The sequence below is a fragment of the Dermacentor silvarum genome, chromosome 2 (genome assembly GCF_013339745.2).
Source record: "Dermacentor silvarum isolate Dsil-2018 chromosome 2, BIME_Dsil_1.4, whole genome shotgun sequence".
In the NCBI taxonomy this organism is placed as follows: Eukaryota; Metazoa; Arthropoda; class Arachnida; order Ixodida; family Ixodidae; genus Dermacentor; species Dermacentor silvarum.
The window spans coordinates 149,360,085-149,424,748 of NC_051155.1; the positions used below are offsets into that span (position 1 = coordinate 149,360,085).

At 47.2% G+C, this 64,664-nt stretch overlaps 2 protein-coding genes across 2 annotated transcripts; both read left to right on the forward strand.

The window, feature by feature from the left end:
* The first annotated feature begins 341 nt into the window (after nucleotides 1-341).
* On the forward strand, nucleotides 342-16,638 carry LOC119440468 (ecdysone oxidase-like). The gene is made up of 8 exons (XM_049662932.1): nucleotides 342-522; nucleotides 5,970-6,154; nucleotides 7,747-7,914; nucleotides 9,043-9,190; nucleotides 10,490-10,650; nucleotides 13,390-13,567; nucleotides 15,347-15,569; nucleotides 16,453-16,638. The coding sequence occupies exons 1-8, from the start codon at nucleotides 342-344 to the stop codon at nucleotides 16,628-16,630; spliced, it is 1,422 nt and encodes a 473-aa protein (XP_049518889.1). The 3' UTR covers nucleotides 16,631-16,638.
* Nucleotides 16,639-21,500: 4,862 nt separating this feature from the next.
* Nucleotides 21,501-43,307, forward strand: LOC119440469 (oxygen-dependent choline dehydrogenase). Its single transcript, XM_049662933.1, has 11 exons — nucleotides 21,501-21,681; nucleotides 28,152-28,315; nucleotides 30,279-30,465; nucleotides 31,110-31,241; nucleotides 35,202-35,461; nucleotides 38,147-38,311; nucleotides 38,351-38,578; nucleotides 39,572-39,759; nucleotides 41,368-41,396; nucleotides 41,952-42,174; nucleotides 43,103-43,307. The coding sequence occupies exons 1-11, from the start codon at nucleotides 21,501-21,503 to the stop codon at nucleotides 43,248-43,250; spliced, it is 1,905 nt and encodes a 634-aa protein (XP_049518890.1). The 3' UTR covers nucleotides 43,251-43,307.
* The last annotated feature ends 21,357 nt before the right edge of the window (nucleotides 43,308-64,664 follow it).

The following is a 64,664-nucleotide window of genomic DNA, read 5'->3' on the forward strand; positions in this document are numbered from 1 at the left end:
ACCTTGGCTTGCACATATTTCCGGATATCTGGATACATAGGAATAAACTAATTTCTTCCTTTTGTTTTCATACGTAGGCCACCCACGAAAATGAATTACTCAGGCAATTATTGTAACTACACAACACTAACCTGGATTTCGTGTCGTTACGCACGACAAACTCTTTCCGAATTGTCCACCGCTACTTCCCTTCGCCCCGAATGTCAGAACGCCGGCGTTGAGTTCAGTATTGTGCCTGAAACAGTGATGGAGTAATGACAGAGCAACGTTGGTGTATAAGTACTCCGTTCCTCAGCGAGACGAGCTCATTAAGTGCCCCGGCCGCACGGCTCGGCAACGTCATGAGCGGCAGCACAAACGCGACTACGTGTGCTCCATGGGATAGCAGCCCGGCGCCACAAAGTGAGCTCGGCTTGGCTTTGGCCCTGCTCAATATGGTGGTCCACATTCCCTTCAATGACTTGCCTGTGGTCGAGGACTACCAACTAGGGCAACTGCGGCCGGAGTACGACTACGTCATCGGTAAGGGACCGGGCCAGCCAGCCTCGGCAACTGCGAAACAGTCAACGACAGCGGCAATCCAGAGTTGGCCGCGCAAACAGTGACACCTTCACGAGTTCCGTGCTATAAGTTTTCAAAACGAGTCGAATAATTCCACATATCTTCTGTACAGTACTTACTTCCTGACATCACGTGAAATCTATATACGAGTCTTATAGACGCGGTGAAGGTATCGCAAATTGTTAAATTGCGCACGGAAGGGTTTCTGTAGACTAGTTACAAACAGCTCTGAGGAATGCAGTGGCACCACGCATACCTCCTGGAGACGAACGGTTGCGCCTCTCGGGTGACACCGCACGAGCAAGGCAACTGATGCTTCGAAGAAAACTCCACCGTGTTGCGCGTGTAAATCATCTGCCTATTCGTTCTTCGGGTCTCGAATATCCGAGCCATAGCCCGATTTCGTCTATAGACCGCATGATTCGCCGCAGAGCGCGTTTCGAAAAGCACGTGATCTGCTGCATGCAAGCTTGGATTCAGGTAAAATATGTCCACGCGAGTTTTTTTTCAGGGCAATGATAAACACAATTTCCATCGCGTCAAAATCGAGACGCCAGTGTGAGACTGACACTCGGCCAATCGCTTCCACGGAACCACCCACAATGACAAATTTTATATATAGAGTAACTGTAGGAATACTGTTTGGTAGGAGTAAACACAACGCCGCGTTTGCGGTGTAATTCGGGGAGTGCAGAGAGGGACCACTGTTTACCGAAGGGCGAAGGTGTTTGCCGTCGTATATGTAAGCCTACGTTCTGCTGCGCACTAAGAGGGGGAGGGGTCAAAAAAAGGTGCTAGAAGAAGGAAGGCACGAGGGTACGGATAAAGAAAACACCACACATACAGCACCACAGAAACGAAGCACTTGGGCGTCACCATAAACAGAGGCATCTAATTAATCCAACGACAATGACTACGACAGAACGAGGGCGATAACCGCGACGGCAGAAAAGAGCGTAGCCGCAGACCCACGATATAATTTTTTTTGCTAGGGAACAATGTATAAAGAGAATCAAGCAAACCTATATTAATGATACTATAAAACCTATTAGCCAGAACGAAGCGGCGTAAGGTTCGGCACACGCGAATAGCGCAGGAATAGCATAACTAAAAATTGACCTAGGCCGAGCATTGTACATTAAAAATAAAACTCTGAACAAAAAATATATTCAGCAGCTATCATTGCCCGGTCCCCCACCTCACATGCGCAAATGGGGGCAATGTGCCACAGGAAATGTAAAAAAGAAAAGATTCAGTACGACAAGGACAAAGCTGCAAATAGAGAAATGCACACAGTGTCGCTCGACTGATGGAGTTTGGCGACACTGGAAATGATGGCGGAGTTAGTACCATTTTCACTGTGAAAAGATAGAACACACAGCCTTTGGAGCAACGAACCACTGAACTGGCTGACAGAACGGCGTGACAGCAATTTCATCATTTTATATGCTCTATCCCATTCTTGCAGGCGCAAGTTGAAATCAGCTAGCGCAAGGTAGGATTGATTATAATGATCGCTGGTAGAGGCCTTCGTTCTGCCAGTGGGCATAAATATGTGATGATGATGATGGTTATGATGATGATGGTGGTGGTGGTGGTGGTCCCACACGGGAAGGTCAACAAAACAGTTACCACTAATAATAAAGATTACGCTTGCATGGAGGAAAGACATGAGTGACAATGTATTAGCTAAACACGGCAGCAACGTCAATTGAGAAATGTGCATACGTGACATCGCTGTCGTTTAAAAGTATACGACGAAGTGCACATTCTGTATCTGCGTGCCGCTATGTGTATCAGACGCCGCACGTCACGGCCAGCTTTGCGCAAGAACCGGTGCGCGCACAACGCCGCAGGTCCAGGCTGCGAGTGCACATCGACAACAAGGCACACGCTGTTCAGCTATAGCCGCAGCTGCGCGTCGCAAGCGCGCTGCTTGCCACAACCACCAAAGCCACCTCGCAGCCTGCTCCGTCATGAGCGCTATTTTCTGAAACATATGCAACCGTCAAATTCACTTACGCTGTGTGAACGTTTCACAACTAAACCGCGGACAACTTACATTCAGTCAATTATTTCGAATGTCCATGAAAACATGTATTGCCAATTTACGGTAGCCGGCCGATCTCTTGTTTTTTTCTGTGGAGGGAGTTAAAGTGGGCGGTACCCGTGACCCAAACCATTGAGGGTGGACAGCAAACAAGTCCAGCATGGAAAGGTCCGATAGGAGAACCCGCGCCGCAGGACCTTTGAGAGACGCCAGTAAATGGTGTGCGTTTATTTCTGGATTTAAACGGCGGATCCAAAAATTTTCCGTGGTTGAACGCGGTTAAACCAAGTTTGTCGAGCAATAGCACGGTTTTTCTTGCTTTGGGAAAGGATACAGACGCTTCTCGGCGCCGTCAGCAACTACCGCATCTACAATTGCACCACAAGATAACACACAAACGCTGCTCGGCGCGGCAGCGGCAGCTAGCGAATTCACCTTCATGCTGCATCTCGCTTGAACGCGAACTAAGCGTCAAAAGCACAGTGCATACGAAGCTACCAGCACTCGGCGCACTTTGTACACGTCGCAGATCGCTTTCAAGTTTAGACGCCCACGCGGCGTTTGCCGCAGCCGCCGGTAGTGGCAGGCTAAGTCCCAGTTTGACCTTGGCTGAGCTTGAAGGTCAGATTTAGGGAACCAGGCGTTTTGTGGGTTTGTACCTGCAGTAGTAGAGCGCTAAAGACTAAATGACCCAAAACCAGGAGAACTATTTCTAAAGCACTTACTGAAACACTCACTAAACGAAAGCAACAAACATGGACGTTTCGAGGTCTATGCAGGTGGCATTCAAGGACTGTTACCAATTAAAGCCCCTGGGCTTTAGTTACCAATGTCTGCTGAAAATACAGTGTTAGATGGAGAGCCAGGCTCCGGAAGCTCCACATAAACCCGCGCCCTAAAGCTTTCAGGGCGCGAAAGCTCCACACACACAAACGAAAACGAACTTCGAATTTCACCGCTGCATCCACGCAGCGTGGCAAAGGAGTTTCGTAGTCAAAGGTGAAATGGATGCCGACCACATACATCAATAATAACAAGACGTTCCGGCACCCGCACGGGAGCCTTGATCACAATAAAAAATATGCATTGTGAACATAGCTCCCGTACGGGTGCCGACCACCTTATTATTATTAATGTGTGTGGTCGGCGTCCATTTTACCTGTGAATGTGGTTAATCCCGGCCAGACCAGTCCTCATCACACACTTGATTCGTTAACCTTGCGCAAACACTGTAATATGTTTAACCAACTAGCCCACTGCTGAATGTTTCAGGAGCTTCGTTACAAGTCTCGCACAGACTTGCATGGTCCACGCCTCAATTTGCATGCATGCTAAAAAGGAAACAAATTTAGCGCTTTCATGGCAACCGCGTTCCCAAAGTTTGTGTACATGCCTATAATCCTTCTATGAGTTTTGAAGCCACGCGTGGCTAAGTACTGGTGTCCCTACAGAAAAAAAGGGGAGAAAAAAAGGGGGGTGTCGCTGCGCTCGACCAGGTGTCGCTGGTAAAGAAGACAGTGTCGACCTACGTGGTACTTCAATGATTCAACGATAAAATGTGGATTATATATCTCTATTCTGTCTATTTCTGTCGCTGTTTATTGTTCACTGTTCACTCATTTCACATCTTATTCGTATCGTATTTCAGGCGCAATACGTTGACAATGTCTTGTTTAGCGTCGACACTTGGTTGACCCTTCCTTTTTTTTTTTTTTCAGCGTTTCACATTCTGATATGCGCCCCTCGCCTCTGTTTTCTTGTTGCTCTTTTACACTAAAGCAAGGCATAGGGCCTATTAGCCGCCTGGAGTGTTTACGGCTTCTTCAAAACACACGCCCAAGGCTCAGGCGACGCATTCGCACGGCCGGTGGCTATCCGCTCTCCCTGCTGACCCAGCCTTTGATGATGATGGCGATTTATTGGCATCCCCTTTGAAACGGGCTGTAACAAATAGTCACCTAGCCTGCTTGAGTTAATCGCGTAAGCTATACATGCTTTCATTCCAGCATTTTTAACAGCGGAGCTCTTTAAGCCGGGCGTAATTTGTCTGCTGAATCCAAAAATGTGGGCCGATCCTGGTGGTAGTGCAGGAATGCTCCGAGTGCAATGACGCACAGCCCTGTGAACTAGCGAAGCTGAGCCAGGCTAAGTCTAGCTTAGCTAAGCATGGTTGGGACTACTTAAGATTCGTCATTAGTCGATAGGCAATTGATAGCCAATCAATAGCTAACTGATAAACGATCAATAATCAATAAATTCCAGAAAATACTGGGGATGACTTGGTAGTGCTTAGCCTATCCCAAATACGTGGTCAATACCTTGCGATAGCCAATCGATAGCCAATAAATAACTAATAGATAATCGATCAATTATCAATTAATTCCGGGGAATGCTGGGGATGACTTGGTAGTGCTTAGCCTAGCCCAAATACGTGTACAATACCTTGCGATAGCCAATCGATAGCCAATCAATGGCTAATCAATAATCGATCAATAATGAATAAATTCCGGAAATGCTGGGGATGACTCGGAAGTGCTTAGCCTAGCCCAAATACGTGGCCAATACCTTGCGATAGCCAATAGATAACCAATCCCTGGGTACCATACAATACAATACAATACCTAATCGATAATCGATCAACAATCAATAAACTCCGGGAAATGCTGGGGATACCCAGAAAATACCCACATGACAGAAACGTCAAACCCGCCTGAAGTCAGCTAATATCTTGTCTTCAAAAATATTACAAGTAGAGGTAGACAGCTTAATCAGGGTCGCGTTCGGTCGGCTACGCTACTTTGTAAAGAAGGGGCCACAAGAGCCTTCATTGCTGCTAACCCCAGTGATTGCGATGTACAGATGGCGCTAAAACGCCCCAAATAAGAAGTGGCATCTCCTGCCCAACTTAGTCGTTAGAGGCGAGGTAAAAAATGATAGAAAAGAAACTACTAGCGGTGTAAATTTGGTAAAACTTCCACCGCTAGTTTCTTTTCTATCATGGTGGAAATTTGGGAAAGGCTGAAGTCAATAGAAAGAAGAGGGCGGCAATGTGATGATGGGAATAGTTGAGGTGAGTTAGAAAAAATAAGCGGGAAGGGCTGGTCGGGACACTTGAATTTCGGAGCACCAGGTGTCCTGCATGAGCCCTATACAACATTTTGCAGTGACATCTTGTAATTCCAAGCGTGGACGCACAACATTTCACAAGAACTGTCCTCTTACACGTATATCCTGCCATGAACTTCAATAAATGCAGCCGCTGCTCCTACAGGCGACTCGCAAACGTGTGGGCGGTGTATACAACCGTTCGCTGGAGTATACATCACTGCCTTCTACCCAGTGGGTGGCGGTTCTGCAGGGTGCGTCATCGCCAACCAGCTCTCGGAGGACCCTGATGTCACGGTACTGTTGCTGGAAGCGGGAGGGCTTGAAGCAGCGTCGCGACAGGTCCCTTTCGCCGCGCCCATGAATCTCAGGGGAGACGACGACTGGGAAGACCGGAGCGTACCACAGAAGAACGCCGCCCTTTCCTTCCATGAACAGGTGGGTACTTAATGTGAATTCATGCCGATCGACAACGAAAAAATATCATACACGCACCTCGCAAGCGTCAACTGGTCTTTGGGAATCATCCCAACGGTTTCTGGGAACACATACATGTTTCCCTACCCTAGGCAATAATCATCAGGAGATTCTGTCAGGCACTCACTGTAGACGCATTTATATGAAAGCGACAAGACCATAGAGGGTCTTGTTTACTTGCTGTGGATCACCATGTCCACGGTTCTCTTCGCAAGTTGGTCGCAGAAGGAACTGTGGCAGCTGAGAGTGGATCGACACCGTGCACCCGGTGACCTCAGAAATGCATGTAAACGTGACTTTTATCGCAGCAAGAGAAAGCAAAGGGTGATCGGATGGAATGAACAGCTCTTCGCAGTATTGTCCCCCCTCACAGGACCTGCTCGCCGGATGGGAAACGTGCCTCGGTTGTAACACAACGAGACGCTATTTAGCATCACAGGCACTTCGGCTCTGTTGCAGCGACATAAAGAGAGCTTGGATTTGAAGGAATCGACAGATTCCTGCCAACTACGCGTGTCATGAGTATCCAAGCCATGATGGTACTTAAGTAGGCATGAAGAGGTGAACATAGAAATGCCAGATATAAAAGAACCATGGAAATTCCAACGTTGCAACAGGTGCTCGTGTAAGAAACAAGACAAGAAGCAAGTCAGTGATCTCGTGTGAGCTGCTTTCCCTAGCGAGTCAGCACGCTAACGTATTAGTGCCGAAAGAAACTTATCACGTTCTTTTAAACTGCTCTATAACGGTCGCAGCGATTACCTCTTTATAGATTTGAGTTTATCATTATTTATTTGTATTATATTGTCCACCGAGACTACCACAAAGTGCCCGGCTTTTAAACGGTAGACTGAGGTCAGGCTCTTCTTGTTCAAATGTGTATGAAGCGCATAAATACTCTGTTTACAAAAACGAGTTAAATAATTTGAAGAAAATTAACTATGTTTACCAAAAATCAGATTTCTAGCAAATTTCCGCAGCAGACCTCCACTTAACGGCTCAGATCCTGTCATTAAAGTTCTTGAAGAAACATTAAAAGCCCAGGAGCACCACGTTTTCTACTGCGTAACTGAGCAGCTGCATTAGGTATCTTAATTTCGCAAACGACATCTGTTACATCTACTCAAGTGGGCAAAATTGACCTATCATATAGGACTCCAGATCAGATGATGCACACCTTTGCAACTCCCACGTAAACAATAAGCAACTACACGTATGGTTTATATCATTCTGTCAAATATGCTGGCTTTGCATGGTCACCCAAAGAGATAAACAATTACACGTGTCAATATTTACATCTTCTGTCTACTGCTATGATAAGAACTGAACTATCACAATCTAGTCCAAATGTAAACCATAGCAACCTACCAACCTATCTTAACCTTCAGACTTCATTGGCATCATCGGCCCCACAAGGGACACCGTTATCATCAACCAATTCTGAGTCTATCGAAAAATGAACTTCTCTCCGGGGAAATCTTGACTGATCCCTCTCATGCATCATCCGAAAGCACTCGCTCCATCTCTATTTTTCTCTCTCTCTCGTACGTCAGGTGAACTTCGAGGGAACCCGCGCCGTGGGTGCGTCATTTACTAGATTTGGGCGACCGGGGACCGTGTCGGCAAAGCGAGAAGTGATTCTCTCAGCAGGCACCGTGGGATCCACTCAACACCTGCTGCTCTCCGGACTGGGACCCAAGGAGGAGCTGAAGCAGTTACAGGTAAGCAGTATTCGCCGTATTTTCGAACACTCCTATACAGCTGACTTTAGAAAGTGCGCGTTGCTGAGGAATGACTCCCTTTCGGCTGGCGTGGACAAGCGTGCTCGGCTTCATAAAACACTGATCACAATAACACGTCCAGTGTAGCACTAGGAAAAGGAAAGAATGAAGGCTTCTCGAGAATAGTCAAGCTCGGCTCCCCACCGCCTCACCTCCGGTGACGACGTCAGTTCCAATTCGTGCTACCTAACCTGTCTTCTAGTGCAACAAAGCGTCATGCGTTCCAATAACCGTGTAACTTCGAAACATAGTTCCTCATCAAGTAAGGTGGAACAACTCGTTCACCTTTCTGTCTGACCATGGCAAGCCCGTTTGTAAAAATAAAAACAAACAACACAGCGTTATTTCATTTACAAGTTCATTGTAAAGATGGACTACGACGTCGCGAAGATGGCCTACGACTACGCTGCCTCGACGACGGCGTCCGCTTTGAAAGCGAAGCTTGCTTTGCGAACCCATCCCGGACTTTTCTGACCATGGCTGCTAGGTGCTGCTGCTGTCTTGCCAAAAAGCTCATACGTTTACCAAAAACTGAATTACGTGACCGACGGTGAGATGGAACCTCGGTCATAGCAGCGCGATGCTCTAGCCTTTAGGCCACAATCCACGTATACTTCTATTCTGCCAACGCCCACTAGCTGTTTGAGGTGATCGCCGCGTGTGTCACATTGCGTAACACGGGTGCGCATGCGCGCGCGTCCTTTACACCAAACGCGCAGGAATGACAGGGGCAAATTTAGAGCATTTGATTACCGGTTTCACAAAACCTTCGTTTCACATAGATTTCAAGATGTACTTAATAGGTGCATATTTTTTTTTCATTTCCGGTCCATTCGTTATTTATTTCCTTTCTTTTTTTTCTTGTTAATTTGCCCTTTTGCGCAATTGCAATGCGAACAGAGTCAACAAATACAAGTCATCTTGTCGAGGCGCTCGTGCCAGACTGACTCAAATGCCAGTCGCCTTTGTTTTTTTCGTTATATCTGTTCCAAGTTTACCCCGCCCTCCTTCGTCTACGTTGAATGACTACCTCTGTTAGCGACTGACGCTATATGCAACGTTCTCCAGATCCCGATTGTCGCCGACCTCCCAGTAGGACGCAACCTTCAAGACCACCCAACTCTCCCACTGGGCGTCCCCATTAGGACGGACGTCCAAGCTGGTATCGGACCGTTTAGCCTGGAAGACATTGCGCAACACGCGCGAAACCGAACAGGTGAGGCAGCTGCAGAAGCACCGCTGAGCGCGCAACCGTTTCACTTTTATTGCGATAGCAATTATATGGACACTTCAACCGGATTTCTGCCGTCGGCGTCGCCGTCGCCGTCGCCGTCCGCGTCGCCGTGAGGTTCCGTATAGATAAAATCTTCGCCGCGCGCCGTATGCCCCAGAGGCAGCGTGCGGGGACGCGCGCTATCACGGAGAGCGAACGCACTCAATCTCCCACGCGCAAGCAAGGAAGCGGAAAGCCAGCGCCGGCACTTCTCTGCCAACAACCGCGCTCGTCCGCACAGTCTCTTATCTCTCCCACGCGCAAGCAAGGAAGCGGGAAGCCAGCGCCGGAAGGAGCGGGGGCGGGGGGGGGGGGGGGGGGGGGGCGCACTTCTACGCTGCCAACAACCGCGCTCGTCGTTCGTTCGACCGCACCGTCTCTTATCTCCACACGGCTCCGACCTTTATGCGCATTCGCCGCTCAGTTTCCGTTGAAGCGATAGACCGCACGTACCTTCGCCCGCTCCTGCGGCGTATACTATATCCGCTCGCTGCCAGCGTTTTGACGGTCGTTGTCTGCAGTCATTCAGTGTGATCTATTCATGTTTGTTTGTGCGCGCTCACACCACGCTTGTTCATTCAGTTCGTAATAGTCGGGCCACATTTTCCAACGCACGCTACACACGCAATGCTGCCCGGATCGGCAGTGCAGCGCTACAGGTGTGTCCCTTCGCACGCGCTGCCCACGGGAAGCGCTTCTCATCAACACCACCGTTTCATACGCGCCTTCTCGTGGTCATCGAGTCTCTCTTTATGTCGGTCTACTTACGCCGCAGCACACCTGCTTACTTAATCAGCTCATGTTTACTACAATTCATATTGCTACCAAAGCCGCTCACCTTACTTCGTATGACATTGCTGTGTTGCTATCGCATTCATCGCTTCGCCCTTAGGGCGAAACTGTGCCATTTTTTTTTTACTACGACTGTTTCACTACAAAGATTGATATCCTGTATCATGTGTGCGCGCATGCGTTAGCTTCGGCTCCACCTGCCTGATACGAACGTTTCACGTGCGTAAGCATTGCGGACTTATGGCCAAGCAAATGCCAACTTCCCTCTCGGAGATCCAGACTGCGCAACAAAGGCAAAGGGAGCGGCGCGATCCACCGCGACGACGCAGAGGCTTGCGGTGGTGCGCCATTGGCGCGTGACAAATGACGCGGGCGACGGGGTCGAACACAAAAATGAATTCTTCAACCATATTTATGCCGTCGTATACGCCAAGCTCTCTCTCCCGGCAGGGACAATTTTCATACCGGCAAGTATGGAGTTTCTACAGTTCCTGGTCACCGACTACGCGACAAATCCTGACATCCCCGATGTAGAGGTAGCCACCATGTCGATTTCCCCGGCCCGCGAAACGCTGAAGACAACAATGACGCAATGGGGCCTGCTGCCAGAGGTGAGTTACACGTGACAAAAACAATGAACAAAAGAAAGCACTGCCGAGGCATGCCGGTCGGGGAGCGTTTCAGCTTTAAACGCATGTCAACTGAATGATTGATGGTTATGCCAGGGTATCTTCAAGGGGCCCCTCTCGTAGATTCAAGGAACTTGAACATTTATGAGGGAACATCGTAAGCCTTATTCCTCCCAGCTCCTCGAAACGTACCTGAATTCGCGGTAATGATTATAGCCTGCCGCTCCATCGGCATGACTTTCTTTGTTGGAGCTATACGGGGGGATACAATCAGTAACGACTTAGCGGTAAATGCAAGAGAAGTGCGTTAGCATTATGTCGCTCCTGTTTGAAGTGCCGGATCCATGATTTCAACCACGTGCATCACATAGCAAAGTGCTGTGCAACTGACAGTGGTCCGGAGCCGACCACCGTCAACTGTACACACTGTACACACACACACACACACACACACACACACACACACACATATATATATATATATATATATATATATATATATATATATATATATATATATATGCTCTTTCAAGCTTTTCCGTCCCCTTTCTACCTGAACCACGTGACCGACTTCCCACATTTCACAAACATACACTTTTTTTCCCCTTTGACACTTCTAATGCTAACGCCATAAAAAAATCCGCCTAAAGCACACACAATTTTTTGATAATGCGCGACACATCACGTCACTATGCGCGAGCGCCCCCTTATATACTCTCACATGACGTCGGGCAAGTGTCGTCTCTCTCAATGTATCATAGCTCCACGCAGTCGTTCTACGGCAGTCAAGTGCTACAGCGTGGTACTTCATTCCGCGTTATGTCTTCACTGAAATGCTTCCAGCAATATTTCGAAGTTCAATCAATCGTGCTCACTTTGAGCCACTACCACCGCATTTGAAAAGTGATAGTTTAGAAAATCTTAAACACTCTGAAATTTAGTGATTATCATATGCTTTGAGATTTCAACCGCAGCACCTTTATTATTTCCTCCAGTGCTTGCACAAGCTTTTCTTAAGCTGCTGCAATTTTCACACCGGTATCTTGTTTCGTTCTCCCGCAGCAAACGCTCAAACTGCCGAAGCGTATGCATTGAGGATGTATGATTCATGACTTCAGCATTGCCTGTTTAAAACATTTCAATATTGAGCATTCCGACTTGACGGTCGCACGTGAAAGACCAAAGACAACCAAAGCACCCTCGAGCCTTGACCTTCACAGCCGACGTCGCAGAGAACAACCAAGTAAACTAATCGACATCAAGACCCTCACCTTGCGTTAAATGAGCCTATTTATTCATCTTAATTTTTCATGCACAAGTGGAGGCATCATAAAGAGTACCGACAACTGCGGTGGTTCCTCAATGATGGCAACATGTAAACAAAAGTTGTCGCAGTTTCACCTGAAAGGCGAAGCATCAATTGCGATAGCAAATTTGAAGAGAACTATACGCTGCATGTCCAAGTTTATACAGCTTTATCAACTGTATAAACTTGGACATGCAGCAGCACCGGCAACACGCAGAACTGTTGTCGACGCCGCCGGCGTTTTGCCCGCGTTCGCTCAAAATGCGTGCGGCGTTGGTGACTGTTGCCGGAGCCTCTGATATAAATAGGCACTTGGTGCCGCAGCTAAACGTCGCCTCCCTTCCCGGCCCCTCCCCCCCCCTCCCCCACAGCCTTTCGCGCGTCGGAAGAAGGTACGTTTACTCTACATATATGGTGATTGTAGAGGAGGAAAGAGACGCCTACTTCTGCAGCCCTTAAGGGAGCACAGCGCAGAACGCGCGTTTGTTCTCCGCCGTGCGTTCACTCCCCGTGAAAGCGCGCGTCCCTCGCGCTCTTTCACTCGCACATACAGCGTTCGACGGCGCGCGGCGACTATTTCATCTCCATTGACGTCATACGGAACCTCACGGCGACGGCGACGGCAACGGCGACGGCAGAAATCTGCTTTTTGAGTGTCCATATAATTGCTATCGCAATAAAAATATTCGCGCTTGTTCTGTGCGAGGCTTAACACGTCAGCCACTGACTGCTCAACTGAAGTCAACATTTCACTGTTTCGTAACACTATGCTACGTCAACTCAAACTACATAAGCAGCTAGCTGTTCGCCGAGCTCTTCACACGACGTTATGCAGGCGCACTAATCAGGTTAACCGTGATGTGGCCTTCACTGAACGTTACGTAAACACTTTTAGCCGAGCAGATGGTTCCTATCAGCGAGCACCGTACATCACAACTGCAAACAGCACGACCCGTGTCACGCGTTCGCCCTCGCGGGCTCTCATTAAATCCAGAACTAAGCCGCGACCCCTCGGCCTGTTTTCATTAGGTGTCATTCACATTGACGACGTGACAGCCGAAGCGAAAAGTTGCGCAAACAGCATGGGCCAACTCTTTCCACCGCCATATTTGTTTTTTTTTTCTTTGGCCATTGGTGCCTACAGCACTTACCAGGCATCGCACGGAGAAACAGCTGTGCACGTGCGTGCGCTTCCTACAATAAGTGCGCTCCACGTACCCTGGTAATTATAAAAACTGCTGTCAATAACTAGCTGTACTTACGGCGTTCTGCCCCCGAGAACACCTTCGAACCCTGAACCCCCTCCCCCCGTCGGTGCACCACTGGCGAGGTTGTGCCTGTCTACTCGACGTTTGCTTCTAGCGTTGTATATATATCCGCGCGTCTCATTCTCTCGCACTGCTCTTTATTTGCAGGTTTTTGATAGCTACATTGGGCCCGTCAACGGGCAACCCGGCTTTCAAGCAGTAACAATCCTCAACCGACCACGATTCCGGGGATCCATTACGCTTCGTTCCACAGATCCCTACGAGCACCCAAACATCGACCCACGCATTTTGGAGCACCCGGACGATGCCAGGGCGGCCGCTCAAGGCACGCATACTTCGCTCTCAGCTGATTGTACACACGGTGTTACATGGAATGCGGTAAAGCCACACACCGCATATAACCAGCAATATTTCAAACGAGCAGACAGGTAGGCGAGTTGGCGAGAATTCACTCCACTTTCTAAATCAGCTATGGATACAGAAACATATCCCGGCCTCCCAATAACAAGCACAGCGAGCTCACGATTTCCATGTCGGCTATCGCAACTCGTGCACCGATGCCGCACATACGAAGGGTGCTAAAGTGTTAAGCCTTACAAAAAATATGAGCTAGGAAGCTGTAACTACCACACTATTATCTTTTCCCGCAGGTTCCCTCTTTCGTTCAGTTGTCAAAAGTTCTGGGATGTGTTTTGCTGCAAGCTTTCTCATTTCCAAGTCGCCGTGGATAATGGCACCAACTCGCTCACATGATATTCCTAAATATGTAGTAATACTTTGGGCCAACATTTGGCGGGCCTCCACGACCATTTCACGGATGGATTTCACATTTGCAGGCACAGAAACAAAAACAGGCCTTCCACTGGGTTTCTCACTTTGAACACTGAAATGACCGGATTCAGGTTTAGACACCCAACGTTTAACAGTAGCATGTGAAGGGCCAATGTCATGCAAAGTTGGTGACATTTCATCATAAACGTGCTTCACACATTTCTCTTGGAAAAATAGGAATTTCATTATGGTCCTATGGTCTTCCACAGTGAACTTTTATGGAGGTGCTGCCGCGTTCACTTTGGACCTAAAATAGTAAGACTAGCTGAAAACACACGTAGCTGATTTTTGCAGCATTGAATACAGACAAATTGGCCAATGCGCCCTGAATTAAATTCACAGCCATCCAGCTGAATTGTTTTCTGGGTAAGGCTTGACACCTATCAGCAAGCCCTCGTATATTACTGGCCTTCAATGCAACAAATCAGGCGGTGTCCACTCATGTATTCGAAAGTGGCCTTATTGCAGCGTAACCGTTACTGTGAGGTGCTAAGGGCAGCAATATTAGGCCATTTAGATACTTTTTTTCTTTATTGCTGTGAAGACTATTTTTAAGATTTATTGTGTTATACGTATGCTGTAAACCCTTTGTTGAGCATGGATTCAAGCAGTGTTTTGTGGTATCTGTTGTCATGTACCCAGCGATCATAGCAGGTCGTGGCACAGTAGCGAAGGTAAGCTGGCGGTAGGGGACGTGAGCGTTCCACTTGCGATCCTGGACGAGTCCATACTAAGTGGTAGGCATCTGCTTCCTTCACTGGAAGGGCACCACAGTCTTTACGGCTCTTTTTCTCACCCTCCTCCATAGTTCCGTGGGAAATAAAGCTTCACTCAGTTCATTCATATGGACACGTTGCATTCAGTGGAAATCGCAGCCAGTTCCCAGTAAGGTGACAGCCGGCGTAAGAGTAACCCGGCCGGAAGCCTCCTAAGCACAACTTCCTTCGCCCTAGTAAGGTGACGAGAGAGGAAGCAGACACACAGTGGGACAAGAGCGCGTGTGTCCTGCCGGAGAGAAATATTGCAGGCGCGGAGTTCGCTAAGTTGTCTCGAGCGCTTCGCACTAATCGGAATAAGTAACTCCGCACTACTGCGCTGACTTAGAAACCCCGTGGGATGCACGCTTCAACGCAAGAAAAATAAACCAATAGGCGCTCTACAAAACTCGTGTTGCAGTCCCATCGTACGGCAAGCTTTAGCGACACGAAGCAAAAAGAGTCAAGTGTTTCCTACACACCATTCGGGCTCCATAGGATGCACCACTCGCCCGCAGGTACAAAGATATTCATCGACAAGATACTGAGCACGGACGCCATGAAAAGCATCGGCGCGAAGCTCTGGGACTCGACATTCACGCCGTGTGCCGACGCGGGGCCCCGTTGGAGCGAGCAGTACATCGAGTGCCTGTTCCGGCACACCGCACTACCCATCTGGCACCTGTGCTGCACCGTGGCCATGGGCTCGCACTCCGAGGCAGTCCTGGACGAACGCCTACGGTAGGCACACACGAACCCTTTTCTTCTATAGGCCCTATATAATACAGCCATCTTTTCTACAATACGGCGCAAGTGTGGGGACATTTATTTGCACCACGCTCGTGCTCTGAGGTCCTAGCCGTCGTCTCTTTCCTCGAGAGACCTGCACCACAGACAAGCTGGGACAGCGGTTCAGTGTGTTTTCGGTAAAGGGACAGCAAAAAGACGAAGTGGGCTGGTAAAAAAATCTCCACTTTCTTATTTCCTCAAGAAAGCTTCGCGGCATTTTCGCTCTCGAATTTGGTATTAAGACTTTGTTCACAACACCCGCCGCGGTGGCTTAGCGAAAACAACGATGCGATTATGGGGCACGCCGTAGTGAGGGCCAACACTGCGGCCGTGATCTGATGCCGCGCCCTTAGGCTTAGCAGCGCAACGTCAAAGCCACTGCGCAACCACTGCGAGTAAGATGTTCTGTAGCAGAATGACTGCAAGAATGTGTATGCGAGTAGACGAACCTACCACAGGGTTCATTGCACCAAACGAGAGATAAATGCGCGTTCCTTGAAAAGGTCAAAAGCAGTTCTCAACAGTTCAAAGAGGTCGACATCTTCTGTCAAAAACAACAGGGAAGTAACTTCCCTTCGCTACGTGTGCACTGCGCCTTCCATTACGTGTTTATTTTTCAGCTGTTTATCGTTTAAATCTTTCAGTATATTTATTCATTCACTATTTGTGTTGATATCTTTCTTTTCTTCAACTATTCCGTTACTCGCAGTGCCTTAATCCATTGAGAAGTGAATTGAATTGATACAAAGCAAGTGTTTCCAGCTTCCCTACTTAATCCCCCTCTTAACCCCACCGTACGTGGGGCACGCTGATGCGCCAACGTTTTTGCGTGCAGCGTCCGAGGCAACGTGACGGGCTTGCGAGTGGCCGACGCCTCAGTGATGCCCGACATCGTAAGCGGCCACACAAACGCGCCAAGCATGATGATCGGCAGCAAGGCCGCTGACATGATCATCGAGGACAACGAAGAACGCCATTCTAAGAAGCGTCGCAGGACGACGGGAAGACATTGACGTTCTTCCACAACCTCCCTTAATAGTAGCTTTTCACCCCTCGATATCGACAGTACGACTATAATGTGACAGAAAGTAACAAATTTGGTTCTGTGGTATTTGCTTCTCTGTGTGTGTCCTTGTTTCAGTCGCACTGTTTGGGCATAGTTCTAAAGTGACAGACAGGTCACTCATGCCCGAACGTAATGAACCCTCTATTTTCAAAGTCAATGGTATTTTTGACACCTGTCAATTGACTGTACACCGCGCCAATAACGCACACTGAGTACTTGAGAGGAAATAAATTCCATTAAAGAATCATCAGCGGTGTCGGCATGCCCATTCAAAAACACTATTACCGTCCCTGCACTCTAAAACGCGATCGCGCTGGTCTCGATCGTCACCCGCACTTCGCTGCAGAGCGCGCGAAACGCAAGCAGGGACACGACGTACGGCTTACGTGTCAAATTACACAAGTGAAACAACAAACTACAAAGGCTCCATCGGATTGCAACAAAAGTCTCGAGCTTCATCTTCCGCTATTACTCTCTGCTTGCACTGAAATGGCAACGCAATGACTTATTTGATAATCTTCTCACAATGGGTGACAAGCTCTTAATCAATTAAGGTGTTGAGTTCTAATACTAATAATTCACTTTACGGCACATATTGCAATTTACGACTTGTAGTGGTGAGCTTACTATGTCTATCCACTTAAAACGACTTCGAAGGTTCGCACAGGTTTTGAGATATGCGCCGTGAAACTTGACGGTGAAAATGCACTATTGTTCCACTTACTTTTTTACCAAATCACCGTTTTATTAATTGAAGCACAAAAGCAACTGGAACACCCATTCATTTGGTCGAACACATTGGGAATGAATATTTTGAAACTGGTGTCATCCTGAAATTTCGTTCTAAATGCATACGCCTGAAAAGATTATTACTGAATTTTCGGTAATTAGTGGATTATGCATTTAGATTTCTCGTCCATGTAATATTCGCCTCGCCAAGCAATATAGCTCAATGACTAGAATTACACTATCAGCCACAGGCAATTTTAAAAAATTCTGTATGGCCTAAAAACATGGTATGCCTTTCCGTGGAATGGGGGGGCCCCTCCTCCGGAAGGCGCTGTCACGTCCGTCGCCTGGGGTGTATCCTAGCAGCCGCTGTGACATTTCATTTTGAAGACTTAGCCCATTCAAACGCGCGGCGTTACGTTCAGTAGCGTGTCTCAAGGTATGTCGCGCGTAACCTTGATGTCTTGAGAGAATTCATTTGAGTGGGGTGCTAGTGCTACTGACAGACTTTGTCTACGCACACTATGAGAGACACGCCTCGTCAGGCATTTTAGACAAGGCGGCGTTCTCACCGCTGTTGCATAGCGAATTAACATAGATACGTAAGACGAAACCTGAAGCTTTCTTGCGACTACCACGGTGCTCAGTGGAACCCGATGTCATCGACATCGTTTACGGTATAATTGCACATTCTCATTAGTTGCGCGCTGCGACATGAGGCAATCCTGACCGCTGCAAATATAACATGTTTCAACCGTTATGGAAATTATTTGACGCTTTTGTACCACACACGTTTTGTTAAACAGAGGGAGTAGTCGAGACGGTCATTGAATCATGTCGAGTAGTCGAGCCGCTGCTTGAGAACTGGAGGGATCGATGCTTTAGATCGATGTTTTAGACCCCCAGTGCACTGTGGAGTAGTCATTGCTCTGAATAACGCCATACCTCGTGTCGTTGTAATGCACTTAGTTCCTGGCCCCTTGAAGCGTAGATTGCGTCAAGTGGCGTGAACTCTGCTTAAGTGAAGCTCTGTCAAAGTCTCGAGCATCTTTAGAAAGTACGTAAAACAAACCTTTTTGAACCTTTTTTGCAACAATAGAGTCTCGACATACACCAGACTTCTTGCCACGGAAGAAACATTTTCTTTTCTCCTTGTTTATAAATGACTTAGCTTGAAATAACTCAGCCTGGCAGGGGACTTACCTGAGTAACCGTGCACGCGGCTTTTTCCGCATAGCAATAGAGTCGAACCATGAAGGTGGACATCCGGGTGAAGTAAAATTCTTACCTGCACCAAAGACGAATGGAAAAGGTAATTAGCAATGCGTTCACTACGACCCCTTGGTACACGAGTTACGATAAAACAGCACGAAGGCCTGACAAAATGTGTGTGAAATGTGTGTCGTTTAGTCTCCGCACTATATCGTGATTCATTCCGATGTTTCATCCGTATATAGAGACCTAAAGAAATAATTCGCACCGCAAGGCAAGTGATGTCAAGTGAAAAATCATGAGCCAGACGTTTTGGACAAGAAAAGCACTAGAGTTTACAGAGACAGGTGGACGTAGCCTTCCGGTAGCTAAAACATACATTATAGTATGTCGTTCAGCACTGCTTCACGCCATGTGCGCGGCAGCCATTCATTCGCAAATAAGCCTAAAACGCCAGTAAATAGTCGAATGTGACAAAACCCTGGAACCAAAGCGATGGCTCACAATTGTAGCAATAAAAGCTACTCTCAATCATGAAATTCCACGTCCCCTTTGTCCCCGCATTTAAAGTAGCCGGAAAGCGTTTCGGGGTTATATATGACCATTACTATAGCACGCTTAGTGAACAAGAGTAGCGGCTGCTGCTAACGCAGCTAAACTTGTTTCTCGACAATCTGCGAACCTGCAAACTTCCAACAACCACACGTCCTAAACTTATTCCACCTCATCGCTAGTCTACGACTGCAGCGCACATCGTAGCGGGCGCAGAAAGGCACGATTAGGGAGACCACTCGAAGCACCCACCCAATGCATTCAGGATCGATGCCGTGTGCTGCAAAGACAATTCTTCGCTGTAAAAGTGCAAATCCGGGCATTTGAAGGAATCTTGAGAAAGTGCTCTATACTTGGGGATGCTTTAAGGACATGTACAATGTGACGCGATTCCTCACGACGAGATCCGCAGACGAAAAACAACCAAGACACGATTGCCGATTAGACAATTTACTTTATATGAAGACGTTCATACACAAGAGTGCTGGTGCAAATGGTTTTTCATGCTATTGAAAAGTAGCGTAGCTTGCACTAGTGGCGCAAGGCTAAAGAAACAGCGTAGCTGATCGGCACCTAGCTGGTCCTGGCCTTACGGGTTATGCTTTTCCGGAATTTATTGATTATTGATCGATTATCGATTAGCTATTGATTAGCTATCGACAGGCTATCGCAAGGTGAAGCGAGGCGCAGCTGTGCGCAGTGACGTCATCACTAGGCGAGTTATTGCGAACGCTAAGCGAGGAAATGAAAAGCTTAAACATTTAAAATTCCCGCACCGACGCACTGGCCCCTCGTCTAAGCACTAGCCCGAACGGGTTCTGTCTAACGAGCTGCGAATCAGGAGCGCTAAACGAACGACAAAAGGGTTAATCAGAGGTATGCCCGGTTGACTACTTTACACTGGATAAGGGTGGAAAGTACACTAAGTAAGAAGGGAGGAAAGTGCATGCGCCATTCGCGCATGTTAGCCTTGACATCACAGGCAGTGAATCACCGCCCTATTCGTTTTCTGCGTACAAGTCTACCATCCAAGCGACCAAGAGTATCGCAGAGGTAGGCGCTCTGCTCACCGCAGGGAAGACATTGAAGCAAGTTGTGTACGACAGAATTCATCATAACCGCAAGAGGCGTGTAAGCGGCACTACCATTCGCTGCAATCAGGAATGAGTAGCTTGTTGGGGAAGGCGACTCTCAGCAACAACTTACAAATGTGTAGTCCCATGTGGCAGCCAAAGTCGAAAAAAAAAAACGTTTGTGAGGGTAATCGAGTGTCAATAAAACGTAATAACCCCTCTGTCCTTGCTTGGTGAGACGTGAGCAAGTGGGATAACTGGTTCTTCTCAGGGGGATGGGCACACGTTGGTCTTCGTGAGTGGAGTACGCAGACTTATCGGTACCATCGTTGTCAATGATGCCGAAGTGCGCCGTTTGCCGATGATGCCGAAGTGCGCCGTCGACGACTGAAACATGATGCGTTTATTTCCTTGAGCGGGGCGATGAGTTTAATTTCTGTTGCCAGCTGCACGTGACGTCTATACTTGACATATATATATATATATATATATATATATATATATATATATATATATATATATATATATATATAAGGCTGTTTTTCAGTTAGACGATACAGCCCATCAATTGGGTGACTGTTGAATAACGTGATAGACACCACATCGAAGAGCCGCGCATTACGATCCCTTTGAAGCCGTAAGACTTTGAATTAAATGAATGTACGTATTCAAGGAACGACCACAGCGCCGATAGTGCTGGGAGCTACGCCAGAGCCATTTCTGTGAATCTGTGAGCGGTTATACTAGGTTCCATTCAGACAAGGTAGAGCCTAGCTCTAGCCAGCCTCTCTTCCTTCGTGTAAATAAACCAGCCCTCTTTCCGTATTTGCTCGTGTTTATTTATTTATTTATTTATTTATTTATTTATTTATTTATTTATTTATTATTTATTTATTTATTTATTTATTTATTTATTTATTTATTTATTTATTATTTATATTTGGGGGGGGCGGGGGGGGGGGGGGGGCATGGCTTTGCCGAGTCAAGTGGGGCAACCAGCGCACCTGCAGCGTTTCACCTTGAGTTTGATTTGAACTCTACTAATTTGGGTGAAAGCACGGAACAGCTGCACAGCACCAGCACAAGCCAGGCTTCCAGTGCAATGACCTCACCATCTGCTACCTTCCCCTTCTCCTCTCCCTTTATCTTCTCCGCGAATGGCAAAGCATTAGCGATGCCGAAAGCTAGTGCGCCGGTTGCCTTACAAACCATCCAGGACATTTTTTTCCCTCAAATAAGCACGTCGAGAACATGAGCGGCGACTTGGATGCCATCTCCTGCGCCCTATGGGGTCGCGGCGCTCCGCCACAGAACGCGGTGGGCCTGCTCTTGGCTCTCGTCAACTTGGTGGTTCATGTGCCATTCACCGACTTGCCCGTACTGCGGGACTACGAGCTGGGGCAGCTGCGAGAGCAGTACGACTACGTCATCGGTAAGAGACCGAGCAGCATTATTACAAGACGGCGCAAAAAAAAAGTATAACAGTGTCTTTTCAAGGACGGTAGGTGTACTTCGAAGGAGTAGTCGTGAAAGCTTGAAGAAACCCACACGTACCGCTTTAGAGGCACAACGTCGCCGAACACGGTCTGTTTAAAGAGCTAGAAGTTCCGCGATCTAGATATCAAGGCTTTCGGAACCACCCATCACATGTCCGAATTCCTGTTACCCACAACGATATCGAGCAAATCAGAAAAGAAAGTCTGACGGTGGACTGTGGGCGGTAATGCGATTGCCATTCGAGCAACGTAGCGACACCGTATTCCTAAAGTCACGTTTATTGAACATCTGTAGCGGTCATTCTGATGCATTCGTTGATTTTGCTTGTGCGACCCACTCCGATATCGCCCCACTTTGCTATGACACTCGCTTGCCAACGTCGCTCATGAGCATAGGGGTATGACGACGAATGTAGGACTCCAACGCAGTTACGAAGATGAAAGGACATCGATGGAACGACAAAGGCGGTACAACGAAAAATATATATATGGGGTTTTACGTGCCAGAACGACGATCTGATTATGAGGCGCGCCGTAGTGGAGGACTCCGGCATAATTTATGAGGCGTGACAACGACGGCATGGCGATTGTCAGATCACGAAGCTGGAATGAAGACGACAGAGCAATCACGGCGGCATCCCGACCACGAGTACATACATACCCAGTGGCCCAAGCTGGTAGCTATGTTGGACCTAGGACGGACGGCTTAAAACGGCTTAAGTAGGCAAAGAATGCTCATCGCATTAAAACTAAGCGATGTCTAATCATACTTACGACTTCGACTAACTTTAGTTTCACCTGGCGTCAGCACCGTCGTCCTTCATCCTAAAGCGTAAACGTTGGAACATTCGGGAAAACCTCTGACAGTAGAAACTGGGGACACTTGACGCATGAAGTCTTCATCTTAACAGCTTCTCATTTAGCGTAATTTAGGGTGTCATGGCTGTAATTTTACGTCTCTTTTGTGCAAATGAAACATACCGGTAACGGAAGCTCACGAACGACATCTGAGAGGGTCAAGGGGCCTACGGCGGCTCAATGTTTGAAAGCCGCAGCTTAAAGCGACCGACCCTTGTACCAGTGATGACCACAAGGCAAGCCCTACTAGCCATGCTGTACCCGAGAGATGGAGAGCAAAGATCTGTTTTTGAGCAATCCGGACAAATTGCCCGGAGCGGAGCCTCCAAATGTATTTATGATCAACGTATCACAGTACACAAGCCGAGACTGTTCAGCATTATGAAACATGGTTTTACGGCACAATTTTAGACGGGACACAGGACAAACGCCGATCCTGTATATGTCGGCGTTTGTATTTCGCTGTGTCCCGTCTGTTTCGTATTACTCGTAACCATGTTTCGTAATACTCGTAATCAACTAGCCCAACTTAGTGTCTTGAATGCTGTTCAGTTTTACCATGAATTCTTTGTCCGACAACATTGTGACTACGACAGTGTTTAGCACTCCAGGTACGCAGCGAAATAGATACGATGTTTCAGAGCAGTGCGTAAGCTATATTCAATGACTCGATCAATCACACCAGTTTCAGCTGTGGGTTCAACTGCACACCATTACCCGTATGGAAGGTAGAAAAAACGGTGCGTCGCATTAAGCTAAGCGGAGGGACATAGAAAGAAAGAATTTTCCGCGAAACACAGACCGGTCTATCGGAAGGAAGCACGTATATGATCAGCTTCCAAAAATTGCTATCAATCAGCGACAAACTCCAGTAATACCACGAAAAACCTACGGAGGCATAAAAATGCAAGACTTTAACGTTTACATAAGCTTTATTTATTTTTTTATTTACAGTATACTGCGGTCACGAAGGACCATGCAGGTGGGAAAATATACAGTTTCAAATTTACAAGCACAAATGGAGCCGTAAGGCACTCAAGCTCACAGAAAATGGAAACAAAGCAATCTTACGCATATCTAGAAGTAGAACAGCGCAGCCTGTCAAGATAACAAAATAACACAGTTCATAGTAAGTGACGCATACTATAAGAAGTATAAAAGTAAACAAAAAAATGTCACAGTTTCGCCCTAAGGGCGAAGCAATGAATGCGATAGCAACACAGCAATGTCATACGAAGTAAGGTGAGCGGCTTTGGTAGCAACAACACGCAGAACTGTTGTCGACGCCATCGGCGTTTTGCCCGCGTTCGCTCAAAATGCGTGCGGCGTTGGTGACTGTTGCCGGAGCCTCTGATATAAATAGGCACTGCGTGCCGCAGCTAAACGTCGCCTCCCTTCCCTCCCCCTCCCCCACGGCCTCTCGCTCGTTGGAAGAAGGCGCGTTTGCTCTACATACATGGTGATTGTGAAGGAGAACAGAGACGCCTACTTCTGCAGCCCTTAAGCGAGCACGGCGCCGAACGCGCGTTTGTTCTCCGCCGTGCGTTCACTCCCCGTGAAAGACGCGCCCCTCGCGCCCTTTCACTCGCACATACAGCGTTCGGCGCGCGGCGACCTTTCCCTTTCCCTCAAGAACCACTTATCATCGGCGACGATTTCTTCTCCAAATGACGTCATACGGAACCTCACGGCGACGGCGACGGCGACGCCGACGGCAGAAATCTGCTTTTGAGTGTCCATATAATTGCTATCGCAATAAAAAAGAACTCTTCCCGGAATACGTCGGGTGCCGAAATACAGTATTTGCAAATTATGAAGTAACACTGCATCAATAAAGCACGTAGTGAAAAAAACGACGAAATGCAAAAGTGAAAGCGAAAAAAAAAGTCACATGAACATTCAGTAGTTTACTGCATTTCTAAATCAGTAAGTAGCGCACTTTCAAATGCACTTGCTGATTCTAAAGAAACAATATTTTCAGGCAGCGAATTCCAATCAGAAATGGTTCGTGGGAAAAAAGAGTACTTAAAAAGATTAGTGCGCGTTTGATAAGAAAGTAGATTATGTGAATGCCGATTTCTCGATGTACGTGACAAAAATGGCTGAATAAATGCACGCGCATTCACATTAAGTCTGTTGTGATAAAGCAAGAATAAAAATTTAAGTCTTGATATTTTCCTGCGCTGCTCTAAGTTTGGAATCTTATTTGCCAGCATTAAAGATGATGGTGAACCTGTTCTCTTATATTTGTTAAATATGAAGCGTACTGCTCGCCTCTGTACCATCTCAAGCCTTTGCTTATCTTTTTTGTAGTGGAGATCCCAAATTACGCTCGCGTATTCAACTTTAGGCAAAACGTAAGTTTTGTAGGCGAGAAGCTTTGCATCGGGGGGCGCGTTTTTCAGTCTGTGCCTAAGTAGGCCAAGTTTGCGAGTAGCTGCTGTACAGATGTTTTCGATGTGGGAGGACCATGTGAGTTTGTTGGAGATCGTCAATCCCAAATATTTGTACTCTGTGGCTTCTGCGACGGTGCCAGTACTAATTTTATACGTGTATAAGAAAGGTTGTCTTTTATTGCTTACGCGTAGCAGTACAGTTTTCTCGGAATTCAGGGACATTGACCATGTTGTGCACCATTCGTGGATTTTCGCTAGACTAGAGTTTAAAGAAATTTGGTCATTTTGCCATGTTACCTTTTTGAAAATCAAACAATCATCGGCAAAGAGCCTAATTTGCACATCAGGACACACAGCTGCGGTTATATCGTTCACATACATGAGAAAAAGAATTGGTCCCAAGACGCTTCCCTGAGGCACACCAGACGTAACTGGCAAGCGCGTGGATGAGTATCCATCAACATCAACAAACTGAGTTCGGTTGGATAAGTACTGTTTTATCCAATTTATAATAAAAGATGGTAGGCCAAATTTTTGAAGTTTGATTAGAAGTTTACTGTGGGATACACGGTCAAAGGCCTTGCTAAAATCCAAAAAGATTAAATCAATCTGACCGGCCAAATCGAGGGTTAAAGCGACCTCGTGAATAGTGGTAGTAAGCTGTGTGATTGTTGAAAGGTTTTTACGAAATCCATGTTGGTGATCAGATAGCAGCTTATTATGTTCAAGAAATTCGGTTATAAAATGTACGAGTATGTGTTCAAGTATTTTGCAGCAGGAAGACGTCAGAGATATCGGGCGGTAATTTTCTTTTTTTAAGCGGTCTCCTTTTTTGTGAACTGCCACTACCCGGGCGATACGCCAATCATCTGGAATGATAGCTAGCTTCAAACAGGAACGAAAAATCGCAGTGAGAATGTATGACACAGGCTCGGCATACCGGCGCAAAAAAGCATTGGGAATGTTGTCTGGGCCGCCTGAAGATCTTTCTTTAAGGTTCAGTAAGAGAGAAAAGATACCTTCTACAGATATAAAGTTATCATCAAAATCTGATGGCCCAAAGGACTGGACACCGCTTTCGGCTGGAGAGAATACAGAATGGAAGTATTCATTCAACACGTCAGCTACGCCACTAGGTTCCGTTATAAGCACATCCGCTTCTTTTATTTTGTCTATTTGTTTAGATTTAGTGCCGAGAAAACGCCAGAACTTTTGAGGATTTGTTTTAATAAAACTAGGCAAAGTAACCTCAAAATATTTGTTTTTTGCGCAAGACAGCACACGGTGTAATTCTTCTCGAAGTTTACGCAGCGATTCATTATTGGCGACCTTTTTTTTCTTTGCTCGTTTAAGCTTGCGGTTCAAATGAATAATGTTTCTATCAACCCAGGGGTTGTGGCGATCTGACTTAATACGCCTCGTAGGAACAAAATTTTCAATGCACTTTTGAACAGTTGCTTTAAACATATTCCACAAAGTAATACCATCATGGTCGCGCAAATTATCTGCTAGTTCCCACAGCTCGTCGAGAATAGTGTCATCATTCGCCTGATTAAAGTTTTTGACAGGTTTGCTCTTTGGCCGAGTTTTCACGCAGTTATTTAGGGTGCAAGAAAAAAGAACTAACTTATGGTCCGATATACCAGCCTCTACACGAACAGCATAATCAGTAATGCTTCTGCTGACAAATATAAGGTCTAGTATTGTGCCGCCCCCCTCAGATTCACGGGTGGTTTCATGAACAACTTGAACCAAGTCCCTTGTCAACATTATATCTTGTAACGTATTGTCGAGCAAGTGAAACGTAGTGCTGCAAGCCCAATTGATTGATGGCAGATTAAAATCGCCAGCCATAATTAGTGTTTCGTTAACGTTCGTTGTCATGTAATCTGATAAGGACAGCAAGAACTCAGGGGGTTGTTTCGGTGGCCAAATGTTCACTTCAAACTTCATTTGCTTGATCACAAAAATTTGGCTCACAAGCTACAATAATCACGCGCCAAAAGCACTGCGCACTTCTCAGCGAGGACGACTCTTAGGACGCTTTAACGCTGCCCTTCCCGCTCAAAAGAAGCGATGAATTCGCCATCGCGAATTGTTTCCAAAGTTCGCACATAACGCAGAATTTCGTCGAGCGTGCAGCGAATGTGGGGCGACAAAATTAAAAAAAAGAAAACGACTGATCCTCATATCAGACAGCTTCCTGATGTGAGAAAATCGCAGTACACTCGCAGTTAGTGTTTCTCTGAACGTATAAACTTAAACACTATACCCTCTAATTTTCACTGTTATGTTCCCCTATCTGAGTGCCCACATTACGCGCTAAGTGAAAACGACACCGCAGATGCCTGGAACACACGCAGACAGTTCTTCCCCATTCAGAGCTATACTGGCAACGCATTACAAGACACGACTGCGCACCCACCCGTGTGAACCCCAGGCAGAGAGAGAGAGAGATAAAAAAGAATGCATGGTTGTCAATCACTCACGAGTCCGGTTAGCAGGGGGAAGGGACAAGGGAAATAGAAAGAAGAGAAAGACATGCATGGAGAGCACTGCACGGAGCCAAGGCAGTCGCAAAAGCCAGACGCTCTCAGAAAGCACGAAAGTGCCATCACTGCCTTCTGAGCCAACGATCGGCGCGAAAGGTGTCTTAGTACTGTCCGTTCACTCAAAGGACGATCTAGTTTCCTTAATGCGTCGGACATATATTGTCTTCGTGCTTCAAATTGAGGACAGAACACACAATGCGCCTACGTTGCAGCCCACATACCAAAACTCAAAGTGCCCCAAATACACAAAATACAAAACTTTTGAAGCCAGACTCTAGCATTACAGACCTAATTTCTACTAGTAGCGCTGAGCACTAGCGGAAATAGCCGATAATGTTATTGTTTTACGCAGGCCCGCGCATAATACGACAGCAAGCAGAAAACGAGCATTGTCGCTTTTTTTTTTCTTGCTCCAGTGAAAGCGCAAACGCTCAAAGAAGTTACTCACTCTTCCTGGCAATTAGGTGTATGGCGTCATCTAGAGCGGTCACCATGCTAATGAACGCTGTTTAGAAACACGGCAGCGCGAAAGAAAGCCATTTGACCCGTCATTTGCCGATTCACGGATGACGAGAAGAACGCTTCCTCTTTTGAACGCAGTGGGTGGTGGATCCGCTGGCTGCGTGATCGCAAACCGGCTCTCAGCAGATCCCCACGTCACGGTGCTGCTCCTGGAAGCCGGAGGATTGGAGACAGCTAGCCGACAGCTTCCGGCTACCGCATCCACCAATACCGGAGGGCACGACGACTGGGCCTACTGGAGCGTACCGCAGAAGAACGCAGCGCTTTCTTTCCGGGGACAGGTCCGCAAACCACGATGAGTGCAGTCCACTCAAGTTTACCACTACATTATTATAGCGGTGTCGACAGTACGCGCAGACGTATTTTAGCCATCACAGGTGCGAGCTTTATAGAGAGCGTCAAGTTAAACGGTGTATCTTGGACGTATATGTGTGCGTGTCTGTAAACATCACCGGCTAATGCAAGAGTTACGGCAGGGAATAGATGCTTTGACTGCCGACGCAACACAATATCAGAGCGCAGCTGTACGAGATTGGGGAGCACGCTACAAAGTACTACGTTTTATATACGCACAGCTGCTATGCTAGCCAGTTGACTACGATCAAATGCTAAAGTGTGTCACGCGACATACTTTGACGATGAAATAGTGCAATGGCAAAAAGTGATACAGTCAGACCCTATCAAGTTCGTTTTTGGTATATCCTTTTCTTTCGCGAAAGCAAAGTTGTTTTTTTTCTTGCAACGAAGCAAAAAATAAAATAAAAATACTTCGAAAACTTTTTACAGGAAGGAATCAAAAAAAAAAATTGCGACTCTTTTTTGTATTTTATTTGCTAAGGTAATTAACCGCCAGTTTTCGAACTTGTCACTTCAAGTTTGCAAATATACCTCGGACATGTGTTTTAAGGTCCGGCTTATCCATGGACGGGCCCGAGCCAAGCCCAGGCCCAGAGACATCAGGCCCGGGCCCGGCCCACACCGGGCTTTTCGGCTAGACCGGGCCCATGCAGTTCTCTAAAACGCAATACGTCGAAATTCGGTACACGAGCTACATTAAGCTGGATAAAGTTGAATGTTCCGTGTGCTCGTAACGATTGATTGCCAGGCAAGGGCCTATTCATAAAAAAAATTAAAAATAGCGCGGTGCAGACGGGACTGAAAGAAGAGAACACGACACACACATACTTGCATGAAGGATTAATTAAAAGCCCTCCACCAAGGTGGACCATGGCGCATGCGCAAAGTCAGCCATAACCACACCCAACGTTATCAAGGAACATAGTGGTAAATACGACATGGCAAGGATTAAAAGACAAAACAAAGCAAGAAAAGGAAAACATGCAAAAAATAGTTTTCAAGGAAGAACACCGCCTGTATCGTGCCCACCCGATAAGCCTTATCTACAGCTAACAAAAACGACTTTCTTTTTTCTGTGAAGCATACAGATCGCACGCACACAGAGTGCCAACTCGAGTATTTCCGCCACCTCAGCTCCTGTTGCCTCTTTTCCTTAGCGCGCTAAACTCCAGCGTACTTGAATTCTCGACGGAAACCGCAAGACTACAATGAGCTGCATTGAGCTGGCAAGTGAACACCGCCAGCGGACGAAAGTGACGTACGCGACGGGCTCTCTTTAGCCAGCAATAGCGACCTATCTGACCAATGTACGTTCGGCCGCACGTCAAATGGATTCTATAAATGACACAGGTAATGCAGAGCCCAATATGCCTATGTCTATTTGTACACCGTGGTGTATCGTGTTTTTGTGTCGTTGCACCAGAAACTCATTAAACCCGAGTAACGTGAAAGTGAATTCTGAAGCCTTTCGCATAAATTAATTTATCTACAGAACACACTCAACGTGGAAAACGGCGGGCCAAGAAACGGAGGCAACGCACTCTTAGTGCGAGACAATCGTTCTGCCTTTTTGTTTCTGTAAAATATTTAAACTATACTTAAATGGGAACCACATGACTAAGAGAAACAAAGTATAGGCACATATCTCCCAATATACCCATCAAGGCTCGTGTTTTGTGGACGCTTCGAAGTTTTTATATAGTATTCAGATTCCGGTTCAACGTTAACGAAGCTTTGACGGGCGTGGAAAACTGCAGGTTAAGTTGCACCCGTGGCGCTCCACCGTTCGTTCCCTCTTCTTTTCACAAAAACTTCTAGTATTTTTTTTTTTACTTCTTCCGTGAGCAGCGACTCTACCTTCCCCGCGGCAAAGTACTCGGCGGCACCAGCACGATAAACTTATTGATGTACGTACGAGGACACCCGTACGATTTCGACCGTTGGGCCCGAGAGTACGGAGCCAAGGGATGGGCGTACGAAGAGGTGTTGCCCCACTTCAAGGACATCGAGGATTATCGCGCGGAAACACCGGACGGTGAGTACCTCTGAGTATATAGGCCCCTTACGACTTCGGAACAGCGATGCTGGAATGACAAAGTGCCGGAGTTGCTTTCTTTTTTTTTATCCAATGTGTAGCAATACACGGTCGGCAATGGAAACCAGCCCAAAGAAGACAGAGATACATTTTATTGACAGAGATCAGCAATGAAAGGCCGCATACGGACAACCGCACGAGTGAGCGCTGTCTCGCGTCCTTGTTCGAACGGGCTCCAATTGTGGAATTTTGACAACTACCTCAACTGTCCACTTGCGGCTTTTGGTGTCACGTAAGCGCGACGACGCTCGTTACATCTCAACGGCGATGACTCGGCGGAGCTCGCGGAAGCGAGGCATTTAAGCTGTAGGAATTAGGTCCAACAAAGGTGGCTGCCTTTATTTGCCAGCACCTTCACGCTGCCCAATTTGATTAACTGGTTAAGTGAGTAACCGAATGGCTTGAGAATTGCTCAAATACTCAAAATGTGAGCAGCTTTTCTGTACCATGCAAACTTAGGAGCTAGCCCATCTATTTAGAAGTGAACGTATACATCGATATCCTTAGCAGAGCGACGCACTTCTCCATATGTCTATGATACGCATTTATCAAAGTCTGATTTTTTTTTCTCATTGTGCCGGCAGAGTACCACGGCACAGGTGGCGAGGTGCCGATAGATTACGCTAACACCAGCACGCGACTGGGACGGCTCCTGCTGGAGGCCTGCAACCAGTCTGGTTACCCTTACGTCGACTACAACGGCCGCACGCAATCAGGTCATTGCTGCGCTCTAATGCGCCCACTTGTCTGTATCTTTCACTTCCCCATTCCCTTCACCACGTGTAGTTGAGTGGACGCAGTCTATAGTGAGCCCTCCCTGCAGCTTTCACTCTCTCCGTTTCTTGCTTGTATCATCACACTCGCAATGAGTAGAACCGGCTTCGCTGCCTACGATCACGCGCCAAAAGCACTTCCACAGTTTCTTTCTACTTTCCACTCTTTGCAGCACACCGAAAAAAAGAAGAAAAAAAAAGTTGTCAGTCACGAAATACGAATTTATATATTCTTTCCTCGAAAACTTCACTCTGGCTGCTTTTGTGTGTTCCTGTTAACTGCGTGCTTGTGTGTGCGGGCCATTGCCCTAATATTTTTATTTCCACTCGTCTATGATTGCCCAAGTTCCTGCTATCCCTTCTGCCTTGCAAGATTGCCTGAGAGATCCGCGGTAATAAAAACAAAAACAACGTCGCGGTTCTCCAACCCCAGGCTGCTCGCGCCTGCAGATCAACGTGGCGGACGGGGAGCGCGTTAGCGCCAGCAAGGCCTTCATCCAGCCCGTCGTCGGCGCTCGCAAAAATCTGCACGTGGCACCATTCAGCCAGGTTACGAAGGTAGGTGCGAACAGCCAAATTCACATACCGCCGTTTAAGGGATACTAAGGAGAACAATTATTTGAGCCGTATTGGTAAATTACCGTACTACAATACCAAAAGAAAGAAAAGTCAGTCTTAACCTTGACAGGAGGCACGGTATAAGCCAAAAAAGACGTGACAACGAAGGCAGACGGCTGGCGACGCCGCCGTCGATCTCCCGCACCAGCTCGCCATGACGTCACGGATTTTGACGGCGTATGCTCAGGCCTAGCTAATAGTTTGTCGGTAAACATGGACTGCATTGCATCCTAGAAGAGCCAGGCTTAGAGAGCTTTTACTGAACCACGGCGTCTTAAATTCCAGAAAATGCTTTCAAACTTGCGATGTCACACTCACGTTTACCGGCGCAGGGGTTTTGGAGTGAAATTTAAGAAATTATACTTTTACCTTCATTTTTTATAATAATCATATTACCGCGAAGTTAACAAACATAGAGTGTTGAAAGAATAATTTATCGGTCCAAATATTCACCGACGATCCCATATTCACCGACGACTGACTCCCTATTGCGAAATTTGAGCGCAGCTCTATACGTGTTTTCATTTCGCGATATACTGGCCGGCGCGAACAATCTTTCTCGTGCGGCACGTTCCAAACAAAGCGAAGTGTGGCGCGCATGCCTCGCTGATCGGGAGATCGCGAGAGGCAGCGCGTGAGTGACGCGTAGGCGTGGTTCATAGCAGCCGCCGTAGACAGACCTCCACTCAAGCAGCGCTTTGGTCAACAGACGACGCGCGCTACTCTGGCGCCATCTCGTAGCCATCGTCGCCGCAGGGTCCATCTTGCGCGGCACGACGGTTTTCTTCTCACGCTTTCGCCATACCCTCCTCCTCCGCTTTCCACCTCATGGTTCCGCTGCACCCTCTTCCTCTACTTTCCACCTCGCGCTCTCTTCGTTATCGCCGTCTTTCATCTCCCAGTGCGCTCCGCGTTCGCTCTCATCCTTCGCTGTGCTCGTTCGTTCGGTTACGAGGTACGACGCCAACGCGGACGCTCACCGCAGGAGCGGGCACCTAAGAGCTGCCCTCTGAAAAAATTGAGTTTCTCTTTAGCGTCCCTTTGGCGTACCACCGCATTACAAAGTGTATGCTCAGGGCGGCCTGCTGGGTAAATCGTCAATGTGAAAATCTTCCCTAAAACTTCTTTATCGTTGCTTTTCTTTCTCTCGCGCAGTATACCAAATATTCAACTACGTCGAGGTACCATGTGATTAAAGACTTGCACAATTAAAAACACGGGACAATGTAATTCAGGAAGACACGCTGAGAACCACTAAGTTTTATTGCACACGGAACAGAGGCAGTATACTCGAACATACGAGGTTAAATCAAAAAGTAAAAGCGAGTCCGACATAGCATTTTTAATTCCGCACAGGAAGAACTGCGCATATCACTGTTCCACATATGCACCCTAGACGGCATTGCGCTTTTGGTGTCGTGCAATCAACTCCTCTATTTCGTCCGTGAAGGAGGTGTTTGGTTGCTGACGAGGCCACGTATATGCACCGCTTTCCGAACCTCGTCATCTGCCCTTAACCGACGAGTGCTTCCTATGAAGGGCCGACAATGTGGTAATTCGATAACGCCAGAGCCGGGCTGTAGGTTGGTAGAACCAACAACCTACGGTGGATGTCCCCCGGTTTCACATCTTCCGACCACAAAAAAAGTTACAGTGACGTTTCACTTTGTAAACGCGGTTGACGCGCAAGCGTATGGGTGCTATAGCGCACACGAAGCTATCGGCCCTCGGTGCGCCTAGACTGTCCGCCTCGCACATCGCTTTCCTGATAGGGCTCGCGCAGTCGCGTCATACGCAGTAACCGCCGGAGTAGAACGCCCTCCCCGCTTTCCTCCCTTGCGCAAGTGAGATTGATCCGCGTTCGTCGGCTCACCGTCGCACGCTTTCACTCGCACATACAGCATACGGCGCAGGGGACGATGTTATCACGAGACGAACCCGGCCGGTACATGCATTCCGCAGACAGCACCCGTCGCAACTGCCAGAGGAGGTCAACCCAGCGCGCCTCCACCTACTCTCCTCCTCCGCGACACTTCGCCTCTTTTCTCATTTCCCGCTTCGCTCAACACGACCTAGACTTACTTCAAGGTGGCGTTCCTTTGCCGCATGCTCAGCGCGCTCCTTCGTGCTTTTCCCGGCGTGCGATTCTCTTCTCCACCTCCAGGCACCTTCTTCCTCCGGCGCTCGCTTCCTTCGCGGCTTCAAACATCCCATCGCCGATTTCACTGGCAGCGGGCCATATACGCTTGCGCGTATAAGCGCACTACGTCGCGCTCTTCCTCGATGGTGCAGTCGAGCTGTGGTATGTCCATACGTGTTATTTTCTTGCTCCGCGACATTCTATTCAATTGGGCAGTAATAACTCCAACTTCGACGCCACTCCAAGTATACGTCAGACACACCAAGTCTTTGTTTATTCCCGCAAATGCTCAAAACTGCCTATTTCTTTTTTTTTTTTACTTTGCCCATCGAGCTGTAAAAGATTACACGCAACGCGGCCTTCACATTACTAAAAGCTTTTACGTATCGATATTTTGAGTTTCCACGTGTACACGCGCCTTTCTTTGTTGCACTAATTCAATAAAATTGCCGAAGTCAGCACTGTGTTCGTTTGCCTTGTCTTAATCTGGTGCCCGTTCCTATATTTAGCGCTTTAATGTCTTCAAGATTGTTGAACCGACTACACCGCTAGACTAGCCTACCTTTAAAACCTATTGATTTCAACGCCCCAGATGGGGTGATGAAGTTAGGAAATTTGCAGGCGCAAGTTGGAATCAGCTAGCGCAAGACAGGGGTAATTGGAGATCGCCGGGAGAGGCCTTCGTCCTGCAGTGGACATAAATATATAGGCTGATGATGATGACGATGATGATGATGACGATGATGATGATTTCAACGCGAACTTAATGTTGGCATGTGCACATTACAATTATCATTATGTCATGGAAACACCTCATACAAGAGATATAGAAGTAAGCTAGCTAGTCCCCGCCCTCTTCTCGCCTACCCGCACCAGCCAACGCACTATGTAATCAGTGTGTGCACAGTTAACCACAACACCAATAAAAGGTATGAGACGCGGCACTCGACTATAGAAGCTTTCATACGCCTATTCAATTCCTGAGCGTACGTGCGTATGAAGGCTCACTACACTCGACTGCCCGGTTGGCGGAATATCTTGTGATAATGTTGAGGGTCATCTCTCATTTGCGCTTCCAATTTACACTCCCTTGCTTGTATTCTTCTTTCCCTTCCTCTTCATATCATCTTTTACCCTTCCTGGAGTACAAGGTAACAGACTGTACTTTTGGGCATTGGTGGTTAACCTCTATTCCTCTCATCTCTCTCTCTCTCTCTGTCTGTCTCTCAATCCACAGGTGATAATCGAAGGAAGGCGTGCTGTGGGCGTGGCACTGACCAGGTACGGCCAGCCGCAGAGGGTGTCGGCGGCGCGGGAAGTGATCCTTTCGGCAGGAACGGTAGGATCAGCTCAACTGTTGATGCTATCCGGAATAGGGCCCAGGGAGGACCTCGAGCGTCTACAGGTAGGAGTCACAGCACATCGCTATTTTTCTGTGGTACAAGTCTTCGCCAAAGGGCGCGCGGATGTTTCTTTGAAACGTCCATGCACCTTTAGAAGCGGCAGTTCCGCTGCACCTTCAAAGCGTTGAAGATGGAAGCACATAACAGTAACAGAAACGATAAAGCCATGATTATCGAATGGGCTTTCTTGGTTCATTGTGCGGTATATAAGTACAAGAAAAACGATATCATAAGAGAGAAACCAGACAAACGAAAGAAAATATATATTTTTATGCCCAGTTTTCCTTTATTCTATCTTTAGCGTAGAAATGAACCTTTTTTTTTATAAAATGCGTGTACCAGCTTTTTACGGCTAGTTGTGTGAATAAGATATTAAGCCCTGATTTTTGTCTTTCTTTTTTTTAACTTCCACCTCTATAAGGCGTTCGAGAAAGCACTATATGAAAGTAACCTTAGTTTTTAAAGCATGAAATATTCCGGGAGCACAGATCTCCCGATGGCTGTCGACGATCATGTCACTAGCACACAGTCAATGTAGTGACACACCGTATAAATCAAGGACACGTTTACTTAGAACATGCAGTGATTATTCTGGGACTTCCGCTGCTTCGGTTATATGCTGCATACATTGTTTCCAGTATCGGTCCACTTTCCTACGACACTCGCATGCCAAGGTCGGTCACGAGCATGATGGCATAACAACGGCTGTTTGACGACGACGCAATGACGAAGAAGAAATTACGTCGATGGAACGAAGACGGTGGTATCATGACGACGGACTGCATGACCACATTGCGATGACGATTCTAAAATAATGGGGATGATATTGCGAGACGACAGAGTCACGGGGACGGCATGATGAGAACGGGCCGACGACGAGTGTATGACGGCGACGGCCTCGACAACGACAGCTGACGACAACCGGATGACGAAGCTGGAATGACGACCACGCAATGACTACGGTGGAATCATGACCGTTAGCAGATATGCAGTGGTCCATGCTATCGGACAAATGGGCCATTTGGTCGGCGGTAGAGGCGTGACGACTACGGTAGGACGAGAGTCTGATGACGAAGCTGAAATGAAGGCAACGGAATAACTATGACCGCCTCACGACCGCGAGCACATACATAGTGGCCCAAGCTGGTAAACAACTTTGGCAAGTGGGTAGGCGTAAGAGGACGGACGGACGGACGTGTGCTCTCGTTCTTTGCAACCCGCCGTGGTTGCTTAATGGCTACGGCGTTGCGCTGCTGAGCACGAGGTCGCCGGATCGAATCCCGGCCGCGGCGGGCGCATTTCGGCGGGGGCGAAATGCAGAAACGCCCGTTTACCGTGTATTGGGTGCACGTTAAAGACCCCTAGGTGGTCAAAATTAATCCGCAGTCCCCCACTACGGCATGCCTCATAATGAGATCGTGGTTTTGGCACGTAAACACCTCAGAATTTAATTTTTAGCTTCTCGTTCTTGGTAAATCTTCCACAATGGGCGTGTTCCACTAAGATTCGTACATAACACCTGAACATGTAATGTCTGCTCACAGATGTCTCTTTAGCCCACCAATCTATTAATAGAATGGTTGTTTATATTTGACGTATTTTCTTTGGTTTGCTTTATTTTGTTAGATTAGGCCATTCGGTATGTGCCCAGTGGCACATACCGAAGGGCATACCGATTGGCCAATCCTTCGGAATGGGTATGTCCCACTATGACACAAGAGGCAGAGAATCCCTAAATATTGCTAGATACGTGTCGTGCCTTTCTGCGCATACACCTGCTATCCCCATTCTTCCCTCGACAAGCATCATACATCGCATTCGTCCTTGTGACATGGCTGCGTATACGTCTCCCAATGTGCATCCGCCTGGCTTGGAGTTTGTATTTTGGCTTGTGATCGATGTAGTGCCTAAACATAAAGAATGGATGACAATAAAGTTGTCGCATTTGGTGTGGTTAAACATTTATATTCCACGAGATTAGGAGTTACGTAGCATGGAACCAAACAAAATTATACGCATCGCAATTAATTGTAAATCATTTAATTAGCCACTTCCCTAAAGCATCGCTTCAGAGAAATTCCAACATGTGCGCTCGAGCTGCATTTTTTTAAGTGTGTAAGCGTCCGTCCTTCGCGTAAGATGATCGCTTTCGAGGTAGAGCCAGCAGCAATGTTTTCGCCAGCTGTGGAAGAAGACGACGAACGCGCCAGCAGTGGCACGAGCGCATCTCTGTGACATGGGCAAGCAGGCACGCACTAGGCACACCTTTAGTAAGCGAGAACTATGGAGCAGCAGTGGCTTCGAATGGGAACGTCATCAGCGCACCTGGCGCTGCCACCTGCAGTAATTAGCTGGCTTAATCAGTTCACGTTGCGTCGCCTTCCGCAGCAGTTCGTGTCGCCGCAGCGTTGTCGCATTTACCGTAGTGGCGCCAAGACGACCGCAGCCACTCAGCAGTGCTAGGATTACCAGCAGTGTTGAGTGTGAGCAGTCAACACCACGTAGGTAATACTAAATTCTTATGCATCATTAGGTAACTATCTGAGGAGATCCTACTTAACTTTTTTATATAGGACTAGAGCCAGAGCCTCGATAGTGCTTTTGAATCAAAAGCAAACGTATTAAATACATCAACAATAGAATGCATCATTGTCACATCGACTACTGCTACATAAATTTCTCAGCAGATTCCTGTGGTGGCCGACCTTCCTGTAGGACGCACTCTGCAGGAACACGTGACTATGGAGCTGGCCGTGCCCGTAAGCACCGATGTGGCCGCCGGCATCCAGCCTTCTACCCTAGATGACATTACGCAATATGCCACCAACAGATCCGGTGAGGATGCATCGTCTGTTGGCTTAACAGTGCAAGGGATGGATAAAATGGTTTAGTTCTCTATGGCATGCATTATTGTGGACCGAGAGAAACTACAATACGAACATTTTTATATGCTCGTACCAGGGCCGATATCGATGCCACAAACCGAGGTTCTACAGTTTCTGAAGACCAATTATGCGGCTGATACTGGCATCCCCGACATCGAGATAGCTGCCAATTCGAACCCACCGGCTACAGAGCTGCTCAGGACATCGCTTCTGAACCTAGGCTTACTGCCAGAGGTGAGTCCAACTAGAGTGCCATAAATATCCAGCTAGCAGCGTTGGGGCTCTCTGAGCGGCGTAACAAAAGCTACACCTTATGGTGCATCGCATACTATGTATCAGCCTCCGCTGTCCGCAGAGAAAGAACGAGGCATCTGTGCTTTCCAGGAGAGCCCTGCTATGGAGACTGCCGCAATACAAGTCACACATTTGTTGCATGATTTGCGGACATCGTTACTACTGTTATAGAGCTACAAGATGTACTTCCTATTTGTTGCTGGGCTAGTTGATTCATACTTCTTGCTTTGGAAAAGAAACGAAAACATGTAAGGAAACGACCGGACAGTTCGTCTTCGTACTTGTTTTTATGTCTTTTTTCCCGAAAGAAGATATACTTCGTTCTGCTACAACATTTAGCTCGTCTTCTTGGCCCGACGAACCCATCTGATTGACGTTGCTCGGTTCCAAAAGTAAATTACCTTCCTGAGATCAAGCACTGGAGAAAGAAGGACATTTCAAAATCAGTTGATTCTAGAACTATATCACAATGTCTCGAAGTGCTCGTTTCAATGCCGTCATATTCCACAGTCATGATCCGCATTTTACGCAGGTGCTCTAGTGCACGCGCAGCTATAAGTCTTGTGCGACAAGCCACTCCACACCTTCCAGGATATCAGATCGCGATTACACGTAACTTATAGATTGGTGGCGCAGGTATGCCCTGAGAGCGCCTCAGTCAAATTATTTCTCTACGCAGAAGGCCGCTAAACGTTTTTATAAGGAAACTGGACTACACGATAACCCGTGATTATGGCAGTCAAGGTTCCCCTGTGGCGCTGTGCGCACGGACACTCTCCCTTCTTTCTTATTTTCCGTACCTCCTCATGTCCACTCCGCAACGTGGAACAACACCACTTCTCACACTTCGGAAAGTGTGCGACAACGTGATAAAACTGTATAAGTAGAAGGCGCAACCTTGATGCCAACATCTGAAAGGCTCTTCAATCGCAGGCTTACGACAGCTTTCTCGGGCCCCGAAACGGCCAGCCTGGCTTCCTCGGTGTAGTGCTTCTCAACAGGCCAAAGTCCAGGGGTACACTTCGACTGCGGTCCACGGATCCAAACGACCACCCAGACATTGACCCAAGTATCCTCGAACACCCCGACGATGTTAGGGCGGCTGTTCAAGGCATGTATCTGTGATTACCACATGAAGGCAAGCCGACACATACTAAGCAAGCCCATGTTCCCGTGGTTTTCACTCATTTAGTGCTGTGTCATCATCATGAGACTATTTATGTGCACTGCAGGATCAATGCATCTTCAAGCTATCTTCAAGTATACGTGCTCCACTCTATCATCATCATCATCATCAGGAGCAGCAACAGCAGCAGCCTATATTTAGGTCGACACTGCAGGATGAAGGCCGGTGATCTCCAATTACCCCTGTCTTGCGCTAGCTGATTCCAACTTGCGCCTGCAAATTTCCTAACTTCATCATCCCACCTAGTTTTCTGCTGTCCTCGACTGCGCTTCCCTTCTCTTGGTATCCATTCTGTAACTCTAATGGTCCATCGGTTATCCATCTTACGCATTACATGGCCTGCCCAGCTCCATTTTTTCCGCTTAATGTCAACTAGAATATAGGTTATCCCTGTTTGTTCTCTGATCCGCACCGCTCTCTTCCTGTCTCTTAACATTAAGCCTAACATTTTTCGTTTCATCGCTCTTTGTGTGGTCCTTAACTTGTTCTCGAGCTTCTTTGTTAACCTCCAAGTTTCTGCCCCATATGTTAGCACCGGTAGAATGCAATGATTGTACAGTTTTATTTTCAACGACAATGGTAAGCTCCCAGTCAGGATTTGGCAATCTGTGCCGTATGCACTCCAACCCAATTTTATTCTTCTGTAAATTTCCTTCTTATGATCAGGGTCCCCTGTCAGTAATTGACCTAGATAAGCGTACTCCTTTACAGACTTTAGAGGCTGACTGGCCTTTCTGAATCCTTGTTCCGTTGCCAAGCAATCGAACATTATCTTTGTCTTCTGCATATTAATCTTCAACCCTACTCTTACACTTTCTCGGTTAAGGTCCTCAATCATTCGTTGTAATTCACCCCTATTGTTGCTGAATAGGACAATGGCATCTGCAAACCGAAAGTTACCGAGATATTCGCCGTTGATCCTTACCAGTCTAAGATCTTGAATACTTCTTCTAAGCATGCAGTGAATAGCATTGGAGAGATTGTGTCTCCTTGCCCGACCCCTTTCTTGATAGGTAACTTTCTACTTTTCTTGTGGAGAACCAACGTAGCTGTGGAATCCTTGTAGATATTTGCTAAGATATTCACGTATGCCTCCTGTACTCCTTGATTAGGCAATGCCTCTATGACTGTTGGCATCTCTAATGAATCAAATGCCTTTTCATAATCAATGAAAGCCATATAGAGAGGTTGATTATACTCCGCAGATTTCTCGATTACCTGATTGATGACATGGATATGATTCATCGTAGAATATCCCTTCCACCACTCTATAGTGGCCATGAAATAAAATATCTGTCCCTCTGTGTTTTTCTGCTGACGCCATAAGCCACTCCTGGAGAATGCAGTCGCTGGTGATTGTCCCAGCATGAAGTTACTCGCCCTGAACAGCGCTCTTCGACCAAGTGTTCAAAGGGCAATCATACCACAAATTGTGCAAGCATGTTCGATCAAACCCCCACTTGTCTTCTTCTTCTGTCATCAAATGCATCTTCATCATTTTCAACGCTTGGAAGGCCACTTGCTTTTGCACTCCATTTTTCAGGACATCTTTTCCTCTCGTTCTGCGGCAGGGTAAAAAGCGGAAACATGCGAGACTGTCGTTGAAGAAACATACAGCTCCTCCTGCGAAACTATTTAATTTCGCCAACAGCAAAGCACAGCTGAAGGCTGTGTAACTGCGCTACGATCGGTTGCTAGGCTGCTTTCTATACAAATTCTTTAAAAGGGAAAGGTAAAAGTGGGCAGGCGGTGCACAAGCCTTCAGTACGCTAATATTCCCACTCCCCGTGCAGTTTGCTAAACATCACTAAGAACAGATACTGGGCCAGAAAGATCGTTACCCCCGTATTCACAAATGCGTCTTAACTTGAAGCCTATGCTTGACTTTATCTAGATGACGCCCGGCCCGAACGTGCCCCGTACACTCTTTTGCGTTTCCTTCGGGACGTTCACGACAGGCTTCACTTAGATCAAGTCAAACATGGGCTTCAAGTGAAGATGCATTTCTGAATACGGGGGTTAGGATCACGACGTTTCCGTTGGCTGTGGAGTAAGTCGGACACAGCTCTAAGGTCGCGCAATTGGTGCCGACGGCAGCGTTCATGCAAAGTAAGTGCGCGTTTGCAGGAACGAAGATCTTTATCGACAAGATGCTGAGCACGGACGCCATGAAGAGCATTGGCGCCAAGCCCTGGGACGTGACCTTTCCCCCGTGCGCTGAGGTGGGTCCGCGGTGGAGCCCCGAATACATCGAGTGCATGTTCCGGCACCTTGCGCACGCGGGCTGGCACATGTGCTGCACGGTGCCCATGGGCTCGCATCCTGAAGCAGTCCTGGATGAGCGCCTCAGGTAGGCGAAAAGGAAGGATGTTGCCAGCCACAAAGACATCCTTTGTCTTCAATGCTGATAACAGCACTACATTTTCCACGACGGCGGAAACTTCACAAATTGACATGTAGTGACACTAATTGGCTTCGCTAGTTTACATGTAGCGCCGGCTAGCAACGAGGGTATCGACTGGTCACTCGCTTGTTGTTTGTGTAGCCTTCGCTATGCATGCCCAGCTTATTTCAGCGGTTCCTTCCCTTTTAGCGGCCATGTAGCAAATAGCGATACGTAGCACCGTACTACCTCACGGGTTCAATGGGCGATCGCATCCCGATGACACAGTTTGTTACTTTAGGCAGCAAAATGGAGAGAGTACATATAACCCCTGTTATTATCTATAACCATTCAAACTCTATGCGCGGCACGGACTTTTTGACGCGTCACGTCCGTGCTGGTTCAGTGATCGAGATCGAGAATTCTAACCGGCACCGTACACTTTGTTATGTACCAACCGAAAGTACATACCCCAACTGGTATTTTTGTGATGGCTCAAGTGCAAATTAATCAAGAACCGTCTAGCGATGTATCTATGTCCAATCTCTTGTCCATCCTGCTATAAATAAAAAACGGATCTCCGCTAACGCGCATTCCAAATTTCAGCCTCTCATGTACTAGAAGCGACATATTTCAGCGCAATCTTAGCGCATTCATTGCCTCGCATTTTCTCAGAAGTTAGCACGCGCAAATGTTTTGGCAAGTATAACCGGCACTCACCGGTACGCTGCAGTCATGACACGCGAATCATTGGGAGCGTAGCGCGTAGAAACACAACAGCTGTAGTTGCTAAAGTGAACTTAAGCTACCGACATGTCATACCGAGGTGGATGTGAGTGAACGAAAAGCAATTTGTTTAGGACTGTGAATGACCACAAATGCCATTTGTGCGCAGGGTCCGAGGGAACGTGAAGGGCCTCAGAGTTGCCGACGCCTCCGTGATGCCCGATATCGTGAGCGGCCACACACACGCCCCAAGCATGATGATTGGCAACAAGGCGGCGGCCATGATCGTTGAGGACGACGGCACTTTTCAATCGTAATGCGGCGCGTCCAAATTGTCTTTCAAGCTCGTTGACCGGTGCATTACACAATTGCACCTTCGTGGTTGGTGTACCCGATGATTTTTTTTTTTTTTTTTGCGGCGGTGGATAAAACGAAAACAAAAGCACCAGAATTAAGAAGGAGGAGGAGTGGCAATATTCGCGACCTCTTTCAAAGGTCGCATCCAACTCTTCCACAGGCCCATCTTTCAGGGCAAGCTTGCCGAAAGGTGCATCGTCGTACATGAGTATTTAGTGTCCCATTTTATTTAATACTTGGTTTTTTCTGTCACGTCACAATGAATAGTCGTGAACGCCACTTTAAGGGCATGCACGAACCATGTATAATTATTATTTAACGTAAAACAAGAGAAAAAAAAGAGCGCAGTATTTCGAGCCTAACTGCTTCAATTTCAGCAGCTCGTTATCGGCCTACTATTTCACGAATGAGTTTTGAAAGTATCCGCCGCGGTAAAAATTTCACATGCGCTATTTAAGGCGAATTCGCTAAAAACCTGGGAACATGTTACCCACAGCTTTGGGGTTTGAGGTACCTAACATTGCCAGGTATCAAAGAGAACAAGATGTTCCCTCATCGGATTACTTGTCGAAGGACTAAGAAAAATGTAACTATAAGTCGAGATAATTACGATTCAATAAAGCACGTCACCGTACGGGTTCCCGCTGACATCACTTATTTTCTTTTAGATATATACTTTAATAAATTGATAATTATGTAGTCTTTTTCTACCTTGTCTGTCTTTCTCTTTAACACTTCCACATTCCTATGACATCACTTCGTAATATTCTCAATTTATTTAATAAGTTAAACACATTGATTACCGTTCTCCTGAGTCAGTGCAGTAAAGCCGATAGACGAAAATTCTCTTCTTAAACATCATGTTCGCTCCTTGTCCTGTTGATCTCTGGTATTGATTACAACGTCAAAGACTACATTTGCACAAAAATGTCCTACTACTGCAACCTCACTATTATCTTACTCGATACTAAAATTTTTATTTCTAGCAGCACAAAACAGAACAAAAAAAATAGTATATGCAGCATGTCGCACGCTCGTATTTAAGCAAGAACTCGGGGTTGGGGATGTCCTATAGCAGTGGCCGCGGAGGCTTTTACTGCAAATACTGCACTTTGTTCGCCAAGGTCAGCATAAAACGTCGATTCTAAAATGTCGCCTTGACGTCTCTAGCAGTTTTCCGAAGCTTGGTTAAGAAACTTTTAATTCATTTCTTTGCTCATGAGACAGGCGTACACGACCAAAATGTCACTACCGATGGGTATCAACAATGGGACACGTCTTGAACAGTCAGGTGAGGCCAGAGTATAGCGTACAACGATGGGACTTTCCTCGCCATCTTGAGTCTTCGTGCATTATGCAGAACATGGTGTTTGAAGAGCACCCAGCTAATAAGATTTTCAGACCTTCGTAAACTAGCATAACTCAACATGCTTCCACGAATTAATTCAAGAACTGCTGAGGGAGTCATCCTGCAATTCGATGTCCTCCAAAGCAAGTAATGTGCCACAGAGCTCACAGCTAAGGCTTCTTCACGACAACATGATGCGTGAGTATTTCGTGTAAGCCAATAATCTCTTCTCAACAATGACGACTCTTCTGGAATAAATAAGATGAACCTGTCTCGTAATACCAGGTTAGCCCTTGTTGTGGCAATTAATAATTCAGTGTTCAGGCTTGATATCCAAAAGCGGACTGCCTCTTTAACAACAGCCGCAGTGCGACCGTATAGGAGCTGCGTAGAACTGTGTCGGAAATAACCGGATAACAAGTTCAGACGATTGTCCGTTTTAAACCACGCACTTTAGTCAACTCACGCACGCCCTAGCCATCAAAGTTGGCTTCTCCGCTGTACAACAAGTCGTTGGGACAAGCCCGCTTGAGTGATTCGTTTCGATTTTGATGTGAGAGCCTACGTTTCAGAAGTATATATATATCTGTATTTATAACCCAAAGACCCAACCATAGCAACGCAGACGTCGTTATATGTAAATAAACAGATAACGAGCTAGCAAAGTTACGTCAGCCGGAGTTGAACCAGAGGCGTCTCCACTCTGTGAGTAGCGCGGAACCGAATGCACAATCTGGACATACCGTCTCTTAACGTCCTTAGCAGATCGAATGCTTCAGTACTCAGCGTGCGGTGCATGCGCCGTGTATCCAACTTTGATGATTGTTGCAGTATTCTGTAGTGGAAACGTCATCTGGCATATATATGGGGCGTTGAGACTCGGTGAACGAGAGAAAATGCAGAAGCACGCCCGGCTATTGCTTGCAAACGCTAAATTTGTAGGCTATGGCCAATCGATTGCAACGTCGCCGGCATCCAATACGTTCATGACGCTGCCTGACTACGTTTCGCCTCTTACGTCACAATGTCATTAACTGCGACCCCCTCCCTGCATGCGGAACATCCGCGACATGGTTATACTGGTTAGAAAAAAAAAAAACGCTTGCGGCCTCCGTTGTCGTCGACATAATTCAAACACACGCACTGCTTTCTGCCGATCACCATCACTGTGTCGCAAATGTGGACCGGCTTGCGTCTCACTAGAAAACCGGCCTGCGACATACCGCTACAGCAGCACTTAACACGAGTGTAGCGGTTGCAAGCATATCATATGCAATGTCGCCGTCATAGTGCGCGGCTGGGCACGGGCGATAGCCGGGTTGGGCGGATTCATAAATGTGTTCATACAGTGAAACATGAATGCCGTGCATGGAGAATCGAGAAACTCCGGGGAGACACGGTCGGAAGTAGCTGCTTCCCATAGCCTCACCACGCTTGAGGTTGGAATAAAAAAATGCAGCTTGTAGCTGCACGTGTACAGAACTTGTACATGTTGAAACTGAGATGCAAATGGTTATTACCTGTATAGAAGGTTAGAAATCAAACAAGAACTAACTAAAGAAAGAAAGAAACAAAGAAGGAAAGAAAGAAACAAAGAAGGAAAGAAAGAAACAAAGAGAGAAAGAAAGAAAGAAAGACGTTATGAGTCACAAACCAACGTTACATAAAACAACAAAGATTTAATGCAAAAGCTTTATGCCCGCACATACAAAATATATGTCCAAATCAACCCATTTTGCACATATAAGGCCTCGTGTACTATATAGGGTGATCATTTCCAAGTTTATCGGAATTTTGAAAAAAATCGTCTGTGGCAGAGTTTTTGTCCCAACTAAGCAGGATAATTGAAAGAAGCGGACATTGATAACACGATAAATCAAAATACATATTCAACTAATTACAAAAAAACATTAACTATCTTCCTGATTAATTACTTTACGGCACATACTGCAAATTATTAATTGTGGCCCGTGAGTTTGCAAGACGTATCCACTTGAAATGAATCTCCAGGATGACAACGGTTTTGAGATAGTATTTCCCAAAGTGTGGGACGAAACACATGGGTGTTCCAATTGCTTTTGTGGTTCAATGAATAAAAGAGCGTCTTGTAAAAAAGTGGAACAAGGCCGGCATTTTGTAGCGATGCGTTATGCTTTATTCTATACTAGTCTTATCATCCACCGCTCACGGCCGGCTGATCCCGTTGATAACGTGAGCAGACCATCGCGCTGACCACTGACCGAGCGCCAAAAGCGCGAAAAGGCATTAGCATCGGAAAGGCATCGCTACAAAATACCAGCCCGACAGTGCATTTTTACGGCAAGTTTGATGTCGCGTATCTCCAAACTGGTGTCACTCGGGAAATTCATTCCAAGTGAACACGCCTTGCAAGCTCACCAGCTAGAATGCGTAAATTTCAGTATGTGCCGTAAAGTAGTTAATTTTGAAGTTAATCAGTGATTTTCTTTAATTATTTGGATATGTGTTTAAATTTCTCACGCAAATAATGTCCGTCTCTCTGAATAGTGCAGCTCAAAAATTATAATTATGTTACCTTTAACAGGCGACACTTAAAAATTTCGTAAAACTTAAAAATAGTCACCGCGCATACAAAAGGCTTATTGAGAACCTCGAAATTGGACGCGGTCAAAAAACACCCTTTAAGCTGGAAGGATATTTCAAAGAAATCGAAGCACTGCGCGTCACTTAATTAGAATTGAACAGACCGCATATGTTCCCTAACGAAATAATGAACAATAAATGTTCTGAATTCTACTACATGAATATCGGAACGGCGTGTAGATTTCGCCGACACGCAGTGTCCAACACTCTAAAAAATGTTACACCCTTAAGGGTGTTTGCTTGTCCCATAGATAACACGCCTACCATTAGGGCTTTAAAATGTTTATAGAGTTTATAAAAAAAGTTTTATAGAGCACGACAACGAGCTCTAACTAGACGTGCGATGAGAAGGAGCATGGTTAAAAACTATGTAATAATGCTGACAGCCTTGGGCACACAAAATATATCGACAGGAAAATTTAACAGCGATAGCTTTGAATGTGTATTTAATATACCTTTCGTGCCGTCTGTCACAGCTATCATCACTTTTATTGCCAGAAAACGTCGGAAAACAAGATACCATCATTGGTTCCCAGCAACGCTTCGATCTTACTCCTTAAACATGAGGCGGTTAGCAATAGGACAGTCGAACGCCTTTTTATACACCCATAAAGGAGTACAAATCTTTAGAATATGTAGATAATTTATGTTTAGCTTGTAGGCAGAGTCAAAAGTCCACGGGATACGGGTTCCGAGAACGAGGCGAATATCACTCCAGTTCTCGATTGCAGCCATTGAAACAGTCCAATGATATACTGTGTGTGCCAGCTAACGTTAGTCAAGCTGTTGAACGAGAAAAAAAAGATTTAAAGAACACAGTACAAGATACAATTATAAGCGCTACGGTGTTCGGTTGTCAGAAGTCCGGCAACCGAACACAGCATGGTCTTGAAATCGTATTTTGTCCTACGTATTTTTCAGTCTTATCTTTAGTTGAGCAACTCGACTAACGTTAGCTGAGACACCATACGTGTTAGACGCGTACGATAGTACACGTAGAACTTCTAATATCCAGCCTGCGTATCCACACTAATGAAATATGCCACTTTTTCTTAAAGCCCGCATCCAACAGATTGTTGGCAGGCAGCGCCGCATGTGCCTTTCCGTCATCCCCGTCTGCAGCGCTATACTTAGTTTTGCCTGAACGGCATGGCATGCTCCGTTTTCCGGTAGCGGCGCGGTACCGTGCAGGGTACCGGTGTTTGGCACTGGTACTGGTGCACGTTCCATTGCACCGCCTGGTTTGTGCGACAAGTTCCAGCCGCGATTCATCGGGCCCTACATAGTCCTGGAGCAGACATCGCCCGTCAATTATCGCGTGACACTTGTTGCCGCCGCAACAGACCAACGTTGTCGCAGCACCGAGGTCGTTCATGTCTCTGCATGAAACCCTTCACGCGGCGTTCTTCGTCGCCTTGACCTGCGGCCAGGATGGCCGCTTCCACGTAGGGCGGGGGGGGAGGGGGGGATTAGTGTGGGCGTTTATTACGCACGTCTTCTTCATCTGTATATTATCATCATCATCCTACGTTGCTCGATCCTCATTTTCAGTTCTGTGTGATCATCATCATCGGGTGAGCTGGTTCGCTGCCGAGTACTCGCGCCGAATAAACGTCGTGCCAACAGAGACGTCCTGATACATGAAAAACAACTACAGGAAATAGAGCGTAGAGCTATCTCAGGGTCAATTTTTAACAACGTACATTTTGTGCGTTCTCTCTGGATAGTACACGTGTCCATTGATAGTACGTTTGTCGTTTTTATTTTTTATTTTCATTAGTATCTTTTAACACGCACATGGGCACACATATTGCTGCAACAAAATAGGAAAACTGAGCGGCCATTTCAGCGCGTAGATGAGCCATGTACACATTTGAACAACGCCAAAGCATAGCTGTGAAAATCCAAATGTTATGTAGGCTTAGCCTACGAACCAACTAAAGGGCAGTAAAAAAAAAAAAAAAAAAAAAAAAAAAAACACTTGCTGTTTCCTGCCAGCAGTCTAGCATGTGCGACTCTATATATATGGGCTGGTGACTAACCGCCACAGCCTGCAGCCCCTGTCGAACCTGTTCCAGAGCGGAGACTCTCACACTTAACAGCCTCAGCTATCTAGAATGTACATTAAATGTAGATGTTATCACTTGGACGAGAAATGTGCATCACATATATAAGAGAGAGAGAGAGAAAAATAAACTTTTGTTTAGAGCGGGCGAAAAGTCTTCGCCCTAAGTGGGCAGCCTCCTCAGTCCACGCACTCGTGTACGACCACTTTTTTTATGGTTCCGCCGCGCTCTACTTTATCGAAAGTATCTGGCAGTCGTAGTTCATGCGGCAAAAAATAGCCCACTGCTGATGCGTTTTGTACCACAGGAAGACGTTCTGCAAGAAACACATATGCCGGGACATTCCACGTCGTGGTTGAAGAACGTACTGCAAACCTATGAAGTTAAAATTAAATTGCGGTGTTTTAATGGCCCCAAACTGCACAGTAGGCTATTTACGATAGTAATCTGCTGGGCCAGTTGGTGTATCATATAGTAAATGTATGAGCTGTTTAACGGCAGGGGTGAAGAAAGACTCGACAGGACAGACGCCCACTTAAAACCGATGTTTATTGGAAAGTTCGCTCAGCCATCGACAAGACGCACAGATTTCGACAAAGAACTGGAGAGGCTTCGTGCGATACGCCGGCGGGCCGAGAGACGATATAGGCGTACTAAGTCTATTTATGACTTGAGGGAAGCCCGACGCATTCAGAAGAAAATTCAGCGTGAGATGAACAAACTTCAGGACCGACGATGAAAGAGCTTCTGCGATTCCCTGGATCCTCGCAAGCCGTTATCCCCCGTGTGGAGAACTCTTCAGGGTCTTCGATCACTTCCACAACAACGTCGTCCCTTCACAGCACTCGCTCTACATCAAAGCCGATAGAGCTTGAAGTCGCTGGTGATTTTTGTGCAAAGGTTACTGGTGACACCGTTCCACTGATGGACCTCTCGCTACATGACGTCCCTGTCGCGAGAGATCAAAGTATGGAAGTGCCTTTTACTATGGAAGAAATGCAAGCGGCTTTGGCTATGTGCAGGCGGTCGTCATCACCCGGTCCCGATGGGGTGACCTACGCTGCCTTAAGACACTTGGGTTCAACAGCGCAATGCTGTTTGCTGGATATCTTCAATAAGTCTTGGCATGACGGCATAGTCCTCGACGAGTGGAAGTGCAGCCGATTGGTGCCTCTACTGAAGCCTGGAAAGTCTCCGCTGGACCTTACATCGTACCGACCGATTGCACTTGCGAGTTGCATCGGTAAGGTCATGGAGAGGATGTTGCTGACACGTCTGGAGTGGTACCTTGAATACTATAACATCTACCCTGATGCTATGGCTGGTTTTCGACGTGGACGGTCTTCAATAGACAACGTCATTGATCTTGTGACCTCCGTGCAGCACCAAAAAGCTATGAAGCGTCTCTCTGTGGCACTCTTCTTAGACGTAAAAGGTGCCTACGACAACGTAACCCACGAAGTCATTCTCCAAGCTCTTGAGGCTGCAGAACTTGGAGGCCACGTTTTTAGATGGATTAGGAGCTATCTCTCAAGGAGATCAGTGTTTGTTCTTACAGAAGATGGCCCGACAAATAGATATATTTCCAGTCGTGGTGTCCCACAAGGCGGAGTGTTGAGTCCGACTCTTTTCAACCTCGTTCTAGTGGGGCTTACCGAAACGCTACCACAGACCGCCAATGTCTCGCTCTACGCAGATGATATTTGCATCTGGGCGTCCGGCGTGACACAGCCACAAGTGCGCGCTAGAATACAGAAAGCAGCAACCCTGACAGTGGCATACCTTCGCCGACACGGTCTGACAATATCTACGGGAAAATGTGCACTAGTGGCATTTACACGAAAACCGATGTATTTCTACCCAGTGCGCATCGAGGGCCACTCAATTGCATATAAGAAAACTCACAGGTTTTTAGGCGTTATTGTGGATCGAGACCTCACCTGGAGTCCCCATGTCTCCAACATGAAGAATAAACTCATTTGTATTGAGAATATGTTTAAGTTCATAGCTGGAAAATCGTGGGGACCATCCGTGCGCTCTATGTTACAGCTCTACACGGCACTATTTCTCGGATTTCTTCGCTACAGTCTTCCAGTCTTGTCGAACACATGCAAGACTAATCTCCTTGCACTACAGAGCGTACAAGCCCAAGCACTTCGGACATGTCTTGGCCTCCCGAGATGTTCTTCGACAGCTGCGACGATTGTCATTGCACAGGAGCATCCGATCACCACCCATATCGTCGCAGAGACGCTAAGAGCGCACATTCGACACCTTTCACGACTACCATCCCACCATTTAGCCAGTTTGCCAGCGCGACGACCACAGGCTACATACTGTAGTATTGTGACGAGACAACACGAGTCGATACCTTCTGGCTTCAAGCCTGCAAAACGCCCAACATCGGCATTGTGGTGTCTCCGGCAAATTCGCGTGTGCCTCTCAGTTCCTGGGATTGCTAAGAAATCAGACCTGTCACCCTTAGCCCTGAAGCAGTTGTCCCTGCTTTGCCTACACGAGTCTTATCTTGACCGAATACATATTTACACGGACGGTTCCACTAATTCCAACAGTTCAACCGGAGCAGTGGTGGTTCCATCGGACGCCGTCTCTTTGCAATTTAAGTACTCTCACAACACCACGTCGACAGCAGCAGAACTTGCGGCTCTTCAAGGTGCAATCCATTACGTGCTCCAGCAACCACCAAATCGCTGGGCCATTTCCTGCGATTCGAAAGCAGCCCTACAAACTCTGCAGTTTGCCCTACGTCACGGGTTACACGAACAGCTAGTGTACAAAATAAGACAAGCTCATCACCATGCGATTGAGAAAGGACACGACATCGTATTTCAGTGGTTACCGAGCCACTGCGAAATTGTTGGCAACGACAGCGCCGATGAAGCTGCTCGCTCGGCTCATCAAAAACATCAGCGAGTGCCTATACCACTCTCAAGAACGGACGCTGCGCGGCAACTTCAATCACTTGCTCGCCACATCACACTTCAAAGATGGAATTCACCAGGTTTCAGCAACTCACGCTTGCATTCTCTCGACCCTAAATTGCGACTTCGCCTGCCACCTGGACTCTCCCGTGGTGAAGCAACTTTACTGTGTCGCGTGTGGTTGGGCGTCGCATTTACAAATTCCTATTCATTCCTAATAGGAATGACTAACAGTGCGGCATGCAATTTGCGCGGCTGCGATGAGACGCTAGAGCACCTTCTGTGTCATTGCCCAGCTTTTGACGCTCAACGACGGATTCTTCAAACTCAACTCAGCATGTTAGATAGCAAAGTGCTGTCAGAGGAAAAGATTCTGGGACCATGGCTTACGCATTCCTGCATGCGAAAGGCCACAAAAGCTCTTCTTCAGTTCTTGAAGGAGACTGGACTATATGAGCGCTTGTGACAGTGGACCTTCCTCTGCGACTGACTGTGTGAATAACTGACTCTTTATGTGTTTTTTTTTTCGTATTCTCGCTCCTTATCTATTCTTCCCCTTTCCCTCTCCCCAAGCGTAGGGTAGCCAACCGGGCACGTCCTTGGTTAACCTCCCTACCTTTCCCTTCTCGTTTCTCTCTCTCTCTCTCTCGCTCAGCCACGTGCGTTAGTGTTCTCTCTATAGCGCTCACGGTGAAGTAGACTTTCTGAACTTTTACATTTGCAGTCTTTAGACACATCTGATATCCAAGGTTTTTATCGTTAGCCCTGTTGGCCCTGTATGACCACACCTTGTGATGTGTTTGAATGCGCATGAGTGAATCTCTGCTTTCGTGAACAAAATTCCAATACACGTCAGTTGCAAGTGAGCGTCTGTCTTGTCAAATCTTTCTTCACCCCTGTCGTTGAACGGCTCATATACTTACCATAGGTTATTTATAATTCATTATTCGGTATAAACGTCCCAATGCAACCATGAGGATACGGGAAGCCACCATAGTGGAAGCCTCCGGATTAAATTTGACCATTAGGGTTGGTTAACGTGCACCTAAGTCTAAGTACACGATCATTTCCGCGAGTGTACAGGTTTTCTTCACCATAGAAACTGCCGTTTCTCTGTCGCAACACAAACTTAACCACTATCCCTGTTGAGCTCCACCACGTATAGGTGTTTCAGCCAAACCATCGACCCTTATAGTCGTCAGTTATAATGATATTAGTGTTGCTATTGTGCTTTTATGCCTTCTTTATGGGTATTTATTGTCATCGTGGTGCGTGTGTCCATGTGCGCTTCGTGGCGTAGTGGTTGGCGCCGCGCGTTCGGAAGCGAGGGGTCCCTGGTTCGATTCCGCGCTACGGACACAACTTTCGGAATTTTGTAGCGTTAGCTACACTGGCCTAGCCAAGCCCGTTTCGCGCGGCACATCAAGAGCAGTGCTGCGCATGCGCAAGGATCAGTGATGTCACACGGCTTGCGCACCGGAGCCACCGGAGCCGGCACCTCTCGCGCACTCCGCCGCCGCCGCGCGCGACTCACCGCCGCCGGTCTGCGCATTCCAGAGGAGTGACGTGGTAGACGCACTGGCGCCGGCGCGCGCTCGCTGTGCAGTCGCCGTCTGACACTGCGCTGGAGCCGCTGCGCTTCTGACTGGCGTTTGTGTGTGTCATTGGAGCAGCAGTAAGCATGACAATCAAGCTAATCCTTGACAATCTAGACAACCAGGAAAGCTAAGAATAATCAGCTGAACCTTTGCTAACGCTACGTATATCCTGGCATAGCCGAGCTAAGCCACTGCAACATTTTTTTTTTTTAGGGGCGAAGCTCCTTAGGGTGTGGGTCTGTCCCTCCTCTGTAGTATGTAGTAGTAGTAGTCGTCGTCGTCGTAGTAGGTAGCCACGTCTACATTTATGAAAAAAAAAATCCGAAAGTTGCATCCGTATCGCGGAATCGAACCAGGGACCCCTCGCTTCCGAACGCGCGGCGCTAACCACTACGCCACGAAGCGCACATGGACACACGCACCACGATGACAATAAATACCCAACATTAACGAAAGACTGCGCGTTTCTAACGCGTTTGTGCTAGCGCGTTACGGCCCGTGTAAGAAGCTGGTGTAAGACGCTGTGGCCTCTCCGCCTTACCCCCGTATTCATAAACACTCCTCGACTTGAACTTGACTTGCCACGGCCTTGGGCAGCGCGTTAGAAACGCGTTGAAGGCGGTGGCAAGTCAAGTTCAAGTCGAGGAGCGTTTTTGAATACGGGGGTTATACTCTCTCAGCAGTCATGTGATGGCGCCGGCAAACTCGGTGCACGTTCCGGCATGTGTAAACGGCTGCGTAAGACGCTGTGGCCTCTCCCCCTTACTAGAGAGTACTGCACGTTTCTAACGCGTTTGTGCTAGCGTCCCCTTAAGCGGGAGATGGTGCAATTATAATGAAGGGCGCTGTTATAAAATAGGAATGACATCACATATGGCGCGTGTCATTGGTGGAAGTCAATCGTTCGATTTAGTGCGGCGAGACTGGGCGAATTACACGGAAGATTCACGGTTTACCGATGATTCCCTCCGGAGCTTCGCCCACTCATCATCATTCACCCCGTGGATATGCGCTGTTTGTTTTTTTCATAAAAGTAGACGTGGCTACCTACTACGACGACGACGACTACTACTACTACATACTACAGAGGAGGGACAGACCCACACCCTAAGGAGCTTCGCCCCTAAAAAAATGAAGAAAGACAGTTACAAACTACACCTTACGAAGCAGATGGTCGCGCAATCTTTCATGTCACATCTCCGCCTCAACCAAACGCAATACGATAGAAAGGGAGCACATACAAGATATCATCACGCAGGATTTGTGCAGTTTTCCAACATACTGCAACACTGGTGCTTTCGGAGAACCAAAAAACAGCCCAGAACGAGATGGAAACGAAGGTCAGACACCAACATGTGCTGAGCAGAGCCAACGACGCACGGTTTCTAAAGCTCTTTTTTTTTTCTACACGAAAAAAAAGACGGTTTCTAAAGCTCTTATCCATTTGCCAAACATATACCAACCACCTTTGGGGCTATCACATATCACTCGCGCATGGCCGGGCTACATCTTATTACGGCCATCACCAACAAGAGACCGCAGGAGCTCTCGATCATGATTACAGGAGATGACTGCTAGGCTAATCTCAATTCGGCAAGGAGCCTGAAAAAATAAAAAAAGATAAAAGCGAAATACGGGTACGAACGCAAGTGCACACATCGGCAAAAGCACAAGAAGGCTGACTGCGCAGCATCAGAGATTTCAGTAGCCGCAGCGCGTCTTTCTTCTTTTTATTTTTTCTTCCTGTTGCACCGTGTATTGGCTAAGGTCTTAGCTATCTTACCGCTAGTTCTTCCTCGCTCGCCTTGACATTGAAAAATGGGACAGGTCGACCGCAAAAGGAAATGGGCATAGAATGAACAACCACGTTGACAGCGCCACTAAAAGGAATGCGCAAGAGAAAGCTGTGGCCGACAGTCATCGCCGGATAAGCCGAAACATGAGCATCCCTCACAGCCGCTCAACGCATTTGCCGCAGTGGCACATCCATTTCGCCCGACTCACGAAAGCGCACACTGTGAGGTCTTGCCCTCTTCGTGTCTGTCGAGTCTTCCGTTTTTCACCTTTTTTTTCTGGAATAACGGACAATGCAAACACATTCTTCACCAGGAGGCAAAACACTTTGTGGAGTCCAACGATGATAAAAGAGCGCGCCTACAAAATGTCCCTATGCATTCATTGAAGGGTGTCGCTACTTATGCACAATAGTAATTTGCCCTCGACTATACGACAAAGTAGTCCCTTAGGCCAAAATAAAGTTTCTCCGTCCGTCCGTCCGTCCGTCCGTCCGTCTGTCTGTCTGTCTGTCTGTCTGTCTGTCTGTCTGTCTGTCTGTCTGTCTGTCCGTCCGTCCTAAGCAAAGCGCCGCAGCGCCACCTTCAGCCTTGCTGAGAGATGTGCAGCTCTGCAGCCTCGAAGCAGAGAATACAATACAAAAAGGACGCATGTCCAACGCGAACCAAGAACAAACTCATTTGCAATGTCGCGACGGGTAGCTTAACCAAAATCCGCGCTGGATAATGACATTTCCGGCAGTCCTTTAACGATGCCGCCATGACATCTTAAATCGGTAGAAAAAGCATCCGAAGTTCTCACTTTTCTGGTACATGCTAAATAAAAATTCTACGGCCTCTTCCGCACATAGAAGTGGCTGCAAAAAAAAAAAAAAAAAAAACAGCGATTTAGCGGCAAGTGCGAGAAAAATGCGTGAGCATTGCGTCGCACCTATTTGAGGTCTCAGATCCACGATTTAAACCGCGCTCACCAGATTGCAAGCCACGTGACCGGATTCCCACACTTCACACGCATACGCTTTTTTTCCACTTTCACACTCTGACTACTAACGCATTTCTTTAAAAAAAAAAAGTGTCTCTAATAGCATGGCTAAGGTGTACCGCTTCTCTCTAAATTACGCTTAACGTTCTGCCGCTGAAAAGTCGGCGCCGTATTCTACTTCATCAAAAACCCAAAGACACATGCGTGCTCAGCGCATCTTCGCTACTCTTTAGGGGAAAGACATTGGTACGTTCTCACCGGTTCAGCCTCCTGCTCAGCCAATGTGAAAGCCCTGCTGTCTTCTTTTTTGCATCCATCCTAATAGTCAGCACACTTTTCCCCCTTCTAAATCGAGCACTTCTTACGCTCTCTCCTACGACAATCGCCCCGCGCTTCTCAAGAAAGAATGAGCAGCCCTCGAAGCCTAAGATTACTCTGATATAGTTGGCGCGGCTGAATATAGCCCGTTTTCGGAACTGCTACAAGTGGAAGGTCCTGTTCCCTCTTGGACAAGTATACCGTGTAGAACTTGCCTTGTTTAGTTGCCGGATGACCGATGAAGAGCGGCGCTTGCTGAATCTCGATAAGAGCAGTTGCATATCAGCGACAACGACGAGTTCCTGCGATAGCTACAAGGCTTGACGCACGCAGCTTTCAAGCACTCCACCCCGTCACCGTCACGTTACGGGCATCCGTCATGAGACAGTGTTTCCTCGCTGGTTTCTCCTCAGAAATAGCCCTACGGTGATGTTGGCCGATCCTCTTAACGTCGCCGGCATCCCACTTTTTGGGATAAACGGTCGAGAAAACGCTTCGTCATTACGGACACCAGTGTCGTGACGGGACGGGGCGTTTGACGGCTGTGTGAATCAGGCCTACGAGAGCTGGGCCTAATCATCATAAAGCCCCCTATCAAAATACCTCATGCTTGGAAACGTCCGTCCATTTCCAAAAGTAAGTCATCACCGATGCTATTTACGTGTTAATACCAAAACCTACAAAATAGAACCGATTCCAAGAAAGCCGAATAAAAACTATGAACTAAGAAATGCAAGTGCAGTCGCATGTACTACGCTTTTCGCGCAGGAGGGTATATACACTTCTGCGGTATATAGCATTCCTGGCCACAGATGTCATTTTCGAATCCTCCCGCATTCGCAACCGCTGTCCGCATGGCGTGTCGAGGAAACGCTGTACCAACTTAAAGGCGACAAGGGACGGTGGACAGAACCGACAACGAAAGGAAATCGACGGGCCATCCGTGCGCTGTACCACCCTGCTCTACACCCATTGGGGTGGTCACACACTACGCGACAATGATTTAGAGAGTAGAAAAGTCAGCGTACTCTAAATGTCACCAGCAACGCAGTCACGCGAACTGCGGAGTGTGTGAGGCCACAACTCCGCCCACCTGCTACTCACAAAACGGGCGAGTTCCAGAAGCCCAGCATCGATCGCTGTGGCGACACGGTCTATACCGCGTATAGAGGGGGTGCTCAGATGCACCCCGACTGTTCCCGCTTTCGCGCGCCGTGTGCGTATACGTGGAGCCAATAGACTCGCAGGCGTCACGAATGACTTGGCCCTGTCCGCTTCGATCACTTGGGAGAAACGCTGCTGCCCCATCTCCCGCCGGGACGCTATTACACGCCTGGGCGCGTCCCGCTGAATGCCACGGGCTGAGAGAAGCGCGTTGCTTCCCGATTCCTTCGCAGCCGAAATCGACGGCAATGACTGCGATGGGGCAGGCCGCACAGGCATTCCTGTGAGGACGGGGAATGCCCGGTCGTTTAGAGCACGGCTCGGGCGGCGCTTGCTGTGAGAGAGTGGCCGAGCCAGGTGTTTGATCGGGTTAACCAACCATTATTCGGCGCATGTCCTATACTTAAAACACTACAGCGCCCCCTTTCACGTTTCTGTCTGCCTATGCGTGCGTGCGTGCGTGCGTGCGTGCGTGCGTGTGTGCGCGTGTGTGTGTGTGCGTGTGCGTGTGCGTGTGCGTGAGCGTATGCGTGTGTATGTATGTATGTGTGTGTGTGTGTGTGTGTGTGTGTGTGTGTGTGTGTGTGTGTGTGTGTGTGTGTGTGTGTGTGTGTGTGTGTGTGTGTGTGTGTGTGTGTGTGTGTGTGTGTGTGTGTGTGTGTGTGTGTGTGTGTGTGTGTGTGTGTGTGTGTGTGTGTGTGTGTGTGTGTGTGTGTGTGTGTGTGTGTGTGTGTGTGTGTGTGTGTGTGTGTGTGTGTGTGTGTGTGTGTGTGTGTGTGTGTGTGTGTGTGTGTGTGTGTGTGGTGTGTGTGTGTGTGTGTGTGTGTGTGTGTGTGTGTGTGTGTGTGTGTGTGTGTGTGTGTGTGTGTGTGTGTGTGTGTGTGTGTGTGTGTGTGTGTGTGTGTGTGTGTGTGTGTGTGTGTGTGTGTGTGTGTGTGTGTGTGTGTGTGTGTGTGTGTGTGTGTGTGTGTGTGTGTGTGTGTGTGTGTGTGTGTGTGTGTGTGTGTGTGTGTGTGTGTGTGTGTGTGTGTGTGTGTGTGTGTGTGTGTGTGTGTGTGTGTGTGTGTGTGTGTGTGTGTGTGTGTGTGTGTGTGTGTGTGTGTGTGTGTGTGTGTGTGTGTGTGTGTGTGTGTGTGTGTGTGTGTGTGTGTGTGTGTGTGTGTGTGTGTGTGTGTGTGTGTGGTGTGTGTGTGTGTGTGTGTGTGTGTGTGTGTGTGTGTGTGTGTGTGTGTGTGTGTGTGTGTGTGTGTGTGTGTGTGTGTGTGTGTGTGTGTGTGTGTGTGTGTGTGTGTGTGTGTGTGTGTGTGTGTGTGTGTGTGTGTGTGTGTGCCGTCGGTGCGTTGTATATATACATACATAATTGCGCTTCGCTAGTGCGCTCCTCAACAACACTTTGCAATGTGGTGAACGCGGCTTAAATCATAGATCCGGGACTACCAAGAGGTGTAACGTAATGATAACGCATTTCTATTGCATTTAACGCTAAATCTATACTGTTGCTTTCTTTCCTTATTATTTTTTTTCTGTGAAAGCGCCGGTCAACTTTTTCCAAGTCGTTTAGCTCAATTCGGCTCAAATAGTCGAATTTCATAGTAGCGATCTAGCACCTCTTGTCGCGCTGTAGCAGCCTCGCGCTCAGGAGAGAGAGACCGTTGTGTCAGCCGAACAAAGGACTTCGTAACAGATATTCGCACAAGATATCTGTATTCTATGTGCAGAAAACACCTTCTACCTTGTCACTAAAGGTCATCACGGAGCGAAGGTACATCGCTGCTGTTGCATACTTGCCATGGCAAAACCGTATCGCGTTCTGTGTCTGCGTAATATACTATATGGTAAAAGTAGCTAGCACTACACAGTAACCAACGAGAGAGCTGGACAACCACATCCCTCCCGCCTTTCTACTTTTCTGTTATTGCGACAGCATTTATATGGACACTCCGGGAGCATTTCCGCCATTTCCGTATGCTGTGGGTGCGAGTGAAAGCGTGCGAGGGCGAGCAAAGGATGGTTTCTCGATCTCGCGCGCGCATGCGAGGAAGGCGGGGAGGAAAGACGCCGTCTTCCATCGCGTGCAAGGCACCAGCAAGGTGGCGAGAGGGGGGGGGTATTCGGGCGGCAGTTGCATATGGCGCGGCTGAGCGGCCGCACGGGCCCTATTTTAAACGCGATCTGCTATGAGTAGAGAGTCTAGGTGGTCTAGGTGCGCCGAGCGCTGATAGCTCCGTGTACGCTGCGTTCTCGCCGCTTGGTTCGCGTTGAAGCGAGAGGCACGACGAAGGTCAATTGGCTCGCTGCTTCCGCTCTTCCTCACGCCAGCGTTTTTACAGCGAGGGTCCACGGTCATCGAATGAGATGTATTTGCCTGTGCGCGCGTGACACCATGCTTGTTAATTTAGTCACTAAGCGAATGTTTATGAATTGCAACACTGTAGAGGCTTGGGCTAGTCGGTGCATACTCGACACAGCGCAGAAAACACGACGGACAAAAAGAGAGACACAGACCAGCGCTTAGCGGAGACGAGTTGAGTAACGCAAAAAAAGAGGATGTTTATGAGTTCATGGGGTCGATAAAACTAATATCATTACTTCGTGTAGATGTCTAATAATTTGCTATCGCAATCGACGCTTCGAATTTCGGGCGAAACTGCGAGCTCTTTTTTTTTCGCTGTATAATAAAGAAAAAAAACATGGAACTTAAGGGTACAACCGAAAAGCCGAGCTTTCATACAACACGAACTGCGCGGTAACAATGCTTATGCGCGACTACAACGGCTAAAGAAAATGTCATGCGCACGTTAGTTTCTGCCTTGTATCGCAACCACAGATTTCTTCCAGCGACCAGTGATATATCCCACACATGCGTGCCGGCTATATCAATCACTCTTGCCATTTTAGCAAGATTTCTTTTTGTCCATTTAGCAACAATTGGTTTTATTAAGCCACGAGCGACTTTTCATTAGCGACAAGACTGAACGGTATGGCGACATTTAAGTGACATTTGAATTCAGAAAGTTGCTTACAAAACAGTTTTCTATAATGCACTGTATTGATCGAAAGCTGCAAGTAAGCGGCCGCAATTGGCTGTAAAATATAGGGCACGTAATTGTCATCGCCGTGTTAACATCATTACAAAACGCATTGATGAATTTAGTTGCCTTTTCAGGCGCACCGATCATTAGAAAATTGGCAGGCATAATCTGGACCAAGTACGTTTTCTTGTGCTTGGAAAGTCATGCTAGCAGCTTTACTTTGAACGGTGCTGCATTTGCCACTTTTGAATTTGAAGGACAACGCAGAATTTCAGCTGTCATCGTCCGTTGTTTTGTAGACCTGCATATTAGTAAAATGAAAGTTATCTGCACAGTGCTGGTAGATTCACGGTTTATCCCTCGCCTGCGCGAGCAATAGACGAGCGTAAAACTTTTCGGTAGATGCTTCACGCCATTTTAGCCAATATTATTGTGTTCCGAACCACCTGTATAGCCTAGCGTTCCGGATCATGATCTCGACCGTCATCTGCGCAACAGGCCACAGGAGCACTGCAGCACTTTTCGTAGACGACTGACTGGGCTCGGAGACCGCCTATGACAGCGCGGTGAACACTGCTGCGCGCGCATCACTTGTTCCTCCGTCCTTTCTCCTTCCTTTTTTTTTCTTCTCTGCCTTTTTCTCCCTCCCCCGGTGAACGGTAGCAAACATGGTGCAACCTTGCCAACTTTCCTTATTTTTTTTTTCTTATTTTTTTTTGTGTGTGTATGTGTGTGTGTGCGCGCGCGTGTGCGTGTGTATTTCAAAAGACAGAGAGAGAGCTTCGGCAACAATTTTAGCGACACTGTAGCATAAGTTAGCGATAATTAAGCGACTTCATGGCCTCAGTTGAGCAACACGCCCGAAAATAGGTTGGCAACACTGGTCCAGACAGAGACACAAGAGGACAAGGCCGCGAGCTCGCAAGTACAGGACATGCCTTAACTATAAGTACCCGGACTGAGAGGGCAGTCGGCCAGGCTCCTTGGCGAGTTATCACCGCCATCTCTGTCCGAGCGGCCGTTCATCGCCGTACACTGCCGTCACGCTATACAGCTCCAAGCGTCGTGGCGTACAACCGGGGGGCCGTGCTCCCTTGCTTATCGCGAGCCTCAAAAGAGTCGGCGCATAACGAGGCCCCGGCGGGAACGCCATCGATCGCAACGCACGGGGGGTCGGGACGACGGCCATGCCCCGTGGTGCACGCACGAGAAGCCGCCGAAAAGGAGTCCGTCACAAAGCCTATAGTATACGCAGCCAGCCAAATTTACACTGTACACCACCAATAAATATATATAGAGAGAGAGAACTAATTGCAAGGGGGACGACGGGTAAGCCGAGACGGGCTTGACGGAAAATCGATTGCACGGCTAGCCGTAACAAGGCAGGCAGGCAGTCTTGAAGCTACGCCGGGCGAGTTGACGTGTCTGAACAAAAGGGGGAAAAAGACGCGATAAGAAAACGAAACGACGCATTCACAGCGAAAGCATCGCGTTGCGTGACGCGCTCGACTGCGACGTTGGAAGCTTCGCGTAAGTTCGAAGTTAGAAACGATGCTTCAGGAAACGAACTTCGGCGAGGCATTTAAGTAGGAAATCACAGGCTGCACGAGACGGGCCTGCCGGAGACTGTGTAAACCCTTTAATGCCCAACGTATTGGTTTGATGCCCCAATGGTAAACTTGACGCAACGTTCATGGCTGCATGTTTTTATATGCTGCAGCGAAGTTTCGAGCTGAGGGTAGTTCAACAAACTAATTACAAATCAACTAATCACTTTACTAAGTTAACTCAAGTAAAGCTTAATCTTTTTTATTGCGATAGCAATTATATGGACACTTCAACCGGATTTCTGCCATCGGCGTGGCCGTCGCCGTGAGGTTCCCTATAGTAGGGATGGTCGGTTAAATGTTTTAATCGATTAACGATTAATCGTTCGTCGCTTTAGCGTATCATCGATTAATCGATTTCGATGCGGGGTTTTTCGTCGATTAATCGATTAATCGACTTTTTTTTCGGGCGCTTTAAAAGGGCTGAAACACAGTTATCTATTCACGTAAGTACCTATTTTAACGCTTGAAAGGTGGAACCAGGATAAGACATACAAGCGTATAAATTTTGATAAAGAATAATGCTTAATTTGTTAGAGGTCAACTATAATTGCCACTAGTGACTAGTGAAGGAATAAGCAATATACAGAGTGTTCATATTGACACGTGTACTTGTTTATCTTTCCCTGGTGACCGCTTTTCACCGGCTAACAAATGTTAAGGTGGTGGTCCCACTCCGGCGGCACCAGCCCCCCGTTTCGAGTACTTTTGGAGCAACCGTGGTGGCTCTTCTACTTAGGATATAAAGTTGTCGTATATGCCATAAAAAAGCCTAATTCTTGTAGATTCCAACTATTTATATTATAAAGAAATTGAATAATGTGATCTAGAAATAAATGTTCAAGATCAAGCATGATATACATGGTTTTTGCGAAATGTGTCTCAGTTGTGACCATATTTAGAAGAAACTACCGCATTTACTGCATGCTCTGTAGCTTTAGGCTACGGCTTGCTCTGTAGCTTAGGACATATTTATCTATTTCCTAGACGCAGCAAAATAATGTTGAATTTTTACTTTTTGGATAACTTGCTTTTGAAGATTGCCAAATATCGCATCTTCTGTTGTAAACAGCCCGGCCACTACATGCTCTAGAAAGCTAAATTTTGGACAATTAGAGTTCAAGGAATTTCCATGTAGGACGCTAAATTTTATTCATGTACCTTTATTAGTTTTACACCGCACCTTCGTAGCTTTAGTACCTTCCCGCAAAAATGGGCAAAAGTAGGACCAGAATTCTAAATATTGCTTAATTTCGGTCGCATTATTAGGAAAGCCAAGAAAGGTACATAAATGAAATTTTGCATCCCAATTGGAAATTGCTTGATCTCTAATTTGTCGAAAATTTAGCTTCCTTGAGCGTTTAGTTGCCGGGATGCTTACAACAGAAGTTGCAATATTTTGGCAAACTTCAAAAGCAAATTATCCAAAAAGTAAAAATTTAACATTGTTTTACTGCGTCTAGGAAATAAATATGTCCTAAAGCTACAGAGCAAGCCGCAATGCAGTAAATGCAGTAATTTCTTCTAAATATGGTCACAACTGAGACACAGTTCGCAAAAACCATGCATCTCATGCTTGTTCTTGAACATTTATTTCTAAATCACATTAATCAATTTCTTAATATTATCTATAGTTAGAATATAGAAGAATTAAGCTTTTTTATGGTATATACCACAACTTTATATCCTAAGTAGAAGAGCCACCGCAGTTGCTCCAAAGGTACTCAAAACGGGGGGCTGGTGCTGCCGGACCGCCACCTTAAACGTTATCGCTCGGCGCAGGAAGCGCCTGCATGTATCGGAATTTTCTCGAACGTTATCGATGCTTCTATCCGTTGTCAGTTGTCACCGACGCTTATGTAATCTGATTGTATGAGCGACGCCAATTTCTAGTACCTTAGG

Excerpts from the sequence above, each read along its gene's own strand:
- LOC119440469 (XM_049662933.1), top strand. The coding sequence starts at position 21,501 with ATGAGCGGCGACTTGGATGCCATCTCCTGCGCCCTATGGGGTCGCGGC. Across the intron at positions 21,682-28,151 it reads GCAGTACGACTACGTCATCG|TGGGTGGTGGATCCGCTGGC; the intron begins GTAAGAGACCGA and ends TTTTGAACGCAG. Across the intron at positions 30,466-31,109 it reads TCGCGCGGAAACACCGGACG|AGTACCACGGCACAGGTGGC; the intron begins GTGAGTACCTCT and ends TTGTGCCGGCAG.
- LOC119440468 (XM_049662932.1), top strand. The coding sequence starts at position 342 with ATGAGCGGCAGCACAAACGCGACTACGTGTGCTCCATGGGATAGCAGC. Across the intron at positions 9,191-10,489 it reads ACACGCGCGAAACCGAACAG|GGACAATTTTCATACCGGCA; the intron begins GTGAGGCAGCTG and ends CTCTCCCGGCAG. Across the intron at positions 13,568-15,346 it reads TGCCAGGGCGGCCGCTCAAG|GTACAAAGATATTCATCGAC; the intron begins GCACGCATACTT and ends ACTCGCCCGCAG.